We start from the raw sequence: 60948 nt of genomic DNA, 5'->3' as shown, positions 1-60948 counted from the left end.
CTTGGTTTATATTCTAGCCAATAGCCGTGCAGCTTTCCTGGCTAGATTTACTTAGAAGCAGTCATCTGAGTTGTTATATTACCCAGTGGCTTCTCATAGATACTTGGATTTGTTCAGGGGTCAAGTATCTGATTTGGGAGCTAGGTAAATAGTTGAGTGACTTTCATATGGATTTAGAACTGGAAAAGCTCTTGGAGGTCGGTCATTTAATCTGATCTCTTTTTTACAGGAATAGAACTGAAGCCTGAGAAAAGTGAAGGGAATAAATTTATTATTTTAGTCCTATAACCTGACTTAGTGTAGCACCCTTTTCACTAAGTTAATATTTTCAAAAGGGGTTTTTCCAATGCCACAAATACAAGAAATTAATTGGCAGAGCTAGAATTTGAATTCAGAATTCTTATTACAAATTCAGTGCATGAGAAATCTTATTTTGGGTAAATTTTTTCATTCATCTGAATTCTGACTTTTGTAAAATGGGATCTCTCTTTCTCTCTTTTGGGAGGATATAAATAGGGTATATATATATATTTTTTTTCAACTAGAATAATCCATTAATTTATTCAACAAACATGTATTAAGCTTATTGATAAAAGAGCACTGTAAAGCAATCCAATGAAGTCTACTCTGTGAAAATTATTAGCGAGGAACTACTTTGTTCTTTTAAAGCATTTTCTCTTTCCATCCTCACTTTGCATTAATCTCTTCATCTCTTCTGTGCTCTGGTCAAAATGGTCTGTTCCATGTTCCCAGAACACACAGTGTACTATAACAGGATATATATTAAGGATTATATAGTTAGTGAGTACATATCTGAGATCAAATTTGAATTTAGACCTTCCTGACTCTAAAACTGGTACTCTACTATGCCATCTAGTTTCCCTGGGTTAGATCTCCAAAGTCCTTTCAAGCTGTGATATTTTAGAATTAATCAATTAAAATGTGTGAGATTGGTATGTATAGTTTAACTTTGAATGGAAGTAAGGTTCTCAGTTTTTTGCTAGTGATACTTTTTTAAATTATCAGAAAAATTTAGCAAATTTCAGAAGGGAGAATTAGCTGTGTCCTAATTATGCTCTATTTTTACTAGGTACAAATTTGCATAATACTTGGATGATTTCTCTTTCATAAAATCCTCTTTTCCCCTTCACATTCATATTACCTTAGGGCATTAACAAAAGACACATTAAAGTGTTTTGAATTTAGAATACATATATTCATAAATCCAGACTCTGTTCTGATTAGTAACTACTCTTCCCCTGTGTAGTGGCCATGGCCACACATATCCACACCTTGGTTGGAATGTCCTAAAAGTTGTTAGCGACCTTAATTTGTTATACCTAATACATGATCTTTAGGACTAATTCCAGATTTTTTTAATCTTCAACTTCTGCCCTTAATGCTCTTCTGTTTGGAAGATTTATGACCCAATTATAGTCCACTTTAAATATTCCCATTTGTTATCTGAAAAGACCATTTGTAACTGTATCAGTCAGATGCTCTATTTCAGTGATTCCTGAGTTTTTGGGGAAAAGGACTCCTTTTTTTAAAAGTCAAAAACATTTATGGATCTACATATGACAGATGTTCATTGATAGAAAATACATATTAAAAACTCCTATGAATTCATCAGTTTTTAAAATGAATTTGTGTTTTTACTAACATAAAAGCATGTGAAAAAGAGTAATAATACATAGAGTAATACGTATGCATGCAATACAGGAAGCATGTTTACTTATTTATTATTTCTGAGTCAAGATGTTCATATTGTTAGAATTAAATAAGGATCAAAGTACTAGGTGGGCTTATGGTTTCTACAACATCTTTGAGACTTTCCAGGGTATCTTGGCATATGGGTTCAGTTATCTGCTGCTCTAAGTATTAGCTTGCAGGAAAACAAAAGAATTATTCTCAAATAGAATCTCTCAGTTGAGCTATGACAAGGTTCATAGGATCTTAGAGATGGAATGGAAATCATCTAAAACAATCTACTTATTTTACAAATAAGAAAAACTGAACAATCTAGAATCAAAGGAGAGATTCTGACTTCTTCTTTTGACTATATTATTTTACTTTTTATTTTTGTATCTAACAGAAGTTTCACCACAAATAACCACCCAGGTTCTGTTAAGAGTAGTGTCATGTACTATTTTTCTTTTAAAATAAAATTTATTAATACTCCATTTTAAGTTTTTTTATTTTTATTTTTTTAATTAGCAAACATTTTTATTTTCTCTTCCTCTCTCCTCCCCTCTCCAGGAAAAACAAACAAACAAAAATTCCAAGACCCTGGTAACAAATAAACTTAGTCAAACAAAATAAATTGCCAGATTTTTATGTCCAAAAATGTAGGTTTTATTTCAAACCTTGAATCTATCAAGAAATGGATAACATGCCTCATTGTTGGGTCTTTGTGACAGAGATTAATCACTATATTGATGTGAGTTCTTAAGTTTTTCAAAATTAGCTTAAAAAAGCTATGATCCATATTGATTTCAGAGAACTACGTGTACCCAATTCTTGACAGAGAGGTGATGGATTCAAGGATGAAATGCTACATATAAGTTTTTTTGGATATGGCTAATGTAGGAATTTGTTTTAATTATACAAATTTGTCACAAGGGTTTTGTTTTTCTTTTCCTTTCTTTTTTTAATAAGGGAGTGAAAGAAAGAAAAATAGATTTTTTTGTTGAATGTAAAATTATGATTTAAAAATTTGTTATAAGAATTGTTCTTTTGGTTCTGATTTTAAAAATTATATTATTATAAAAATTGTTTGCTTAGTTCTGCTCGTTCCGCTATGCATTAGTTCAGATAGGCTTCCCCAGGGTTTCTGAAACTGTCTCTTTTGTCATTTGTTATAGCACAAAAGTATTCCATTACTTTTATGTATCAGAATTTTTTTTGAACAATTTACTAATTAGTAGCCATGCCGTTAACATCCAGTTTTTTCTATTTCAAAAAGACCTGCCATGAATCTTTCATTATCACAATCTTATAATTAATATACAAATTAATATGTACATTTTTCTCCTGGTTCTGATGTTTTTTGTTTTTACTTAATTTTCAACTCTATTACTAACTCATTTCACCACTGCTACCACTGATTCTTTACTTTTAATAAAGAAACAATTTAACAAAACCAGATATTTGAGTAAATACCTAGGGACTAAGTTCACAAATATTTACATCATACAACCATGGTCCCCTTTCCTTCCCTTTTTATGGAAAGGAAGTAAGTGCTTTCTAATTCCCCTTCACTTCAACAAAATTATTTATCAAGTGTTGCTGTTCTCAGCTCTCTCTCTGAGTAAAAATAATGACTCAATAAACATGAAAATGGCAGTTCAAAAGGGATCCCACAAACTAAATATGAGGAGCATAAGAAATAGCTGAGACTTACTTTCACTGTGGAGTGATTTCCTGTATATTCTATATTTCCCACATATAACCCTACTTCACAAAGGTTGGAAGATGTTTGCTGACATTTGCACCTGGAAAAGAAACTTCTGTTGGGGCAGCTTTTTGAATAACTGGTGCTTGGGCCTTTTGATCCTCTTGCTCAATTTCCCATATTTGAAATCTCTGATAATTATTGGCTTTGACAAACAGAAAATGACCAACTTCAATCTGTATAGTAAGAAAAAAGGACTGCTGACCCTTCCTTTTTTGTAGTCTAGATCCTCAGCAATTCCTGTATACTCTCTTTTGTACCCTAAGGGCTACCAAATCTGTATATTTTCCCTACAGCTGAAGTAGCTGAGGGTTCAGCTTGGTTCAGAACCCTCCTAATAATGATGTTGTTTTCCCTAATTAAAATATGAATTCCTAGAGAACAGAGATTGTCTTATTTTTGTATTGTATATTGCATATACAATTTTTGTATTGTATATTGTATATACAATTGTATATTATATACAAATGTATATTGTATATTTGTATATTCATATGTAAATTTAATGCTTGGATCATAGTAAGCATTTAATAGATTTTTTTTCATTTATTTTTCATTCATTCATCTATCAATCCTGTCAATTTTATATCCCTGGTATTTTTCACCTAGCAGAACAATTTGGATTTGCTCTTTGAGCCAATAAGAAACAATTGGAGTTTATTGAGTAGGGGTATGATTAGACCTCTGTTTAGAAAGATCACTTTAGGAGCTGAATGAAGAATAAATTGGAGTGGAAAGAGACAGGTTATTGCAATAATTGAGACATGAGTTAATGAAAGCCTGTACTAGAATGGTGGCAGTATCAGAAGAGAAAGGGAGTATATTGCTTTGTAGTAAAGTTTGAGATCTGGTTTTGATGGATGTCCTTCCTTTCCTCACCCCCTTTTATTATTATCCTTGTGATTCTTAAATTTTTGTTTCTCCAGATGAAATTGTTATTTTTATAACATATTCTTTTGGTAGTTTGATTGGGATGAATTATAGATATGAATCAATGTAGATCTTATTTATTTTTTATATTAACTTGACCTACTGACAAGCAATTGACTTTTTAAATAGTTATTTAGATTATTTCTGAAAAAAATTTTATTGTTGGATTCATATAATAAATTCTCAAATATTTTATAGCTTCTCTAATTATTTTAAATGGAATTTCTCTTTCTAGCTTTTTCACCTAAGTTTTGTTGCAAACATATAAGAATGCTAATGAGTTATGTGAATTTATTTCATAACCTGCAATATTGTTGAATTGCTTATTTTAATTTCTGATTCCTTAGGGTTTTATAAAAACAATCATCATTTAGTTTGTGAAAAGTGATGATGTTGTTTTCTCTTTGCAATGTCTATTTCCTTAATTTCTCTTCTTGTCTTATGATAGCATCTTGAGTACTGTGTTAAATAGTAGTGGTGTCAGTGGGTATCCTTTGCCCCTGATCATATTGAAAGGCTAACTTTTCTCCATTACACATAATGTGTGCTCTTTGATTTCAATAGTTATTATTTGCTATATTAATGAAAGCCCATTTACTAATATGGATTGTAGAATTTGTAGTAGAAATAGAAGCTGGATTTTGTTAAAAGCTTTCTAAATATCAATTGATATGATCACATAGTTTTAAAAGTGGTTTTTTTTTTTATTAAAGCTTTTTATTTACAAAGCACATGCATGGGTAATTTTTCCAACATTAACTAAAAATGTTTTTTATTCACTTTTTTTTGCTTGTTTTCCAGCCCAACCTAGTCATAATGTATCATTTTTCTAATATGTCATTATATCCTACTTGCTAACATTTTATTTAACATTTTAATGTCATTATTCATTGTGATTAGTGGTCTGTAGTTTTTCTCTGCTTTATTTTTTATTGGTTTAGATATCAGCACTATGTTTATAACATAGATAGAAGGCAGTGGATAAAATATCAAGCTCTACTGCAGCATATTCATACAACTTGGTGGTGCAGTGGATAGAGCACTGAGCCTGAAATCAGAAAAACCTAAATTCAAATCCAGCATAGACACTTACTAACTGTGTGACTTTGGGCAAGTCACTTGGCTCTGTTTATCTCAATTTCCTCAATTATATAATTTTTTAGCCTTGGTAATCCTTACAGGCTATCTGTTTATTAAGTTACAGAGGAATTATGATGTGAGTGTTATTTACCAACATTATCTATCTTAGCATGTAGTACTAGTACATTAGTAGGCTTTGTTTAATGTTTTGGTGAAGATGGGAAAATTTTATAAGGTCTCCTCTTATAAAGAGAGGTGGTCAAAGAGAGAAAGGCTAATAAAACATCCCTGATCAGAAAACAATGGAAGTTAATCATTTATTTTTTTAAATCACTAAATCTTTATTTTGTTTATTGAATTTTTTTAGAATCACCGAAAACCAAACCAAAATCAAACAACTATTTATGAAGTATCTACTGTGTTCTAGGTGCTGGGCATACACAGACAAAGATTAATTCATTTTTGCCTACAAAAAGCTTATATTTTATTGAGTAACATAAAGGATATAAAATATGTGTGTGTATGTTTACATATATGTTATATGTATTTTAAAACAAGGTAATTTTGATCATTTTGATAATTCTGGAAACTGAAATATTCAATTGATTCTGCTTCCTCTTCATTTAATCTCTCTCCCAAGAGATGAATGAGTTTAACATTGGAAAGACTTCTTTGTTTTTGTTGTTTCAGAAAGTTATTGTTTTACATTAAATGCCAAGATCTTGCATCAATATGGAAGGTGACAATAATCTTGAGTTTCATCAGAAGCTTCTTTTCATCAATGAAAATTTGGGGCATGATGATGTAGAGGCTCTTAAGTTTCTCTGTAGTGACTTGATCTCATTTAAGAATCTTGAGAGTATAGACTCTGCGTACCAGCTGTTTGGGAAATTAATGTGTGAAGATTTGTTGAATAAAGAAAATTGTTTCCTGATAGCAGAGCTCCTCTTCCTAATTAAGCAACAATGTCTACTACATCAAATTGGGTACACAAAGGAAAAAGTACAGAAAGAACTTTCTACCAAAGGAATAATCTCCCCATACAGGTAAGGTTTCTGTTATTTGGGCTAATTTGAGGGGAATTACTTTCCTTCTTACGCTTTCACCCACTTTGGTGGGGTTTTAACTCTTATCTTTTCTATGCTATCCACAGAAAACTTCTTTGCAGAACTGTAATTAGGGTAAGATAATAGGGACTTTGCACCAGGGCACTAAAATTAGAGGTTTAAAAATTCAAAATAATGACTTTAATAGTTTGTGTAGGGGGCAGCTAGGTGGTGCAGTGTATAGAGCATCAGCCTTGAAGTCAGGAGGACCTGAGTTCAAATCTGTCCTTAGACATTTAATACTTCCTAATTGTGTGATCCTGGGCAGTCACTTTATCCCAATTGCCTCAGCAAAATAAATAAAGTCTATGTATAAAATCCTATGACTGAGTGAATAAAGATGAACTTAGTTCAAACCTTTTATTGATTGGTTGTTTTTAATCCAATGAAGGTTTCAGGACATAATATCTTGTCCAAGACTCTAAGTAAGATGGCAAGTAACTGATTGGTTGATTTAATGGACTTTCCATCCCTAAAGTTGTGTCCTTCAGTGTTAGATTTATTCTCTATATTGCTGACTGATATTTCTATGTCTTTTGAATTTGGAGGGGGAAATATTAAGTACCAAAGCATAATGAAAAAGGAGAGAAAAGTCTTGTTATTAAGAGAGGAAGGAAACCATCCATGTATCCCTCTGCTTTGACAGGCTCTCATGCATTCTTTGACAGCTGAATCCAGAGCAGAGTGGGAGAAAGAAAAGACAAGACTGCCTTAGAACATCCCTCTGCACATACCATTTGAAACAGTACCATAATGTGTATACCAGGGAAAGTGATATATCCCAGTCCTCCATATTTGCGTAAACCACAATTGGATTGGTTTTTTGGAGGGTTTTAATTATGACAAAGGGCTAAATATATACTTAGGCATTATTGTATGCTTATTAGAATTCAAAAGTCAATAAAACATTTTTTGTCATTTGGGTATATTGTCAAATGGGTACATTTATTGTTTCCATTGTATAAAAAGCACTGGATTTACTATTGATTAGAGAAATGTGAATTAAAACAACTCTGAGGTACCACCTCATACCTCACAGATTGGCTAAGATGACAAGAAAAGATAATGGTAAATGTTGGAGAGGATGCAGGAAAACTGGGACACTGATGCATTGTTGGTAGAGTTGGTGAAACCATTCTGGAGAGTAATCTGGAACTATGTTCAAAGGACTATCAAACTGTATATACCCTTTGACTCAGCAGTGCCATTATTGGTGTGTCCCAAGGAAATCATAAAGGAGGGAAAAAGGCCCACATGTGCTAAAATGTTTATAGCAGCTCTTTCTGTGGTAGCAAAGAAGTGGAAAATGAGTAGATGCTTATCAATTGGGAGATGGCTGAACAATGAAGGCAGTGGAATATTATTGTTCTATTAAAAATGATGAACAAACTGATTTTACAAAAGCCTGGAAAGATTTATATGAATTGATACTGAGTGAAACAAACAGGACCAGGAATATATTGCACACAATAACAGCAAGAATGTATGATGATCAACTCTGAAAGGCTTGATTCAGCTCAATAGTTCAGTGATCCAAAGCAATCCCAATAGACTTTGGGCAGAAAATGTCATCCAGAAAAAGAACTCAGGAGACAATGTAAATCAACACATATTATGTTCATGTCTTTTTTTCTGTTTTTTTAATCTTTCCCATGTTTTTTCCCCTTTTGCTCTGATTTTTCTCTCCCAACATGATTTATAAAAAAATAAGTATTAAAAATAAATAAACAATAAAAAAAGCACTGGATCTGACATGTGTGGCCTAGGTGTATAGGGAAAGAAGAAGGATACAAAATTCTGCTAAGGCCCTGTCTCTGCCTTCATGGAGTTTATGGTCTCCCTGGTAGTACTCCCTGGTTCTTCTCCAGGAACTTGGGAAGATGATCCTATACTGAAAATTATAAAGAAGAATCTTTGGAATAGACTCAGGCACCTTATATATGCTAAGTCAGGTCAAGTCCACTTGAAACCTCTTTAGATTATGCCTTTTCTCAGTCTCATATCAATTGAACCCATTAGTAGGGGAATAAGGGAAATGAAGGGAGATACAAATTGGTCTCTCTGTTATGTCAGTGCAGTTAAGTGCCACCATAGTGGATAGAATGTCAGACCTGGAGTTCAAATCTGACCTCAGACATTTACAATTTGCATGAGCCTGGACAAGTCACTTAACAACCCTGTTTGCCTGAGTTTCTTCACTTGTAAAATAGGCTGGAGAAGAAAATGGCAAAGTATTCCAGTGTCTTGCCAAGAAAACCCCAAATAGAGTAACAAAGAATTGGATATGATTGAAAAATGACCAAATAGAAACAGACCATTCCGTCTACAGAGTATTCATTATTAATGGCATTGAATTTGTTTTGTAGAATCATGCTTTATAATCTGGGGGAGGAAATCACAACAGAAAATTTTGATCATATAAAATTTCTCCTGAATAAGGATATTCCAAAGACACCAAAGGTGAGTTGGGAAGTTCACTATTTTTCTAATTTTTTTACCCTTTCTGTTTCTGCTTGTGTAGATTGTCTACTCGTGGAACGCTATTACAAAAGCTATTCACCTGCTTTCTTCCTCTCTTTCCAAAAACATAAAATAAAAAAGGGAAACAGCAATGTAATGTGTAAGTTAGTCTTAAAAAACAATTAAAATCAGCCCAGGAGTTTTGTTTCTTTTTAATTTGTCTGCTGTAGTTACTCATTTGAAGTGTATGGATTCTCATATGCTATGATCTTGCTACTTCAACTTTCAATCTTCTGCCTGCCTTCTGCCATTCTCTCTCATATTCCCTTTCCTGTTTGCCTTAGAGTGTGAAGTGCCCGGGGAGAGAAAATACAGGACAGCCAAAACAATGAAAATTTAAAAATGTTTATTGCTAGCTAGTGGCTGAACCCCATCAGAAAGGGGAATCAGCGCTAAGCAGTTTCAGAAACACATATTTATATAAAAATCCACAAAGAAATTTCTTTCCCAGACAGGCAAATAAGATAATATTTCTTTAAGTTTTATATTTGTCAAATTGTCAAGGTCTTAAAGCGGCATATCTGGGGGCTGTGTATCCCTGTGTTAGGGAGTGAAGAGCTGGCAACATACCTCTTGACTACAGACAGAGCTGAAATGGAAATAACGTTCTCAGTCTCAGGATGCAGAAGCAGTAGGTTCAGCATCCATTTCAAGTATACCTGGGAGGCTCAACTAAAAAATTCTTAGCATAGTTGTGAATGACTTCCCTATGCTTTTCCCCACATGTATGTAACCAAAATAGCCAAGATAAAGATAAAGCCCATATACAAATGTTGATTCTCTTTCAGACTTTTTTAAGTCTTTTGAGATATTTGGAGAAACAAGAACTTTTAAGTGAGAATAATCTGGAGTTGTTGGAGACCGTATGCAAGTCTTTGTCAAAAAGTCTTGTAAAAAGGATCAACCAATACAAAACCGAGAAAGGTAAATTACTGACTTTTTGAAATTATGCTAGACTATGGGTTTATTTTAAATAGTAAGCAGTGTTGTGGATAATATTTTATGCTGCACCATAGGTAACCTGGGAACTAAGATTTGTATTTGTATTTGTATTTGTGTATTGTACTTGTATTCAGAGAGCCATAGGGCTTTTCTTATTGCTATCGTTATGGCTTTCAATATAATACTGAATAATATTGGTAACAGTAGTATTGCTTCATACTTGATCTTACGGAAAGGTTTCTAACTTACCGTTACAAATAATTACATTTGTACATTATAAATAATACTTGCTGATGGTTTTAGATAAATTCTTTTTAAAAAATCAATTTAATGAAAAATCCATGAATATCAATATTTTAAAATATTTTAATAGAAATAATTGTTGGACTTTATCAAAAACCTTTCCTGTATGTATTGATATAGTCTTTTTAAAAACCCCAAACTTTTCTAATGATTCAAACTAGTTCCAATTGTTCAGTAATGAAGAGAGTCAGTTATACCCAGAGAGAGAATTATGGGAAATGAGTTGAATCACAACATAGCATTTCCACTCCTTCTGTTATTGTTTGCTTGCATTTTTGTTTTACTTCTCAGGTTTTTTTCTTTCTTTCTAAATCTAATTTTTCTTGTGCAGCAAGATAACTGTATAAATATATATATACATATATTAGATTTAACATATACTTTAACATATTTAACATGTATTGAACTATCTGCCATCTAGGGGAGAGGATGGGGGAAAGGAGTAGAAAACTTGGAACAGAAGGTTTTGCAAGGATCAATGTTGAAAAATTACCTATACATATGTTTTGTAAATAAAAAGGTATAATAATAAAAAAAGAAAAAAAACCTTTTCTTATTGATGTAATAAATTATGTTAAAAAGTTTTCCTTATATTAAACCATCCCTACATTCCTGGTATAAAGCCTGCTTGAGCATAATGTAAAAACCTTTGTAATAAGAGTGTTGATCAAGAGAGGACTTTGGGGACGGGATGTGGATCACAACATAGTATTTTCAATTTTTGTTGTTGTTTGCTTACATTTTGTTTTCTTTCTCATTTTTTTCCTTTTTGATCTGATTTTTCTTATGCAGCAGAATTGTGAAAATACTTATAGAAGAATTGTACATGTTTAACATATATAGATTACTTGCCATCTAGGGGAGGGGATGGGGAGAAGGGAAAAAATTTGGAATACAAGATTTTGCAAAGGTCAATGTTGAAAACTATCTATACATATGTTTTGAAAATAAAAAGCTTTATTAAAAAAGAATAAAATAAAAATAGGTTGTTGAAACTTTAAACTAGTATTTTAAGATTTTTGCATTTATATTCATTAATGAAATTGGCCTCTAATCTTATTTTTCTGTTTTTACTCTTCCTAATTTAGGTACCACTATCATGTTGGTTTCATAAAAAAAGTTCGATGGGAATTGTTTCTTTACCTATTATGCTATATAATTTATTTAGTGTTGGAATTAGTTAATCTTTAAATGTTGACAGAATTCACATGTAAATTTGTCTGGTCCTGATACTTTTCTCTTAGGAAGCTCATTTATGACTTGTTCAATTTCTCTCCCCTCTCTCTCAAATAGCTCTATTTAGATATTCTATTTCCTCTTCTGTCAATCTTGGCAGTTTTTGTTTTTGTAAATATTGTAAATATTCTCCCATTTAGCCTAAATTGTTAAATTTGTTGGTAGATAATTGGGCAAGATAACCCCTTGTAATTGCTTTAATTTCATTTTCATTAGTGGCACTTATATTTTTTTCATTTTTGATACTAGTGATCTGTTTTTTATTCTCTCTTTTGAAAAAAACCAAAGGGCTTGTGCTCTATCCATTATGCCACTAGCTGCCTCTCTTTCCATTCTTTTTTAAAGAACATCAAGGCATAACAGAATTCCTGCCAGGCCTTGTCTAATTAGACTCCCTCTATTAACTCTGATGATTTTAAGTTCAGAAGGGGAACATCATATTCACATATTTGAATATAATCAGTTTATCCTTGTTTAGTCCTTTATCAGTGAGCATTTATGTTTATCTTTTTACATTTCTCTTTAATACTGTTTGAACTTTAAAATTTTCTATGTTGCTCTGATCTTTTCATTAGGAATTTTTGAAAATCCTTTATTTCATTTTTTAAGAATCCATTTTTTTCTTCTGTAGTATTATATTGAATTTTGCTTGGTAATTGTTGGCTATAAGCTAATATTCTTTGACTTGTAGAATATCACATTCCAAAAATATCCATATTTCAAGTTCTACATTTCTTTATAATAGTGGCCACTAAATCTTGTGTTATCCTGATAATGACTCCTCAGTACTTGAATTTTTTCGTTTTGGTTTTTTGTAGTATTTTGATCTGTCCTGGAAGCACTTTTCATTTGGGGTTTCTTTTAGAATGTACCTGATGCATTCTTTTTATTTCCACTATTTGCCCTTTGGGCCCAAGAAATCTTGTCAATTTTCTTTTGAAATTTCTTAAATTAGGATGTTTAAGGGTGGGTTTTTTCTGATTAGTGTTCAGATAGTTCAATGATTCCTTTTTTCTCTTTGATCTGTTTTCTAAGTCATTTTTGTAAGGAGATACCCCAATTTTCTTCCATCTGATTAGTCTTTTGACTTTGCTTTAATATTTTTTTTTTGCCTTGTGGAATCATTAGCTTTTTTTCGATCCATTCACATTTTCAGGGAATTTGTTACTTAAACAAGGTTTTGTACCTTTTGTGCCAAGCTCTTAATTCACTTTCCAATTTTTTCTCTCAATCCTCTCTTCCCCTAGTTTTCCCCTCAAGCACTCTCATTCCATTTATAAAAACATTTAAAAACTCTTTTTTCTAAGTTTTCCTAAATCTAACTCTCTTCCAGGCATTTTAGCTGAGTTTGTGCTAAAGCAGTGATTTTCTTTGAGGCTTTGCTTGTAGCTTGTAGATATTTTGGAGTCATCTTCTTTTTCTGGATTTGTGTCTTAGGTTTCCCTGATAGCATAATAGCTCTTTTTAGAGGGCAGCTAAGTGGCTCCATAGATAGAGCATTGAGCTTTGTGTTAGGAAGATTTGAGTTCAAATTTGCATCAGTCACTTACTATAAGTAGTCTTTTAGTCTTTTATCATTGTGCACTTATGCTTACCTTCCCCTCCCCCCCCAATTTTTAAAAATCATACTGATTAGTTCCATAAGCACTGAAAAAACAAGCTATAGCAATTTTTTAAATAAGGTGATAGAAAACATTATATCAACCAACACCCTCTATTTCTACTTTTCTACCCCCATACATTTTTTTAATACAAAAGTCATCTCCCCAGTATTCTACAGTGTAATAAAACTTTAGTATTAAACTATTGAACAAAAGATATAGAGGATCCCAATGAACTTATTTCTTGCAGATTATATTTTAAAAATGATTTACCAGAGCTGTAGATCCATGAATTTACATTTGTAAAGCACTCAGCACAGTTCCTAACACACAGTATAGGATATATAAATGTTTGTTTCTTTTTGTTGTTGTTGTTCATCATTTTTTATTTTATTTTTTAAATTAAAACCTTTTATTTTCTATATATATATGTGTATATATATATATGGATAATTTTATGCTTACCTTTTTACATTTCTTGGGAAAGTCACTTAAACTTTATTTATCTTACTTTTCTCAATTATAAAGGCAAATGATAATAGCATCTGCTTTTTTCAGGGTTGCTTTAAGGAACAATTGAGATAATATTTATAAAGTACTTAGCACAGTCCCTGGTACATAGTAGGTATGATATACATGCCATTGATGATGATTATAGTAGAGTTCTTTATGTAGTTGCACATTCTTTCAGCCTATTTCTTGTCTTTCGATTTTGTTAGTGCTAGTCTTGTTTCTGCTTTCTTAAGGTATTGATTCTTGTATTATTCAGAATGTGAGGGACAGGCTGGTGACTTGGAAGGTTTTTTCCCCTCCCAAGTGCTCTGAACCTGGGCAATGTCCGATTGTGGTCCATTAATCAGAACTTGGCAAGTAACTGTCCTGGGTTTAGTTTTGAGCAACTTTAGGTTCCTGTTAGAGTGTCCGTATCAGCGAGCTGAAAAACTTGTTTAGAGTGGCAGATTATAGATCTCTTTTGGTCTGGAATTCTTACCCTAGTTATTCTTCTGCATGTTAATCAGTCTAGATGCTATAAATGAAACCCTGCTTGCGGTCTGAATTCTGAGTCATGTCATCATCATGATTGCTCTTACAGTTGCTAACTTCTGAATTTCCTCCTTTCTCCATAACCTCCCCAAACCTTCCTAACACTGAATATGAACCCTATCTCTCATCCTCCACCCCCATAGTTAGTCAGGTCTCCTTCTCAAGTTCTGAAGACTTGAACTGGGCTATTGCTGTTCAGTAGGGTCAGATCCTTCATCCATAGAATTCTCTTTTTCTTTTTTGGAGGCAATCAGATTTAAATGCCTTACACTCACACAGCTAGTATCCAGGGAGTTTTCTTGTCAGAGATACTGGATGGCATTGCCATTCCTTCTTCAGTAGATTAAAAAAAATAGTTCTTTTTTTTTTTTTACTTACTTACTCAGGGTCAGAAAGATAGTAAATGTCTTAGGTCATATTTTAAACTTGGATTTTTCTGACTTCAGGCTCAGCTCTATCCACTGAGTCACCCAATTGCCTCCTTTGAACCAGATGGTGGGTAACAAAGTTATTAGTCTGCATCTATTACAGTCACTTTGCCCCAAAATGGGTCTGGTGGATGTGGGTTTTGGGTTTTGGATGTGTTCCCAAGCTAACCCAGTCTCACCTGTTTCCTGTGTCCAAAGACCTTCCAGTCTGTCTCCCTATGTTGACCCAGACAGGACTCCCTGGAGGGTTTTCTGGATTTCTGCATCAGGATTCAGGCTGATGAATTTTTTAGGTATGTTTGGAGAAATTTCATAGAGTGGTGCTCTGTTTTTTACAATTCTGCAATCTTGGCCTCCTGGTCCCTTCCCTCTTTCTCCTTTCTTCTTTCATCCTTCCTCTTCCCATCTTTTGCTCTTTTCCTATCCCTTTCTTCATTAATTCTTTTTGTCTGATAAGGAGTTAGTACAGATTCAGAAAGAGCTGGCTTTTCATTAGAGCAGAAAGACAAGACTATATATATATATATTTCAACAGTACTTTATTTTTCTAATTACATGTAAAGATAGCTTTCAACTTTCATTTTTGTAAGATTTTGAGTTCCATATTTTTTTTCTCCTTCCTTCCCTCCCCAAGACGACAGCAAGAAATCTGATATAGGTTTCACATGTACAATCATTTTAAACATATTTCCATATTAGTCATATTGTGAAAAAAATCAGAACAAAAGAAAAAATCACAAGAAAAAAAGTTAAAAAAATTTTTTTCTAATGAAAATAGTATGTTTCAATCCACATTCAATATCCATAGTTCTTTCTCTTGGTACAAATGGCATTTTCCATTCCAAATCTATTGGAATTAGTCAAAACCATATTTTGAATTCTATGATTCCATATCTATTTGAATATTTTGACTTGTCATTATAGCCAAATCCATTAAGAGGTCTGAGTCATCAGGATTTTGTCCCAGGATGCTGACAATACTTCTGATCCTTCAAAAGATATAGAAATAATTGAGTTTAGTACATATGTATTATTATTATTATTATTATTATTTATTGTAGCTTTTTATTTACAAGATATATGCATAGGTAATTTTTCAGCATTGACAGTTGCAAATCCTTTTGTTCCAACTTTTTCCCTCCTTCCCCCTATCCTTTCCCCCAGATGGCAGGTTGACCAATACATGTTAAATATGTTAAAGTATGTTAAATACAATATTACATATTTATTATTAATTAAATAGTTAGAATCATTCAATAAGAAGCTATCAAATATATTTTGTATTGCTCTTCTTGTGGCCAAAAATTTCTGATAATGGCTGTGGTAGTGGTATTTATTTCCAGTGCTAGTTGTGTTAAAAAGGGGTATATTTGACACCTATCAGTAGCTGCTATATTGTAAAGATTCCTTAATTATTGTTGTAAAGATCCTGGAGATATCTGTATAGGAAAAAAATATTCTTAATTATAAAACTTTATATGAAGTTTAGTGTACTCTAAGTAAATGATTAAATTTATTTAATTTAATTCAAATGATAAAATGATTAAAATTATATCACTTATTAAATGATCAAATAATTAATTTAAATGATTAAATTTATTTATTAAATTAAATTATTAAATGATTAAAATAATATTAATAGTGAGTAGAGTAAATAAGTAGTGCAGTGAATAGAGTATCAGGAAAATTCATCTTCCCAAATTGAAATCTGGCCTCAGACACTTGGCAGTTGTGTAATCCTTGGTAAGTTCCTTAACCATATTTGCCTCACTTTTCTCATCTATAAAATGAGCTGGAGAAGGAAATGGCAAACCACTCAAATGTCTTTGACAAGAAAACCTCAAATGGGATCTTGGAAAATTGGACATGACTGAAAACAAAGAATTTAATACATAGTAAACCATTTTATTCTCACAACAACCCTTGATTAGAGGGATTGCTATTGTTATCTCCATTTTAAATTAAGGAAACTGAGGAAGACAGTAGTTAAGTGATTTCCCAGCATCACACACTAGTAGCTGTCTGAGGCTGAATTTGAATTCAGGTCTTCCTGACTCCAGCTCTGTGCACTATGGCACAACTTATTTGGCTTGTCAAATGCTAAACACCATAAGCCATTAGGGGAATTGAAGCATTTTATATAGAATGTACTTTTTGTGCCATTCAGGAAAAAGTAATTTAAGACTCAAAATTTTGTATTTTTTGCTTTCTAGAGGAGAAAAAGTTAAGTGTTGCATCAGGCCTTGATGAGTGCTTATGGAAAACATCTCTTCAAGAGAACAAGGAGGTTTGAATACTTTCTTAAATATTTTCCTTATTTAGTCAGTAATGATTTTGAGATCTTGATATTGATTTCTTTGGGAGAGAGGTGAGATAATTGGGGTTAAATGATTTGCCCACGTCATACAGCTGGTGAGTCTTAAGCGTTTGAGGCTGAATTTGAAGTCATTCCTTCTGATTTCAAGTCCAGTGCTCTACCCACTGTGCCATCTAGCTGTCCCTTGAAATTGAATTTTTTAAAACACATATTCTCTTAAGTTTTCAATTTATTAACTGATTCTAACTTTCTCATCTTCTGAAACAAATGAGGAAAAGATGCTGATTGTCATTAATAACACTGAATTTTCAGGAGGACTTAGGCTGTCTTTCTAGACAAATCACCCAGTGTTGATTAAGAGCCTATTTTGTTTTATGCACTGTGCTAAGTGTGATATACAAATAAAAGCAAAAATAGTCTCTATCCTCAAGACATTCATAATATAATGAGGGAAACAACATTCAAGTAGCTATGTACAAACACGATATAAGGGGCAAATTGGCGATAATTTCAGAGTGAAGGTATTAATTAGCATTAAGGGGATTTGGGAAAGCTTCTTGAAGAAAGTAGGATTTTAGTTAAGACTTGAAAAAACTAAGAAATCCAGGAGATAAGAGACAAAAAAGGAGAATATTTTGAGTTTGGGGAGCAGCCAGTTACAAAGAAAAATCTGCTCTGTTTCTAGTTCTTTTTGATATCATCAGTATGACTGTATTATTGGTCTGTTGCTATATTATTTGGATGCCCTTGAATACAGTTCCTATCTTAGGCCAATTAAGAGGCACAGTGGATAGAATGCTGGTCTGGGCCTGAGTTCAAATTCAACCTCTGACTCTTTGCTGTGTAATCCTGGGCAAATCACTTAATCTGTTTGCCTCAGTTTGCTTATCTATAAAATGGGGATAATGAAAATATCTACTTCCCAGAATTGATTATAAGGGTTAAATGAGATAATAATTGTAATGGGTTTAGCACAGTATTTGGCACATATGTGTGTGTATATAAATGTTAGCTTTTATTATTTTATCATTTGTTGATTTGATCCTGAATTTATTGTTGTGCCTGAATAATCAACCCGTAATTCTTTTTCTTAGAAATTCAGCTGATGTGTATCTCTTGAACTATAGCTCTGCAACTAAACATTTTCTCCCATGCACTCCTCACACTTGTCTGAATCATGCCCATTTCCTCATGCTTCCCTCCAGTCCTCATCTCGGGCCCGGCCCTGGGGTAAGGGCAATAGTCCAGATCAAAACCTTCCACAGGTCATGGAAGCTCTATTGGCTGTTTGCAGAGCTACAGGGGAAACAGGCCCAGAATAAAAGGTTACAAAGAGAGCCAAATCAGACTTTGTTGACAAATGTGATTTTTTAAAGATTGGTTTCCAACGTAAAAGAAAGAACTCAGTGTCTCAGGGAGAGGCTGGGAGCACTTACTTTATCCCTTATAAGCTCAGTCAAAGTTCCTGAAAAATATCTAACCTAGAACTTAAGTGACTTGGTCAGGGTCAAATAAGTAGTAAGTGGCAGAGGGGAAATTCAAATTGAAGCCCTGTGATTCTAAGGGCAGAGATCTTTTTACTGATATTTTATCTTTTACTTATATACGTCATGCAATTATGTTATAGCTATTAGGTTATATTGTATTATAGAAATTATATGTATGGTCATATCAGTTATATCAATTATAATATATATATTTTTACTACACTTTTTATTCTAGTGAGGTGTATATATATGCCCACTTTAATTCAATTCATTTGTACATTTTAAATATTGTAGATCTACCAAAGTGAGTCATTTGGAGAAGCTGCAGTCAATGTATGTTGCAACAGTCTAATCACAAGATTTTAGGAGATGGGAAATGTGGTCACGTAAGGGGAGTTCCCAAATCTTAGCCTCTTAGAGGGAGGAGGGGATTTTCCAAGCAACAATACTAACTAAAAGTTTGCTTCCTCAGCAATCTCAAGTTTAAGGGTTTCTAGTAAGAGAAGGAGTAATTCTACATTCCCAAATAGCTAAGAATTGGAGAAATGCACATTCAAGCAACTGGGAAGTTCTACTTCACACCCATCAAATGGACAAAGATAAAAACAATGAAAATGAAGAATGTTAGAAGGGATATAGGAAACATAGGAGTATGTGTATGTATTGTTGGCAGAGCTATGAATTGGTCTAGCCATTTTGGAAAGCAATCTTGGACTATGCCATAAAAGTTACTAAATTGCACATACTCATTAAGCCAGCAAAACTCTCGTTTGGTTTATACCCAGAGAGGAAAGGAAAAAAAAGATGCATGTGTACAAAGTCATTCACAGTAGTTCTTTTTATTATAGCAAAGAACTATAAACTAAGAAAGTGCTCATCAATTGGGGACTGACTGAACAAACTGTGGTATTTGAATGCAGTGGGATATTATTATGGTATAAGAAATGATGAGAAAGACAGTTTCAGAGAAATCTGGGAACCTTTGCATGAACTGATGCAGAATGAAGTGAGCAAAACCAGGTGAATAATTTTTATATGATAGCATTAAACAAAACAATTTTGAAAAATTTAAGAATTTTGATCTATTTAACGACCATCCAGTATTCCAGAGGACTGATCATGGATTATACTAATCTATTTCCTGACAGAGAGATCCAGAATGAAGCATACAATTTCAGACATAGCTAATGTGGGAATTTATTTTGCTTTATTATGCATATTTTTACAAGGACTCACTCTCTCTCTCTCTCTCTCTCTCTCTCTCTCTCTCTTTCTCTCTCCCTTTTGTTTAATAAGAATAAACGACATTAGAGATAGGACAGAGAAAGGAAGGAAAGAAAAAAGAAAGGAAGGAAGAAGTAAGAAGTGAAGGAAACCATAAAGAAAGGAGGAAAGAAAGGCATGAAGAAAGGAAGGAAAAAAAATAAGGAAAATAGGGTCACTGAAGCACTTTAAAAATATACAAAATGATAACAGAAAGAAGGCCAGAAAGAATAACAAACAAGCAGAACAAAGGCAGGCAGCCATCCCTCCTGTCAACAGCTGTGAGATTCCATTAATCCTAAGGAAACAGAAACCTTTCCTTTATACAAGTTGTACAGGGATGATATAAGCCTTCTTCCTAGCAGAACCCAGATATCTCCTAACCAGATCTGGGACCTCATGATTCAAGATTTGCCAAAAAAATCTCTTCCAGAAAGATTTTATCTAGTCTTTGATGTCCTCTACAAGAATCCTATTCTTATTTGAAGTGTCATAACTAGAGAGTTTTTCCCTAATCTGTCCCTTAAAGGCAGAATGGGGCAGGAGTGGCAGCTACACAAGGGACACTCCTTTAGCAACAGGAGAAGGCAACTCATGTACCTTCAGGAATTGGGGGTGGGGATGGAGCAAGGAATAGAGAACAACTCTTAGCAGGAAATGCTGGATATCATGGTAATGAACCCTTTGGAGCAGGGCTGGATAAGGAAGTAAGATCAAGCTGTGAGTCATCACAGTTCTCCTTCTAGCCTCCACCAATTAGCACTTGGCCGTTGGTCAGAGCACCAATATTTTTACAAAGAATTCCTCCAGCCATCTGAACTATTTGTACACTATGATTTTGAACTGAGCATTACATTTCTTCAATTTTTGTTTTAATATATGTAATGTCCTAGTCTTGGGAGAGGGAGGGACTCCTTGACCTTGATCAAGGGAGGTGGTAGCCACAGATGAAATCACAGAACTTTTCAAGTACAGAAGAGGGGAAAGAGTGTCCATAAAACTTAAAATTGCCAAGAGAAAATGAAGATATTTAGTAAAATTTACTAAATATTTAGTAAAACTGAATGCTTGTCATTGAGGGTTTTAGGTCTTAAGACAATAATTCTTAATCTTATTTGTACCCATGTACTCCTTTGGCAGCCTGGTACAGTGACTAAAACAAAATGCAGAGAATTGCAAAGGAAATCATTTACTTTGAAATACAGTGATAAAAATGGGGGCATGCTGCCCCAGGGCTGATGTCCAAAGCACCCAGCATTTAATGTGTGCTTCCCATGAAGTATCTATATACATGGTTCATCTACAGGAGTAGACAGAGGCAGAGGCAGAGTCAAAGCACTGAGAGTGGGAACAGATTATCAATCCAGTTCTGACAGAGTAGGGGGAGGCACCAGACATTTTGATAAGTAGGGAAGGGCTGGGGTCATGATGTCTAAGATAAAAGGTCTTTCTCCTTATCTGGAACATCATGATTAGGAGGGAGGGGTGGAATTGCGGATTGAACAGAACAATTAGGAACTGAGGCAGAACGATTCAGGGAAACCAAGGCAGGACAATTTAGGGAAACTGAGGCAGGACAATTAGGGAAACTGAGTCAGGATAATAAAAGGGAATTATGGCACAAAATCTGAAGTGGTAATGATTACCACACCTCTATGATTCAAGATTTGCCAAAACTCTGATTTACCATCAGGATCTTTAGCTATCTTCAGTAAGTCTTAGAAACCTAAGAGTACACATTTTGGTCAGAGGCTTTCAGCTAAGGAGTAAAATTATACTTGTAAAATTGCCCTTCCCTCCTCCTCTCTTTCCCCATTTCCCCCTTCCCCATCCGTGAATCAGGGGAGTGGTTGTTTGGGAACTACATGATGGGAGTGTGAATTTTTGTAATTTGTTACGGTTTCTTCTCCTAAGGAGGCAACACGATATGAGATGACTAGTAAACACAGAGGTCTCTGCATGATTTTCAACAACTTTATGTTCAAGACCATGAACTCCAGGAAAGGAAGTTGCAAAGATGCAGGTATGGAGTTTAGGTGCTATTGATCAAATGGAAGTGAATGGATTTTGAAAAGGGGTTTTGTTGTTGTTGAATTTCAACAATTCCATTCAACATACTTGATGGACTTCATGACTTCAAAAATCCTTTATAGCTGTAATCTATGAAATGTTAGGATGGCAGTATAAAGGAGCTAGATTGTGCAGGTATAAATCATTCTGGAGTCAAGAAGATCAGATACTTATTAAGCTAGTCATTTCTCTGCCTCCGTTTACTATAAAATGTGGCTAATATTAGGAACATCTGTCTCCCAGTATTGATACTAGGGTTAGATGAGATCATATTTGTATAGCAGTTAACATAATACTTGATTCAAAGTAGCCATTATACAAATTATTATTAGAATTCACATCTTCTTGACTGTAAACCCAATGCTCTATCCATCGTCTTGGATGGGAGTAGGAATTCTATAGTATATATGAAGAGTAAAAATTCAATGTTTTGGGGGGATTCACTCTGGAATTTTGCTAAAAAAAAAAAAAAAAACCAAAACAAAATCCTTTTAACAGGTGAACTGAGGAGTGTTTTTAAGTGGCTTGGATTCACCGTGATAATTCATGAGAATAAAACAAAAGAAGAAATGGAAAATATTCTGCGTTTGTGTAGAAATGACCCGAAGCACCAAGAAAGTGATTGTTTTGTTTGCTGCATCCTTACCCATGGTGACTCTGGTTGTGTGTACTCCTCGGATGAAAAGAGCATAGCAATTAAGGAGCTCCTAAACTACTTCACAGCCAAGCAATGCCCAGGCCTGATTAACAAACCCAAACTCTTTTTCTTCCAAGCCTGTCAAGGCAGAGATGCACAAGAAGGCGTGCTTCTTGAAGCTGATGCTAAGAGTATCAATAACTCGCTTTCTGTCCCCAAGAATATTCCTCAGATGTACATTCCAACGGAAGCAGATTTTCTTCTTGGGATGGCCACCGTTGATGGCTGTTTTGCTGTGCGACATGTAGAGAAAGGTTCCTGGTATATTCAAGCCCTCTGCCATCATCTGAAACACTTGGTACCAAGGTACTCTCTCTGGGTTGCTTGATGATGTCAGTCAGTTTATTCTGGGTTCAAAATAATGGGAAACCTCTAGAGATGATGGGTAATGAATAAACACTCAGATCAATAATATATTGGTATTGCCATTGCTACTGAAAAGGGTATAACAATCTACTGCCCTGTGGTTCAAGATAAAGCTTTAGTTCTAGAGTCAAGGGGGTGACACAGTAGTTAGAGTCTTGAGTTCAAATCCTGCCTCAAACACATAACCCATGGTGACCCTGGGCAAATTACTCAATCTTCTCCTGCCTCAGTTTATTATCTCTAAAATGGGGGTAATAATGACATCTAATCCTACAGAATTGTTGTGAAGATACCATAAAATAATATTTATTAAGCTCTTTGCAAACCTTATAGGACATATAAATATTGTTATTATTATTACTCATAAAGCTTGTGACCAACTAACTAGCTTGAGGGCTTCTTATCAGGAGTTTTGTGAAGGTGGATGGGGGAAAAAATTATATCTTTATTTCCCCTAGTCTCTAATTGAAATTTAGCTTTTCCTTCAATTGGTAATGTAAATAGTAAAATATTGTGAGAGGGAGTCCATAGGTTTTACCAGATTGCCAAAGGATTTGCCATGAAACATAAAAAAATCAAGACCCCTTGGCCCAGAACAAAGAACTCTTTGTGGGCCACCACTTTCTGATAAGTGCTGTATTCCCTTTATAGAATGGAAGCTCCTTTTGGACAATGACTATTTTATGTTATCTTTGTAGTTTTGGCACCCAGCGCTGTGCCTTGCCACATGGTAGGCAATTAGTTAATGATTATTGTTTGAATGATTGATAGGTTTATAGATCCCACATAAAGAATGATACAGGAGAATATTCATTCCTGTCCATGACCAGGAAGAGAATAATAATAAATATCTAAATAAATATCACTGTAAAAAGCTAAATTTGAGTCATGGTTCATTAGAGACACTGTGGCACTACAAAGAAATGTAAATGAGATAGCATTAGGAGATCAGGATTCTGTTCCTGTCAATTTATATGATCTTGATCAAGTCACAACCTCAAGATGCCTCACTTTTCAAATCTATAAAATGGGGATAATCCTCCCCACAGTATCATATTCTAAGAATATAATTTCTGTCAGATTACTCTATTGAAACTATGCTTGCAGAGATTAGCAGTGACTTTTAAATAGCCAGATCTATTCATTTTTCACCATTTAGACTTCTCCTTCCTTGTTTTCTCTGTTACTGTTGACTATAAGTTCCTCTTTAATAATCTGCCCTGGATCCCCTAACATGATTGTACATGCTCCTGGTTCTCCTACCCCCGTTAATTAATTACCAAATCACAACCTTCCTTCCCTTTCTCTAGGAAGCTGTTTCTTCTTCCTTTGTTTTCTCTATACTAATTTTCTTCTCAACTCTAGAGCACCCTTTTTGCATTAAAAAAAAAAAATCAAACTTAGCTCCATCTATGTGGCATTATAGTGTACTGAGAATGCTGGGTCTGGAAAGCAGGAAGATTCAAGTATAAATCCAGCCTCAGATATTATTATCTAGATTTGTTCCTGGGCAAATGATTTAATCTTTACCTATCTCAGTTTCCTCATCTGTAAAATGAGACTAATAATACCATCCATCTCCCAGGGTCACTGTGAGGATCAAATGTGAAAGTATTTGTAAAATACCTATAGCTCCGTGTTTGGCACAAAAATAATTTCTCTCAATATACCTCTCTCTCTCCCAAGTGCAAAACCCATCTTATTGTTTTTGGAGAATTTGTCTGGTGAGGTGAGAGGTTATGCAATTTGTTGAGGGTCACAGGCTGAGTCACAGGTAGGACTAGAACCTTTTATCTGCTATATCATGTCATCTTTTATGTCACTAATGAGTGACATTAATATACTCTTTTACGGTTTGCAAAACACTTTACATATATTATCTAATTTGACAACTCTATGATTTGGACACTATGAACATCTCCATTTTTTAGATAGGAGAATTGAGCCTCACTTAAATGACTTGCCCAAGTATCACAGTCAAGATTGGAATATAGGTTTCTCCTGACTCAAATTCCATCACTCTTTCCATTACAAACACACTGCCCTTTTTTTTTTTTAATGATTCACTTCATTTTTTAAAATGGAATGTTATTTTTCCAAATATGCATAAGATAGTTTTCATTATTCATCTTCCCAAAACCTTGTGTTCCAATTTTTTCTCCTTTTTTCCCTCTTCCCCAAGACAGTAAGCAATCTGATACAGGTTGAATAACACCACACTGCTCTTAAAATAGTGTGATGATCAACTGTAACAGACTTTGCTCTTCTCAGAAATATAGTGACCCAAAACAATTCCAATAGACTTGGGATGGAAAATTGCCAGCTACATCCACAGAGAGAACTATGGAGACTGAATGTGGATCAAAGCATATCATTTTCACCTTTTGTGTTTTTGTTTTTGTTTTTCATGGTTTTTCTCTTTTCTTCTGATTTTTCTTTCATAAAATGATTAACATGGAAATGTTTTAAATGATTGTACATGTATAACTCATATCAGATTACTTGCTATCTTGGAGAGGGAGGTGGGAAGGGAGGAAGGGAGAAAAAAATTCAGAGCTCAAAATTTTACAAAAAACGAATGTTGAATGTGACCCTGGGCAAGTCACTTAACCCCAATTGCCTCTGCAAAAAAACAAAAATAAACAAACAAAAATAACTAATGTTGAAAACTATCTTTACATGTAATTGAAAAAATAAAATGCTATTAAGTTAAAAAACAACAACAACAAAAAACTCGCAACACACTGTTTTTTTCTTTGACTTCTAACTAAAGCTTTTCCCTCCCCTGCAGAGAAGACGACATCTTAACCATCCTAACAATGGTCAATAATGACGTGAGCAAACAGGCTGTTGATGAGAGGGGGAAAATGAAACAGATGCCCCAGCCTGCTTTTACCCTACGGAAAAAAGTTATATTCCCGGTGCCATCTGATGTCTCTCTACTATGAGAAGAGGATTTTCTTTTCCTTATGGAATGATAAAATCTCAAATAAGGGAAAGAAAAATCAAATAAGAGTTCGTCTAGAGGAAATCCCACCAATGAATTTCTTTGCATTATGATGACAGACGATCATGCAAACTCTACTTGAAGTGAAGTTTCTCATTAATTTGTGATGCAACTTATTCTATTTTTGGATAGTTTTGATCAGGGGAAAGGTTTGTCTTATAGTAAGTTAAAAACCTAGGCTATCTACATTCACTACCCAGTGGAATTAGTTTATTTCTCTGGAGTGGTGTGACATATATCTAATCCTTCTGCCATAAGGATATGAGAACTTTTTAAATACTTGAAGACTGATCTTCTCTTTTCCAGTTCTACTAACTGGAAAAATCTGTGACATTTGGCTGTTTCTGTACTTTCTTCATAAAAAGATAACTTCATGTTATTTTTATTAAAATGCTCTGAATTCCTAAGGATGCCTTGTTGGGTGAAATGGGAATAGTTCAGTTATGTTTGAGTTGTAGTTTTAAAAATACAATAGAGCACTAGCCTTGGACTTAGCTGAGATCTAGATTCCAGCACAGCCTTAACACTTAGAAGTTATATGACCACAGGTGCTAGCTACTTAACTCTTGTGAACTTCAATGATCATATCTGTAAAATTGGGATAATATCACCAACTGCTGAACTTCTGAGAATTCTGCTTTTTAACTGGAAAATATATAAGGAAGGGCTTTATAAAACTTAATGTAACCCAAAATAGGAAAGATTGCCTTACAAAGTAGTTGGTTTCCAGTCTCCAAAAGTGTCTTAGAAAACAGTAGCAACTTTCATTCTGACTCATTATTTGAAAAACAATTCTCCTAAATCTGTTTCATCATGCCATTTTCTGCACAGCTTCCTTTAAAAAAGAAGTAGCCCATAACTCTGAGCCTTGACATTCTCAGATGATTTCTAATACTGTATTCAGTTTATTTAATAATCATTTTTACAAAAAAAGAACAAAAAACAAAAAAAATTGGGAATTAGATTTTTATTTGTCAGGAGAATAATAAATTAGAACTTTGATGAAAATACAAAAGCATATGAAGATATGTAATTTGATTCAAGGTTAATTGAGTGGAATGAGGAAAATGGCATATAAAGTGATAGTAATAATACAGATGGAAGACATTGAAAATGTGTTCTGCAAAATTATAACGGTCAAACTTGGCACCAAAGAAAAGATATCAGAGGGTATCTCCTCTCTTTAATAGGTTGGGTCTGACTCAGAACAGTCTTCTGGTAATTTAGGTTTGATACTGGAATAAAATGAAGCACTCTTAGGACATACAAAGTTTACTTAAAGCATACCCAACAAGGAGACAGCACATGGATCTGGAATGGTCCGAGATTCCACATGGGTAGATCTCTTTTATATTCTTATGTATAAATCTCAGGGACAGTTTCAATAGTTTTTAAGGAAAAACTAGTCTTGAATTGTGTGAAATCTTAAAAAAAGCAAGCCTAGCCCTTACGACCTGGGACATGTTAGGTAATAATTCTCCTACCATACCATACTTCTTTGTAGAGGTGGGATACTATGGGTAGACTACTGTAATTGTCAGCATTTTCAAAATATTGGTTAGTTTTGTTAAAATTTTTTTCTTTGTTTTTATATTTTGCTGCAAAGGATGGTTCTCTTGGAAAAGTAGGACAACAGGAACTATTAGGAAATGTAAGTGACATAAAAATACAAATTATCGATATAATTTTGTTTTTTAAAGTATTTAGTTGGAGAAATAAATAGATAGCTGGTTTCAAATATAGGAAATCATAGTATTCAGTCTCCTGTCTCTGCTACATATAAGTCTAGATAAGTCTTTTAGTCTTCGTGCCTTCTGCAATAACTATCTAACACTATAATTTTCAAAAAGGGAGCCAATCTGCATTAAAGGAAATTGCTCAATGTTCCTTATGCTGATAAAGTCACAATTCAGTCCAAAAATAAAACAAAACATCTCCCCCCCACACACAAAAAAAAGCAGAATAAAGCCTTGTTAGTACTTAGTAATATCTAATTTGTAATATAATGGTTTTACATGAATTTATTTTAATCATACTTAAAAAAAATCTAATCACCATTAGGATTTATTATAGACAACTAACATTTAAGGCTATTAGACTCCAAAAAAGTTATTAAAGGATTCCTGCATCCACATTTATGCCTTTCAGACAGTCATGGGAGCAGGCTTTAGAAACATGGGTTAGCTTTAGAAGCTTAACATTCTCCTTTCTCATATACAAAAACACCAGCTTATAGGATTTAATAGTGGAAAGGATCTGAAAACTCATCTAGCCTCTTCATTTTAAAGATGATAAAACTGAGACCCTGTAAAGTAAACTTAGTTACTGAGTAGTTCAAGCAAGATTTGAACTCAGATTCTCTTATCTGTACCTTTTTCAAAATTTGTATCTGCTTGGTATTGTTGCTAGCACACAGAAAGCACTTCGTAAATGCTTGTTGACTTTGTATTTAAATATATACATATATACACACGTGTGAATATACATGTAAATATATACACATATATAATTAAAACACAAAGAACATTTGGTCACATTTGGGAGTATACCATTTGTATAATTCAGAATACTTTATATGCTGATTTTTTACGTATGCTATTAAGATGCATGGGCAGGACTTAAATACTCTCACATCTGCCCAGCAGTGCTAGTACTTCTAGCCTGTCGACAGCAAGCTCTTTTACAAACTTATTTGGCTGTTTTTATTGAGGATGATACTTCTTTGAGATCCTTTTATGCTTATATGTATTTGTAGCCCTAGAAATACTGGGGGCCAGTGGCAGGGTTTGTTGTTGTTGGGTTAGCCTTCACAATGAATTTGAATCTGCTTAGTGATAAAGTCTCCACCCAAAGGGTCAGAAACACAGATTTACCTCATTTTATGTCTCAGAGGTGCTTGTGAAAAATTATGTGTTATTCAGAAGATCTTAGCATTGGGAAAGAACTTAACAATTCTAATGAACTAGTGAACAGAGAACAGAGAAATCTAGTGATGAATAAGTCATGGTTTTGTGTTTGAAGTAATGATGCTTTTAGAAAACTTTTTGTAAACTTATATTTTTAAGTAAGAGAATAGAGAAGTAGATACTTCAAAGTATTTACCTCAAAGAAATACCATCTAATACAATGATTCTTAACCTGTAGTCTGTAAATGTTAAAAAAAAAATTGATAACTATTTTAATATAATTGGTTTCCTTTGTCATCTTATGTAGATTTTTCTATGCATTTGAAAACATGATTTTGAGAAAGGGTTTGTAGTCTTTACCAGATAGCTGAAGGAGGCCATGACATAAAAAAGTTAAAGATCTGGAATAAATGAGAACCCTGATAAATAGTCCTATACTATGAAGTTTTTTTTTTTTATCCCATCACTTAAAAGTACTCTCTCTTTTTTCAAAATTTATAGAATACTTTGTTACAATGACTAACCACCTTCTATTATGTATTTATTTATGTATATATTGTGTTTCTCCAAGTCTCAGGTAATGTCTTGGTCATTTAAAAAAATCTTTGAATCTCTATGACCTTGTACCCCCCCCCCCAACCCAAAATGCTCACACCATTTGTTGTGATAATCCTTTAATAACTTTTTCGAAGTCTAATAGCCTTAAATGTTAATTGTCTATAATAAATCATTATTTGATTTCTTTTACTTTATCCTGTTGTGGGATTTGGCTGTCTATAGCAGTTCTTCTTTCTATGGATTAGAGATCTAGAGTTAGAAGAAACTATTTAATCCAAATCCTTCATTTTAAAGATTAAAAACAAAAAAGTTAGGTGATTTGTCTTGATCTCTTTCTCTGACAATCCTTGAGTGCTTATTTCCTTTGTTTTCTTTGAAGATTTCTTCACAAAACTATCTGACAACATTGATTATGTCTCTGAGCAATTAACATTATTCCAGAACAGGTCTGAGATTTTTGTCCTCTTCAATAATAAAATGACAACTAAATGCTGTTTTGAATGTACATTGAAAGAAATCTAGTGAGAATAAGACATGATTTTGCGTTTGAAATCACGATGCTTTTAAAAAACTTTTTGTAAACTTATATTTTCAAATAAGAGATTTTCTGTTTTTTAAAAAAAAGTCTGTGTATACTGTGAAATTCTGCTCTCAATCAGTCAATCATTTGCTGCTTTGGCTTCTTCTAATAAAACTAGTAATATTTTCTTAGATATACTGATATGGAAATGCAGCCTTTACTGGTAAACGAGCCAGCTTCAGAATCAGGATGAACTCAGTTCAGATTCCACTTTTGTCACCTACTGGTGGTGGTACCTGGGTAGCCTTACCTTAATCTTCCAATGCTCTGGGCAATCCTCTAGAAAACCGTCTAGAACTATAAATTGGAGAAATTATCAATCTGTATTGGTAGAGAAGATAAGCTCCCAACTCTAATGATATCTCAGGTGTGAAAGAAAGGAAAAAGGAAATCAGGAAGAAAAAAAAAAAAGAAAAGAAGAAAAAAGGAAGAAAGAATAAAAAAAAGTGAAAAAAGAGTAAGGAAGGAAACAAAAATGGAAAATAGAAAGGACTGAAAAAAAGGGAAAAAAGAAAGAAAGAATGGTATGGTTATAAAAGGAAAATCTTAACAATGAAAACAATGGTTTAATAAAGGAGAAGGAATCAATTGGTCATGAAATAAATGAAAATTTGTTTTCCAACCCTTGACTCTCTTTTGTTTCTTTTTTATGTAATGAATTTAGTTTCATTTGACTGTTCTTTTTGTTAACATTGTTGAAATCATGTGTAGATTATTTTTATTCTATTCAATTTTCTTTGCATTCATTTATACAAGTTGCTTAGTTTTTTCTTAATTCTTATTAATTTTTTTCCAGCATGATAATATTCTATAGCATTTATACAGAACAATTGGCCCAGCCCTTCCCTGATAGATGGGTATCTACTTTGTTTCTAGTTCTTTGCTACCATAAAAAGGGTCCTATGAAGATTTAGGTACATGTTGGGCCTTTCTGTCTTTGATTTCCTTGACTACTTTGTCACAACTTAACTAGTTAGGTTGATTTAAGGCACTGGACTTGGAGTGAGGAAAGCCTCTGTCTAAACTTTTACTGCATAACATTGGGTAAGTCACCATCTCATTTTCATCGTCTGCAAAATAGGGATATTGAAGTTCTTTCTTCACAGAATTACTATGAGAATCAATATGTCAGGTGCTTTGTAAACCATAAAGTTCCGTATAAATGTTAGGTTCTGTTATTATCATTGGAGACCAAGAATTACAGAATAGAACCAAAGAATCTCTGAGTGGGGAAGGATGCTAAAAAGTTTCTTATCTAACCTCATTCTCCAAATGAAGAAACTGAAGCTCAGAGAGGAAAAAAATAACTTCCCTAAAGTTACAAAGCTAGAAAGTAGTTCCTAATGTCTCCTAACTCCAAATATATTATAGCATGCTGTCTCATCTCATCATAGGTATTATATTATACCTATACTGGGTATCCTCAGTAACTGTTAGCAGAGAGGGACTGGAACCTTGATGGAACTGCTGCTTGGGATGGATAAGGAAGGGCACTGATAGAAATCATGGACCCACCCTCTGTGGAGGTCGTAGATGGTCCCACAAATTAAGTCAACCCCCTGGGGTTAAATTTCCACTATAAATTTGTCAATGGCTAATGCCATCTTTGTTGAATCTATCTTGGGGTTGAATCCATCCTCTCCCTCATGCCATGTGCTATCTCTCCTCTCATCCCTTATCATGCCTAAAAACCCTTTCCTTACTAACTATATGATTTCCAAATTCTATTTCATATTTACCATTCCTGCTGACTATTGTATTTCTTCACTTTGTCTGTAACCTCTTCTCTTAAATAAATCTATCTTTTGCCAAAGAGAATAGCCATTGTGAATTCTTCATATGACTGAACCCCAATATTTGGTGCCTCAACATTTCATGCCTGAACCTCAATCTAATTAGCAATTATTCTCTTAAATCACATCAGTTGGTGCCTACAACAAGTACATCATATCCAGAGGAAAAGCCCATGAGGACACATGATATTTGTATGTGTGTGTGCTATATATGTCAGAAGTAGGGTGGAGATGGAAGAGGGAAAAGTATGAGGAGAGTAAAATAACAAACATGAATTTCCCTTTTTATAGAAAACTATCATGCTTCTTTTTATTGTTAATAATTATTCAAACAGGATAAGGATTCACCAGTATACATGCCAGTAAAACTGAAGTGTCACATGGGGCTCTGAGTCACTGTTTCTTGGGATTCTCAATAAGTTAAATTTTTTTTGACATTTTTGATTTTTAATTTTTTTGAAATTTTTGAGACTTTTGAAAGCAAAGATTGGTTCATTTGTGTCTTTGTATCCCCACTGCCTGGAAGACTTTCTTATGCATAGTATATACTTTTAAAATGTTTGTTCTTGCTCCTACTCAGGCTTGTCTTCTGGGAAAAATGCCCTTAATCTGACTCATTTTCACTCTCTCACGGATTGTAGGCTCTATTCTCACTTCCTCAAACAATGAAGGCTTCCAACCAACATTCAAAGATAAATTGTTTTTTCTGGTACATTACTGGAGAGGCTACTATCCCAATCTCTTTAGGAAATATAGTTAGAAAATAAGAATGTGCTAAGTGAAATGAGCAGAACCAGGAGATCATTATATACCTCAACAACGATACTGTTTGAGGATGTATCCTGATGGAAGTGGATCAATTCGATAAAGAGAGCTAATTCAGTTTCAGTTGATCAAGGATGGACAGAAGCAGCTACACCCAAAGAAAGAACACTGGGAGATGAATATAAACTGCTTGCATTTTTGTTTTTCTTCCCAGGTTATTTATACCTTCTGAATCCAATTCTCCCTGTGCAACAAGAAAACTGTTCGGTTCTGCAAACATATATTGTATCTAGGATATACTGTAGCCTATTCAACATGTAAAGGACTACTTGCCATCTAGGGGAGGGGGTGGAAGGAGGGAGGGGAAAAATCGGAACAGAAGTGAGTGCAAGGGATAATGCTGTAAAAAATTCCCCTGGCATGGGTTCTGTCAATAAAAAGTTAATAAAAAAAAAAAAGAAAAAGAAAATAAGAATGGTTCACCCTCCAGATACGTGCTGCTTTTCATGTCCCTGACCCTGGGGTGGACTGGTAAATGTTTAAGAACTGCTTTCCCAATAAAAGAAAAAAGTACACATGCATTGTCAGCATTTTCTCCATCATTTTCTTAAGTCCAGGCAAAACAACAAACAATAAAGCAGCCAAATTTGTAGATTTTGCTTATTTCTGAAGTATAAATATCCACACTGAAAATTTCACAATTGTAAACCAGTTGGATCTAGCTTGTAGAATCACTACCCCTTCATAAAATGATTCCATGGAATTTGTCCTGGAAAATTCAGGAAACCAATGAGAAAGTTCAAATAAAGTTGTAGTCAGATAGAATCTTTCTTCAGCCAACATATTTTGAGTTCTGGCTAATGCCATCTCTGCTGGCAGCTCTTTACAAAGCTTTGTAAACTTCTATACTTCTGCAACTTCTGAATCTGTCTCTGCATCTTTTGCAATCTTCAACATTTCATGGTTTGACTGCAGGCACTTCTGCAGCTATTGCCTATTCACTATCTTTAAGAAACTGTACTTTCTGGTGCACAGTTCTTCCTCCTTTCTGTCTGATTATCTTCTTTGTGGCCCCTGGCTTATCTGGTTATTGCATTATCAGGTTATTACATTCTGAAAAATGTACATAATAAAAAAATCCATGCATAAAGAAGATCCATATGTTATAAAGAGCTATCCCCTCCACTCCCTATCCCCTACTCCAGTATTGTGTGGCTCAAAGAAAGAAGAATAGCCTCTTCCTTTTTCTCAGACCACCCTTCTACAAGGGAAACTAATTCCTGCAAAGAGAAAGGGTAGGAAGTTGGGACTGGATGTGACTCTGTTCTTGGAGGGAGGGGTAGAATTATATCTGTCTTCTACTTTAAATATTATCTGTGGTGTTCTCTTCTTTTATATAATATATGATGGTTCTCTGTGAGCAGGTTTCTTGGAGAGGTTTCCTGGAGGCAGCCTTAGTTTCGGTTCAAAGTAATAATCATCGCAAATGCAGCCAGGTGATAAAATCCAAACATTTATTTTCTCCTTCCAAGTTTTTCTTTCCTTGGGCCTGGAAAGCTTTCTTAGAGGCCTCTCTTCCTCCTCGATTCCAAGAGCTCTTGCAGCTTGTCCTTTGCCTCTGCTTTCTTTAGCCACCAGCCAGCACAAAGGTGGAAGATGGAATGAATCTTACTCCGCCTCCGAGAGTGGGCTTGTGGACTTCCTCCCAGAGTGCTCTTTGGCCCTAAGAGCTACTTGCTTATATGAGCTCTCTAAAGGTGTGAACACAAGCATTGTTTCTATCAGTTCCACTTAGTACCTTGTTTCCAGTTTTGGCCCATAACATCTCCTTGTAAGATTAAATCAATCATACTGAACCATGCTAAATTAGGTAATTATTGTCTCTATCAATTCTAATGACTTAATAGCTTGTAAGGATTCTAACAATTATTAATCAAGGGGATTAGCTTCAAACTATTTTTTAAATCTGTATTTCTTATTTTGGGAAGAAGGAGGATCCCAAGATCTATTTCCAAAGTTTGAACTCTCAGCCCTTTTTGCAGTGGCAAGAAATTGGAAACTGAGTGGATATCCACCAGTTTGGAGAATGGCTGAATAAGTTATGGTATATGAATGCTATGGAATATTATTGTTCTATCAGAAACAATCAGCAGGATGATTTCAAAGAGGCCTGGAGAGACTTACCTGAACTGATGCTGAGTGAAATGAATAGAGATCATTATACACAGCAACAGAAGATTATACAATGATCAATTCTGATGGACATGGCTCTTTTCAACAATGAGAAGATTCAAATCAGTTCCAATGATCTTGTGATGAAGAGAAACATCTACATCCAGAGAACAAACTGGGGGAACTGAGTGTGATTCACAACATAGCATTTTCACTCTTTTTGTTGTTCTTTGCTTGCATTTTGTTTTCTTTCTCATTTTTTTCCTGTTTGATTTGATTTTTCTTGTGCAGCAAGATAATTATATAAATATGTATGCATATATTGGATTTAGCATATATTTCTACCATGTTTAACATATATTAGATTACCTGCCATCTAGGGGAGAAGGTGGGGGGAAGAAAGGAAAGAAGGGGAAAATTTGGAACACAAGGTTTTGCAAGAATTAATGTTGAAAAATTATCCATGCATATGTTTTAAAAATAAAAAAAACTTTAATAAAGACAAAAACAAAGTTTGACTTCTTTTCCCATCATGAATGTACATAGCAAATAGTAAATAAATCTTTTTATCCATATCATAACAAAAATAAAATCAGAGAAGATGTTGTTTGTTCTTCATTCTCAAAGGTGACATCATGACTTGTAAGAAAGGTGACATCATGACTTGCAAGTGAATTGGATTTAATTGGGACTGGACTGTGCAAAGTTACCAACCTCATTTTGTTCCTTTTCCCATCAAAGCTTCCCTACATATTGATTTTAACTAGATTTCACCTTCATAAAAGATATTACTGGAAGAAGGAGTCCACTTGATGTGTTTAGATTATCAAGACTACCTTGAATTAATGAATACTAGGCTTAGCCCAGTCCAAAGGTTATGTCTGTGGATGTAAATTTATTATTACTGTGTTAAAATTGTATGTTGTTCTGGATCCCTTCACCCTTCTAGTTAGTATAAATGAATAAGTTGTTTCTTCTTCTGTCTCAAAGGGGACTGTGACATTAAGGAAGTGATGGCATGTCATGCAAGTGAATTGAATTTAAGGAGGGAGGATTGTGCAAGGTCATCTGCTTTACTTCCTTCTCTGGAGCCATCTGGGTCTAGTAGCCAGAGATAAATCAATATGACAGATGCAGTGGGAGGCTTTGGCCTTTTAAACTTTTAAAGATCTTTAATAGGTCTCAATTTAACTGAAGCAATACCCAATCAGTGATTAAGACTAGATAAGAAATGAGGCAGAGAATGATCTCTTTTACCAAGTCAAAAAAAAAAAATCAATCTGGGAAGGGAAAACTCAGAGTTTTTGGCTAAAACAGAAACAATTGTTATTTACATTCACTCTGAGCCACTCAGTGACCAAGTGAAGCTTCAATGAGAGGTAGAGTGATTTAGTTCTAAGATGCTGTCTTAACCCATGAACCCCTAGATATCTAGGAAGTTTCAGAGGTCAAAATTTATATTTCTTTGGGCAGAACAGCTACAGGTAAGGATTTTACAAATAGTTCATATAAAGAGGGCAAGAACAGGAAATAAGATTTTGTGAGAAAATACTGATTTAGGACTTTCCCTGGTCAGTGAAACAAACTCACCAAATAAGATAAAGATAATTTAATGGTATATCAAGGCAGCAAACAGTTGGGTGTGCTGCTGGTGCAAATTTCAAACTATATTTGTTCTTGTTCACTTGTGTTCAGTTTTCTTGGGGTTTTCTTGACAAAGATATTAGAATGTTTGCTATTTCTCTGCTCTTTTTCTCTGGCTCATTTTACAGATGGGGAAACTGAGGCAAATAGAAGTAAGAGACTTCTCCAGGATCCCAGAGATAGTAAGTGTCTGAGGCTTTATTTGAACTCATCTTCCTGCCTCCAGGCCTGGTGTACCACCTAGCTCTCCAAAGGTAGAGTTTGCTACAAGGCTGGCCTCTTTTCATTCCTGTGAAAGAGAATTAGACAGAAAAACCACATATCTCAAGGACTGGCCCAGTCCAAAGGTTGTGTCTGCAGAGGGGAATTTATTGCTCCTGGGTTAAAATTTTATGTTGTTATGGTTCCCCTCTCCATACTTTTCCTTCTAGTCAATACTAGTAAGTTTATAAGTAGCTAATATAAAAGGACAATAACAGGAAATAAGATTATGTTAAGAAAAATTCTGGTTTGGGCCTTGCCTTGATCAGTGATGTAAATTCAGGAAATAAGATAAAGGTGGTTTATTAGTACAACAAGGCAGCAAGTGTTGGAATACAAAAACTATATTTGTTCAGTTATAGCCAATGCTCCATGAGCCCATTTGGGATTTTCTTGTCAAATATATAAGGATGGTTGCCCATTTCCTTCTCTAGCTCATTTTACAAATGAGGAAACTGAAGCAGACATAAGTAACTTGCACAGAATGACATAACTGTCTACTGTACCACCTAGCTCTCCAAAGATAGAGTTTGCTTCAAGGTTGCCTCTTTCCAGATCCGTGAAAGAGAACTAGACAGAGATCACATATTTTACCAGGTTTTCATCCCCTCTGTCCAGGTCTAGCCTCCAAAAGTGTGGCCCCTGAATATTAGTAGGTAACTTACTGAACAGAATTTTAAAGATGACAAATTCACTATCCTGTCTGCTATAATAGCACAAGATAAGTACCTAAGACTATTTTAACTGTGTGGAATTTTTGGCATAGTTTTCCCCACTGTGTCTTAACTTCCTCATTTATTCTCTATCAACTCTTCCTCATGATTGTGGGCGGTAAGGGGTGTGCAGTTCAGGCTTATCTCCAAATATCCAGAGAACTGTTTGGTTATTTCTGTGGTAAGGGGGTGGCACTTGGTTACAGTCAGTAGTTCATGGCAGGCCAAATCTTTGTGTGGGACGGTGACCCCTACCCAAATTAAATTCAGACTCTCAAAGTAAAAAGCAAAAAAGGATTTATTACAATCTCACCAGAAAGGGCAGTTCCCAATAGAAAGAAGTACAAAGCACAAATGGCAAACACAGGATTATATAGACCTTAATGCGGAAGCTGCCACCCTCTTCTGACCTTTTCTCCCATTGATTGGGGGAGTCCAGCCTTCTACCCCATGAGTGCAAGTAGCTGAAGTGAAGATCTCTCATAACTATGGACTAAAGTAGATCAAGCCTATAGGCCTAAGTTTTGGTTTCCTAAAAATCATGTGGTAGGGGGGAAAAGAAAGATTTATAACCTGTCAACATTCCAGTTCCTAATCAGGGAACACAACTATATAACCAATCAGAATGTATATGAGGGGTACTGGGGGTGGGTCTGGGTTTTTTTTCTTGGGGTATTTTGTATAAAAGTTGCAAGTAGGCACTGAGCAGTGGATTTCTCCTGGCTCCAAACACATATTTTTTGCTCGGAGTTTGGATGACCGCCCAGTTCTCACAAAGTCCTAATAAAGCTTTTGTTCTATACCTGAGACACCCCTGAGAGTTTAATTTTGGAAAAATTGTCCCACACACCCAGAAACAAAGAATGCCAGTCAATAACACATTCTTTATCATATTTGATATTTAATGCTATTGAAAGATAGGTGGGTAGGGACAGGAGAGAAATTTTTATTTAAGATAATCAAACACCTTCAGCTTTTAGCTATAGCGCAACTTGTTCTTGCAAAGTCTCAAGTCACAGTTAGGGTGACTAATTGTGGAGGTTGCATGTTTTTTTTTTTTAATTATCATTAATTTTTTTTATTATAACTTTTTATTGAGAGAGCCCATGCCAGGGTAATTTTTTAACAACATTATCCCTTGCACTCACTTCTGTTCCAACTTTTCCCTTCCCTTCTTCCATCCCCTCCCCGAGATGGCAGGTAGTTTTATACATGTTAAATATGTTATAGTATATCCTAGATACAATATATGTGTGCAGAACTGAACAGTTCTCTTGTTGCACAAGAAGAATTGGATTCAGAAGGTAAAAATAACCTGGGAAGAAAAACAAAAATGCAAATAGTCCACATTCATTTCCTATTGTTCCTTCTCTGGCTGTAGCTGATTCTGTCCATCATCGATCAATTGGAACTGAAATAGATCTTCTCTTTGTTGAAGAAATCCACTTCTATCAGAATATATCCTCATACAGTATCATTGTTGAAGTGTATAATGATCTCCTGGTTCTGCTCATTTCACTTAGCATCAGTTCATGTAAGTCTTTCCAAGCCTCTCTGTATTCATCCTGCTGGTCATTTCTTACAGAACAATAATATTCCATAGCATTCATATACCACAATTTACCCAACATTTCTCCAATTGATGGGCATCCATTCATTTTCTAGTTTCTAGCCACTACAAACAGGGCTGCCACAAACATTTTGGCACATACAGGTCCCTTTCCCTCCTTTAGTATCTCTTTGGGATATAAGTCTAGTAGTAACACTGATGGATCCAAGGGTATGCACAGATTGATAACTTTTTGAATATAGTTCCAAATTGCTCTCCAGAATGGTTGGATTCCTTCACAACTCCACCAAAAATGCATCAGTGTCCCAGTTTTCCTGCATTCCCTCCAACATTCATCATTATTTTTTCCTGTCATCTTAGCTAATCTGACAAGTGTATAGTAGTATCTCAGAGTTTTCTTAATTTGCATTTCTCTAATCAATAGTGATTTAGAGCACCTTTTCATATGACTACAAATAATTTCAATTTCATCATCTGAAAATTGTCTGTTCATATCCTTTGACCATTTATCAATTGGAGAATGACTTGATTTCTTATAAATTATATATATATATATTATAAGTAAATCTCTCTATATTTTGGAAATGAGGCCTTTATCAGAACCTTTAACTGTGGAGATGTTTTCCCAGTTTGTTGCTTCCCTTCTAATCTTGTTTGCATTAGTTTTGTTTGTCCAAAAGCTTTTTAATTTGATATAATCAAAATTTTCTATTTTGTGATCAGTAATGATCTCTAGTTCTTCTTTGGTCATAAATTCCTTCCTCCTCCACAAGTCTGAGAGGTAAACTATCCTATGTTTCTCTAATTTATTTATAATCTCATTTTTTATGCCTAAATCATGGACCCATTTTGATCTTATCTTGGTGTACGGTGTTAAGTGTGGGTCCATGTGGCTGCATTCTTATGAGAGGTTGTTGTCACTCAATTCATCCCGTTCATGTTGGTCTTATGTCATTTATAGGTTACTTGCTACTATTATATAAGCTCAAAGTATGTGTTGCTGAACAGGCCTCTCTACCCAATAACTCAATTGATCTTGCATACACAGATCTTACCTATCTATAATCCATAGTCTTTGGCAAATCAATAAGGTCAATCTGTAGATGTTCAAATGGTAGGGCCAACCCACTTTCTGTCCTCTTTGTGATGGAATGCAAGGGTTAAACCCCACAAATATATTGGGGTTGGGGGCTGGTGTTATGAGGCATCTCATAAGAATTTGTAGACTTAAACCATTTCCAAATCAAGAGGCAAAGATTTTATTATTATTCCATTGACTGGTAGGCTAATAGAGATAAATAAGGGAGAAGATGCCATAAGGTGGGCTAAATTCCTAATGAACTAGCAACTCACAAGGGGGAGGATCAAGCCCTATACAATGAAGGAATAACTTTGGGGATTGACATCCATACCTTGGCCTTCTGATTGGATACAGTAACTGTGGGGCCAACATAATTTTAACAATTCAAGGAATTCAAAAAGGCCCCATTACAACAAAGATCCACTTAAGGACAAGATAATCCTATCAATTCCCCTCCTGTTTGCCTCAGAAATTAATAACTTCAGGGGTTAGCCTCTACAACTTGGTCTCCTGATTGTATATAATTAATTCAAAAAAGACTCACTTCAACAAAGACCCTATTAGGGGCAAAATAAGCCCGTCCCCTCCCTTTAACTAGACCTTAGGTTGCCAGTAGGGACATGGACCTTTTGCTAGCTCTTTTTCATTCCATTATATATTCATATTTTTTTTTTCCATGAGGAGTTGAAATGTTGGCAAGAAAGGTAGCCAGAGACCATACAGTGGGCTTCTGCCTGAATACTGGTGGCAAATCATTATTAGAGAATTTGTTATACAAAGGCTTCAATTCCTCTATGTTTCTCTATGAAGGAAATTGCTGGTTATATGAAAGAAGTACACTAAATATTTAGGTGCAGTTGGGTACTTAAATGTATGACCTAAAAGCTGTCTTATTTGTGTCTGTCATCTAAATGTAAGTTTTTATACAGTGTCAAAGGAAGAGTAATCAGTGGGTGGATTAGCAAATAGCATAAGCAGAATGTCTGGTGGCTTTCAAGGACCTCACCAGACGCTCCATTTGGCCATCTTAGCTACAAACCAGTTACCATATTGCAGAAATGATCACTTTCTGATATGGGCTGGACAATGGATCATGAAGATGGTCTTAGGGAGCAAGATAGCTAGAAGGAATTGGTCAATAAGTGAAGCATGAATTTACTGTTTGCAGTGATGTTTCATAGTGGCTGGTATTTGGAATCTGTGTAAATGTCCTTTGGACATTCCTTTGGCCAGGTGATTTGCCTTGGTCCTTTTCATCAACTTGGCTTCTTGTACCCCAAGGTTATTATATGGTGTAGCTTCTCACAGAACAACTTTGGTGGACACTCCCCTCTTCCTCCAGTCACTTGCAAACCATTTCTATAAGAGGAACCTTTTGTGAACAGTGTGACTGAACTTCTTTAAGGAGACATTTGTGAAGTCAGGCTGTAGGCTTTCCCTAGCCTCAATTACCTCAGGGCAGTCATCTGGTATCTCATCATTCAGGAAGGAGAGAGGTTGGATTTAAGATATTACAGCACTGAGTGGAGAGATTAGGGTCAGATAAAAGGCTTATCTTGTAAGCAGCCAAAGGGAAAAGGCTTAAATTAAATCTTAGATTGGAGTAAAATGACTATAAGGCACATGGTCAAAGAGTGACAAAGTGATGTGGTTTGAGTCCCGATATGATGTATGATGTAGACACCAGATGATGGCAGACACCAAAAGTTGGGGTTTGGTCATGTGAAAAATTGACAATGTTCATTCTTTCTGACAAAAGGCAGATTTATTTAGGGGAAAAGGTAACAGACAAAATGAAGGGATACAAATAAATATCAGGAATGGTAAATATGAAGTAGAATGGGAGAGCACATGAAAAGACAAGCTCCTCAGTGGAACTCACAATTACCTAACACCCCGTGAGATTGGGGCATGCTGTTACCTGGCAGGCTAAATCCTGAAAGGGACCTAGCATCCTAAAAGAGTGAGTTAATTGTAGGGAGGAGAAATGGGGATGGGAAGCATAATGGAGTTGGGGGAGAGGAAGGGTAAGGAGAAAGAAACCATGAGACAGAGTAACATGATGGACTGATCCCAAAGAAGGGCAGGAGCCATAGGATGGCCCATAAGTAGATTTTATATGAAAGTTTAACCTCAGGGACATGACTGGGATTTCTGACAGGGCATGGCAAGGTGGGACTGCTGAAAACTTCTACAGAGGGATTTGACATAACTTGGATTTCAGACTGGATGACCTCCCCAAAGAGAGCTAAACTGATCTCTATCAGAGCCTTCTCCCTGCCTTCCTCAGGGATTAATTTTTATCAGTTCCTCTGCTAATCACACCTAATACTGAAGACCTCATTATTTCCACACTCTTTTAATTTGTTAAAAAAAATCTTTTGAAAAATGTGTTGGGAATTCCTAAATAGAAGGGGGTCTATCAGACCAAAGCTGAAATTTTAGGGGCCAAATCCCAGGATTCTTGTTAAGTAGTATTCAGAAATTGGGAGTGAAATATATTGGTCTATGGACTTCAGTGTTATAGAGATGAACTGAAGTTATAGTTTGGTGACATCCTAGGGGTACAAAGTTAGTTACTAAGGCACAATAACAGCGATTTAATTAGTATAAAGTTATTTAGCATTTTACTAGGAGCCCACTCAGGGTAGTATTTTGCTTCCATTCACCCCAACAATCAGTTTACCTCCAAACAAATGGGGCCCAAAGTCCTTTGGGCAATAATCTCATCTTCTGAAATGGCTTCCTGCTGAGAATGGATGATAGAGCTCCTTTGGAGGAGTGGACCAGGAGGTGACAAGCTGAATTGGGAAGATATTACACCTGTAGGGAAATATAACCTTGGGGGTTTTACATCATACCATAACATGGCTTCTGTTTGGATACAGTAAAGGTGAGGTTTGCAGATCTCCCCACTTGGGATGGAACTTGAATCAAAAATCCATTGCCAGGAGAACTAGGGGAATAAGAAGGCCAACATAATAGCAGCCTCTTTTGTGGCTGCAATGGCAAACCAATTTTTTTTTTTTTTGATTGCACTATTTATTTCAGAATTATAGAAGCCAAATAAACATTGTTACTACATATTTCTCTACTGGGTAGTCTATACAATTTAGGAAGTATTGTTATACACAGATAGATACTTTACCAAAATCTAATAGTTTAGATATACTTTATTCTGAGCAAACAGATACATAGTAGAAAAACCCATTTGTATATAAAAGATAAATTTATGCAATTCTAAGTATTTCTATATGAATCAACTACTGAGAGGTATTGATATAATTGCAAATACATTGCCATATTTGAATATTTAAAAAACTTAAAAATGAGACCTATGAACAGACTTTCTAAAAAGTCTTAATAAGGTCAAACCTACTTTTACATATCATATGGTTTTAATACAAGCTTCAAGATTTCCCTACACACTCCGCTTCTGCCTTCAAACAAGGTTTCTCACTGTCTAAGTGACTTGTCCGTGAACATTTTCACTTGTTCATTTAAGGGATGTGTTTTGTGGGGAACACCATCATTTGAAAGGCAATAATGAACAAACCAATTTATTATGGCCTGTGAATAAGTTATAAGAAAACATGCTTGTGCCACAGACACACTGGACAAACATTAATTTAAATAGAATTAACTTTTACATGGATGTACCAAAACTCTAAGTTACATAAAAAACAACTGCACTAAAATTCTCTAAGTTACATTGCACAAAAATAGTAATGTTGTCTCACAGTTGCATCAGTAGCTAAATGTTCTTACACTTTGAAAAGTTTAGAGATCTTATACAAACGTATTTATAATAAAGATATATCTCTTACTAACAGGCAGGTTAGGCTAAATATTCATCTACCCAATAATGGAAAACAGTTATTTACCTAATGACCACTCATTTTCAGATAGAAAATGGGAAGATTTTATACTTGCTTTTTTGCTCATGGCTTTTTATAGTTATGCTTAGCTTAAAGCTTAAAGTTCACTTGCTCTCAATATAGAGATGTGCTATAAGAGAAAAAAACAGGGACAGAATAAAGCATCCTTAGCTGTTTGGCTTCAGCTATAAAAATTGAGGATGAATTCCCCCTCCTTGCCAGACTCAGGAATAGGTGGGAATAATTCGGGCTAGTTTTTTTGCTGAGGCAGGATAAATACCAGGAAAATGGACAAAAATAGAGTCCAAAGTCTTTATGCTCTCATAAGCAGTCTGTGTCTGTCATAATCTGACCCAGTCTCAGTCTGACCCAGTCTTATCCAGCAGTCTGACAGTCTGACAGTCTCAACCAGTCTCCCCCCAGTATGACTTTGTCCTCAGTTTAAATTCCCTATTACAATTACATCATTACAGTATACTGAATATGTCTGAACTAGAGAACCATTTTATCACCATGCTAAGTACTAAGTATATGCATACTAGAAAACCATTATCTCATCAATTCCACTGAGTTAACACCTTGTTTCAAGTATACGTCTCCAGAGTTGAGGCTCTCTATAGAATTCCTGTAAAAAGCATCACGATTTTGGGGATTAAGTTAGAAGGGTCTGACCTCAAGTAGAGGTCAACAAACCATTCTTCAAATTCCTTTTTGTCCAGGTGAACAAAGTCCACCTTCTGAAGTTCTGTAGCATTTCTCTGAGAAGGGTTTTTCTTATTTATTGGTCCTCATCTAGATTTGGATTCAAATTCAAGAAATAATATTAGTTATAGTTTCCCAAAAATTTTCCCTCAAATAGCCCAATCCCATAAAAAAAGGCTTTAGATCTAAAAAGAAAAAAGCTTACAAAACATTGCTCCTAAAACTATCTCAGGGCTAATATGGTAGAAGGCAGTAAACAATGAGACCATGATGCATTTAATAAATGTTAAATTATTTGCTGAATGGGTTTTGAAATAACCATTTCCAAAGAATTTGCAACTAACCAGAAATCTAACAAATTTCTCTTAGAAACTCTTTTTTTAAAGTTTTTTTTTCTCTTAGAAGTTCTTTGCATTACTAAGCAATAGAACCTTGATATAGCATCTTATCTAAATGATCTTTAACATTAGAAATGATTTTGTTCTTAAAACAACCACTACAGACTTGAAAACTAAAAACAAATATTGAGTTATTAATAAGTTGTAATCATACTCTGAAGAGGGGTTTTAAAGGTGTGACAAGAATCTACTTTCCCAGGTGGGTAACTTGGTTGAATTCTACATAATAGATTGAGGAATGAGCAGCTGTCCTGTTGGGGAAATGTTTAAAGTTAAAGAAATTTCATTTAACCAGCAGGAAGGCCCAGAGAAAGACTGAGCATAAGTGGGATACTTTCCATCTTCCCTAATAATAATCAGTGGAATGGGAGAAGACCTCAGACCAGACTCAGGGCATCCACAATCATTGAGAGAAGGGTAGACTGTAACCTCATGTATAATGAAGCCAGTTGATCTAAAATAAAACTATGATACAATTTTCAATTCTAAATTTCAGATTACAATATAAAATCCTTTGGAAGCTTTTTAAATCATAGCCAAATTGTCACCTGTATTTCTTTTCTTTTATGAGAATTTCATATTCTATACCAAGATTATTTTCTAGAGCTGACGACCTTGCTAGCAAGAATGGTTCTGTGGGTTTTTCTTCTACTTCCCCCACCAGTGGGGAGTGAGAATGGGGAAGGGCTAACTGATCTGAAAATAAAATCTAAATAAAGTTTTTCACTGTCCTATACACAATAGTTACATCAGTTTTAGATCTTAAAATGAATTTCAGATAACTCGAGGTTCTAAAATTCAGAATGTAGGTGATGATGAAATAATTTTGAGTAAAAATTTCACAAAACAAAACTCATGTCCAATAGCACTGACAGATTTTTTAAACATAGCTCATAAAATTTTAAAAATTGTACAACATACAATTTAGAAAGTAATATAACATCTTAAAGGTATTTCATCTAATTAGAAAATATAAACACATGACTGTTGAGGTTCAAAGGAAACTCCAAAAGGTTGGAGTTTCAGATTGGTGGTATGAGGTATCTCAAAAGAATTTGCAGGCTTGAACCCATTTCCAAGTCAAGGGGCAAAGTTTCTTATAATTGTAACACCAATTGAAGTGGGCTAAGTTCCAAAGAATTTAGCAAAGAAACAGGAGCAAGAAGATAAATTTATAGGAAAAAGAGAGATCAGGTACTTCATGTCACGATGCTAATTTTATGGCTTAGAGGTAGAATTAAGGAGTGGTCTTGCATGCTCCTTATTATTGAATTTTGTGGCTTAGTTTGGTATGCACTTCATTATTATCTCAAAGAATAAGCTTTGTTATTACTGACCAACAGATTGTTATCTGGCAGTCAGCATTGTTTGTGGAACTACAGTATTTCCAAGGCGAGGGGGCCTTAGAGTTATTGCCAAATTCACCTAGAAGCTGCACACCATAATGACCTCTTTGAGTAAGTTACCAGACAGAATTTTGTATGTTACTCCACCACTGGAGTACCCAGTTTTTTTAAGCTTAGAATAAATCAAATTTAAATGTAAATTTCCAGTAAACTTCCAAAATCTTATATCCAGAATAAACAAGTTCACAATGCATTATTTACCAGTTAGTTAATAGTGATTATTGCATACAATTCTCTCATAAAATTTTAGAATCAGAATTCCAATTTAAACATAAAATACCCTCAAAATTTAAAGATGGCAGAAATCTACCCTTCCAAGTTGCACTAATTTTCTTCATTTTACCATTCTGTTCTTCTGTAGTTAGGATTGAAAGAAAGAGTTTCCTTAGAGTGCAGGATGGTTAGTCTGACAAACCATACCCTTTTACCCACTTGGAGTTCCAAGAGAAGAATTTTAGAACTCAGGAAGTTGGAGCCATGGAAGGTAACTATGTGAGACAGTGACCCTTATCTGAATTAAAATCAGAGACTTTTGAGATTAAAAAAAAAAGCAAAAAAGAATTTATTATAATCTCACGAGAAAGGACAATTCCCAATAGACAAAGTGTTAACAGAGGAGAGCAAAGTACAAACAGCAAATCACAAGATTAAATAGATCCTGAAGGGCCACTCCCCAGAGACAAGGTGTTAATAGAGGAGAGCAAAGTACAAACTGCAAAACACAAGATTAAATAGATCCTGAAAACTAAAAAAAAAAAACCAAAAAAAAAAAAACCCCTCCCCTTGACCTTTTCTCCCATTGTCTGGAATCCAGGCTTATATTCTAAACATAGAAATCTATACCAGAAACAAAAGAATATTAGTAAATAACAAACTCTTAATTCAAATTTCCCTAGAGAATTGCTATATAAACAGATGTTTTTGAATGAGAGAATTTGTTACATGAATTCCCAAAGCCATAATTGCCTTTAAAAGAAGCACTTAAATGCTAATTAAGAAATATGGGGAAACAGAGGGAAACATTTGTTCATCCAAGACAATCATTCGAATAGTTCAACTGTGTTATTGCAAAGTTTCAAGGCACAACTAGGTCATAGTTCAAAGCCAAATTCCCATGAGAGGTCTTCATTCAGTTTATCCCATTCATCTCCATCTAGAGAGAAACTGGAAGAAGCCTATACCATAAGTGGGGTGGAACCCAAAGCAGCAGGGATCTTAATCAAGCAGAGTGGTGATCTAATCAGGAAAATCTTAAACAATGAATCTCTCTTCAAGGGAGAGAAGTTTAACTTAAGAAAACTCTGGTTTGTTTGAATTGCAAAAATAAGGCAAACTGTCACAGATGAGTGGCAGCCCTCTTTGTAGTGGCCAGAAACTGGAAACTGAGTAGATGCCCATCAATTGGAGAATGGCTGAATAAGTTATAGTATGTGAATATTATGGAATATTATTGTTCTATAAGAAATGACCAGCAGGATGATTTCAGAAAGGCCTGGAGAGACATATATGAACTGATGCTGAGTGAAATAACCAGAACCAGGAGATCATTATATACTTCAACAACAATATTATATAATGATCAATTCTGATGGACGTGTCTCTCTTCAACAATGAGATGAACCAAATCAGTTCCAATAGAGCAGTAATGAATTGAACCAGCTACACCCAGTGAAAGAACTCTGGGAAATGAGTATGAACTACATAGAAATCCCAATTCCTCTATTTTTGTCTGCCTGCATTTTTTATTTCCTTCACAGTGGTTAATTCACAGGTTAATTGTATACTCTTTCAAAGTACAATTCATTTGGACAATGTATGGACATGTGTACATATATTGTATTTAATTTATACTTTAACATATTTAACATGTATTGGTCAACCTGCTATCTGAGGGAGGAGATGGGGGGAAGGAGGGGAAAAATTGGAACAAAAGGTTTTGCAAATGTCAATGTTGAAAAATTACCCATGCATATATCTTGTAAATAAAAAGCTATAATAATAAAAAAATTAAATTAAATTAAATTTTTAAAAAACTGTCACAGGTGAAATGGGAGCATGGAGAGAGGAATAAAACAAAAAGAAGCATGCTTTTTAATCTTAGATTGGAGGCAAATATCCCTAAAAACTTTATATAGAGTATAATCCTATACTCTAGTGGGTTCTCTCACTCCTGTCCCATCCTTGTAGCCAATGACCAAGATCCAACATTTCAGAAAAGTGGGGTCTTCACCAGAAATGGCAAAACAACTTCGTTTGGGACATCTCCAGAATAATAATCTGACTGCTGGTCCCCAGTTTTTCTATATGATCAACAAACCTTGGAGGAAAAAACACTGGATCTCCCTCCAAAAGCTCTGCTATATGGAAGAATGGGATTTAAAACTTAAAATGGGACTAAAAATAGTTGCTGGGCTTCTGGTCATTACCCCCTTAGTTGAGGAGCAGGAAAAAATATTGGGGTACACATAGCTTACCTTGTCAAGAAGAAGGCCAAGGATTTCAAAATTATGTGGGTAATGTAGCTATCAGATAATGATAGGCACCAAAAGTTGGGGTTCAGTCATGTGAAGAATTCATAATGATCATTCTCTTTGGCAAAAGGTAGATTTATTTAGGGGTGGTTACAAACAAAATAAAAGGATACAGTAGACACAAGAAATGGTAAATATGAAATAGAATGGGACAAAATATGAAAGACAAGTTTCTCAGTGGAACTCACATTTATCCAGGAGAAAGGGAGTGAAGTTGGGAAGGGAGGACCCCAAAACTTTGGGGCCCCAGACTAGTGTTGCAAGATGACTCAAAAGAATTTGCAGGCTTGAAACCATCTCCTAGTCAAGGGGCAAAGTTATGTTGCAATCGTAACTATAAAACCATTACAAAAGCAGGTTGGAATTTTAAGGGAATCCAACAGAGAAACAGAAGCAAGAAGATATATTTATCCAGCTTTCAATCACAAATATGCTAATTCTATGACTCATAAGTAGGAAGAGTCTCCAGAAGGATTGGTTCTTGGTTGATCACCTTATTACTGACAAGATTACCAGTAAGCAGTGAATTGAGGAGTGGTTTATTTACTATTGTCTCAGGAGTTTGAATCTGTGGGAGTTTCCTGAGCCAAAATCTGTCTGATTAAGGAGTGGTCAGAATCAGACAGATTATGTGCGGGAGTTCCCTGAAACAGAAAATCTAGAATCACTGACTTATTGTCAGAACAGAAGCCCTCCCTAAAATTAGGGGACCACAAAAGTCATATTATATGAGGACCATGAGTTTGGCGCATGTCTTTAGCTGGCAGGCAGGGGAAAGGAATTTGGCACTCTAAATGAGTTAGTTAGCTAAAAAGAAAAGTGGGATTGAGAAGCATAGTGGAGTTAGGAAAGATAACACATGGCATGGGCAGGGCTTGTAAGGAGAAAGATACCACAAAATAGAGTGCCATGGTGAATGACTCAAAGGAAGGTAGCAGCCATGGAATGGTCCATAGGTGGATTTTATAAAGAAAATTTAACCTCAGGGACATGACTGGCATTTCTGACAGGGTATAGCAAGATGGGATTGCTCAAGACCTCTACAGAGGGTGTGTTTTAGGGGTTTGACATATCTTGGATTTCAGACTGGATAACCTCCTCAAGGGTGGGGCCATGGAGCTAATTTGATCTCTATCAGAGTCTTTTCCCTACTTGCTTTAGGGATTATTTTTATCAATTCCTCTGCTAACCACACGGAATATTGAAAACCACATTACAAAGACAAGGGGTCAAGTTATTCTCAAGCTGAGCAGTGACTACATGAGTCCAGAGAAACTTCATGATACTTTATATCACCATGTCCATTAAAGGAATATGCCATGAGGTGTGAGTATGCCATTGATTGATAGGTTAAATCCATACAGGAGTTTAGCACCCTAAAAGAGTTAGTTATAACAAGGAGAAACACACCATGAAATATGGTGGAGGATGAAAGGAAAGACATCACAAGGCAGATTTCTGTACCCAAAAGGGGATTCAGCAAAGATGGACAGATTTAGACTCTGAAGAATTTGGTAGTTCAGGACCAATAGGATCAAGAGAAGCCAGGTGAAACCTGCCTGACTGACCTATTCCATATCTGTCTAAAAATATGCCAATCAATATCTCAAAGGTTGTTTATTTATTTTTTGAAGTGTTCTTTTTTATTATTAAATTTTTATTGTCATAACATATGCATGGATAATTTTCAACATTTACCCTTGTAAAACCTTGTGTTATAATTTCCCCCCCTTCTTTTCTCTTTCCCCTTCCCCTCCTCTACACAGCAAATAATCCAAAAGGTGCAATTCTTCTATACATATTTCCACAATTCTCATGCTGCACAAGAAAAATCAGAACAAAAAGGAGGGAAAAATGAGCAAGGAAAAAAAACCAAGCAAAAAATAAATAATACGATGTTGAAAAATACATCCATCTGAACGGATCATTGTATAATCTTCCTGGTTCTACTCACTTCACTTAGCATTAGCTCACGTAAGTCTCTCCAGACCTCTCTGAACTCATCCTGTTGATCATTTCTTATAAAACAATAATATTCCATTACATCATAAACCACAACTTATTCAGCCATTTCCCACCTGATGGGCATCCACTCAATTTCCAGTTTCTTGCCACTACAAGCAATTAATCATCCAAATATCAAATTAAGGCAGACCCCTGGAATGGGTGCATACCATATGGGTTTTAGAAAAATGCTTGTGTGAATACAGGGGAAGATTCATAAAAATCCTGGATATTAGTGATCCTTCCTGCCTTCAAGTCTTCAAGTTTTAGCATGTGCAACTGACAACAATCAAAGATTCTAAAGGGCTGCTAAAAACATTTTGCACACATAAGTCCTTTTCCTTTTTTTGTGATCTCTTTGGGGGAGACACTACTGGATCAAAGGGTATGCAATTTGATAAGTCTTTGGGTATAATTCCATATTGCTCTCCGGAATGATTGGATCAGTTTGAAGTAATGTGATTTGAAGGTCTCCTAACTTGGGGCTTCTGTTCTAATGAGTTCTTGGTCTTCTGCTTTGGAATCTGCCTCAGGAAATTGAGTACACCCAATCTATCTGAAGACCACCTTAATTCAACTGTAGCCTTACTCTTGGGTCATAGAATTGACATATCTATGATTGAAAGCTGTATAAGTGTATCTTCTTGTTTCAGTCTCTTGACTGAATTTGCTTAGAATTCAGTTCACATAGTAATGGTGTCACATTACTTTTAATAAACTTTGTCCCTTGACTAGGAGATGGTTTCAAGCCTGCAAGTTCTTTTGAGACATCTCGTGACACCGGTCTGGGACTTTTGGATCCCCGCTTCTCAACCTCAACAAGTTCACAACTCCACCAACAATGTATTAGTGTCCCAGTTTTCCCACATGCATACAATTTCCCCAACATTCATCATTATCTTTTCCTATCATGAAGTGGTACCTCAGAGTTGTCTTAATTTGCATTTCTCTGATCAATAATGATTTAGAGCATTTTTTCATATTACTATGAATGGTTTTAATTTCATTATTTGAAAATTGTTCATATCTCAGATTGTTTAAAGATGCTCAGATTTTAGAGGGATAGACAATGAAGGCTGATAAAGAATTCCATCCTTACAATCACTCTATACAAACAGGATAGTCTGGGACTTGGTTATGCCTGATAATAGAAGCACTTTTTCTTGATAAAGGAAGACAATAAGCTCATTTCAAGTCACTCACAGACTCTTTGGAAAGAAGAGGCAAGCAATTAATCATCCAAATATAATTAAGGCAGACCCCTGGAATGGGTGCATACCATATGGGTTTTAGAAAAATGCTTGTGTGAATACAGGGGAAGATCCACAAAAATCCTGGATATTACTGATCCTTCCTGCCTTCAAGTCTTCAAGTTTTAGCATGTGCAACTGACAACAATCAAAGATCCTATATTAATCTAGCTGAATTTGTTTTCCATAATTAGCTACATACTGAGTTCAGTCCATGCATGAATTTTGGACATATCCAGTTAACTGGGAGTTTTCCTTTGTCTCAAGCTTTTAGCAGTTTACCTAATAGGGAGTCTGATTTCATAAGGATATAAGTATCTCTTGGCAACCTGATGTTGGTCAATAACAATTACTCACCACTGCATCTTGAATTTTGCATTTTGCATTTGTATTTTGTATTTGTATTTGTATTGCCTCACCTGAATTTTCATGATGTGAAATTGATTATTGATTAATTAGTAGTTAAGAATTTTATTAATCACAACAGCAACCATTGTAATACATTTCTAAAGGCTTAGATTTAGAACTATTTTGTATATGCAATGGTAGTATGACAATTGATAGGAGACTATGTATGTAACTTTGAGTGGATCTACCTCTTGAAGTAGATAAAGAAGGTGAATGGAGGGTGATTCAACCTGTTCATGGAATGTGTTTTCCAGCAACTGTGTTTCTGTAGTGGAGTTGGGGATTTCCAAGGATGCTGACTAATTCTGTATTTCTGTTACCATGAACTCTGGAAGACTCAGTATAATTATGGACCAATCACAGCCGTTTTTTAGTTGGCACTAGATGACATTGTATAGAGAACTTATATAATTAGAATGTAAAAAAAGGATGCTCTGATTGTATAGAAGTTGGGATGGGGAGGTGTCTTCTGCTCCCTGAGTTACTAGTAATTATTGATTACTGTTACTGGTAATTATTATACTTGCCAATAAGTAGATTATACACAGACTTGTTAAGAATGTTTGTACTAAGAAGGAATTGAAAAGTCAATAGATGCCTATCAGTTGGGGAATGGCTGAATAAGTTATGGTATGTGAATATATTGGAATATTATTGTTCTATATGAAATGATGAACAGACTAATATCAGAAAAGCCTGGAAAACCTTACATGAACTGATGCTGAGTGAAGTGAGCAGAACCAGGAAAATATTTGTAATGCCAGAGAAACTGAGGCAAGATAGAAATTAGAGTTTTTAATATTTTATTTGAAAGGGAGAGATTGTCCTGGGGGCATGTTGCCCCCAGGGTTGATGTTCAAAGCATCCAGCAACCAATGTGAGTTCTCAATGACATATATATGCAGGTAGCTCAGCTACAGGGGTAGACCGAGGCAAGGGCGGAGTCACAACATTGAAATCGGGAAGGGGACTATCAATCCGGTTCTGACAGGGTGAAGAGAAGACACGGGACATTCTGATAAATTGGGATTACAGAATGGGGAGAGGCACCAGACATTCTGATGATGTCATGATTAAGCCGGAGGGGTTGTGTTGCAGGATTAAGCATTACAATTAGGAACTGAGGCAGTACAATTTAGGAAAACTGAGTCAGGACAATAAAAGGGAACCGTAGCACAACATATTGTAAACAGTAATAGCAAGATGATTAATTATGATGGGTTTGTCTCTTTTCAACAATGAAGTGATTCAAGATAATTCCAATAGACTTGTGATGGAAAGATGCATCTAGAGAGAGATCTGTGGAGACTGAACATGGATCAAAGTGTAATATTTTCACGTTTTTGTTATTGTTACTTTATTTGTCTTTTTTGACTTTCTTGTGTTTTTTCCCTTTGATCTGATTTTTCTTGTGCAGCATGACTAATATGGAAATAAGCTTAAAAGAATTGCACATGTTTAATCTATATCAGATTGCTTGCTGTCTTGGGGAAGGGGAAGAGAAGGAGAAAAATTTGGAACACAAGGTTTTGCAAAGTTGAATGTTAAAAACTATCTTTGCATGTATTTGGGAAAATAAAATATTATTTTTAAAAATTGACTATGCACAACAAACATTTAGACCCAAACTGTAAAATTTAACAGGAAAAATTGAGGGGAAATTTGTAATATTTGTAATCATCTATCAAAGTGGCAGTTTGCCAAGGAAATATAGCTATTACCTGGAAAGACAAAAATTTTAAGTAATCTTTTCTCCACTTTACAAATCAATTGTAGCAATTCTGAGAGCCGTTTTATTGACCCTACAAGGAAACTCCTAGGAGATAAATTCTTAGCAAGAGGGTTTGCCAGTCTTGAGGACTGCATTTCAGGCAGTTCTTCATAGCAGTGAGGAACTTTGACTGGAAGGCTGGGGAATGCCCCATGAGTCATTAGTTTTCTTATATAGGAATACTTGTGGCAATCTTCTCTAATTAACCTTCACCTGGGCTTCTTGTGGTTGTCCATTTATAATCTCTTTAAAGGCTACCTACAGCAGCAAGAAGTGTTCCTTTAAGGCATCCTGTTGGGAAAGTTTCTGATTTCCTGGCATCAAGATGGCTCTCTGCTTCAGCAAGGGATGATAAACATATGCTGATAAACTAAATGAGAAATGGTCAAAGACTCCTAGAAGCTTATTTGATGATCTATTCTGGAGTAAGTTTGGTTCTTTGGAGTCATATCATATTTTAGGAAAATTGAGATTAGTTATTGAAAACTCTCATCTGTAGTAAATGAATTATTGGTTCTGTTGGATAGTTTTATGTGATGGATCTTACTTGCAACAACCACAAGGGCCTTCTTCTTTCTCTCCTGTTCTATCCTTCACTTCTTCCTCTCAAATCTTGATTTTTGTTCCTTGTGTTAACTGCTTTGCTGGTTTATACTTCATCTTAGGGTCAAAAATAATTACAGTGGATTAATGATTAACTTTGTTTAAATACTGTTTTCTTATTGTACTTGAAGTTTAAAATTTTTATTTTATTTTTAATTTATGAAATACAACAAACATTTTCTTTTTTAAAAAATTAATTTATTTTTAATATACATTGCTTTATGAATCACGTTGGGAGAGAAGAATTAGAAAAAGGCAAAACCATAGGATGGGAAAAAAAAAACAACCCAGAAAATAGAATTAGATATAACATGGGTTGATTTACTTTCAATCTCTATAGTTCTTTTTCTGGATGCATTTAGTACCCTACATCCAAAGTCCATTAGGATTGCCCTGTATCACTGAACCACTGAGAAGAATCCAGTCTTTCATAGTTGAACATTAGACATTCTTACTGTTATTGTGTACAATGTATTCTTAGTTTTGCTTGAAAAACAAGCATTTTCATAACATAATAGAATTTAAAAAAGATGATTGCACATGAAACTGCAAATCTATTATGTACAATTTGCTATTCCTTTTAAATATGTAATAAAGTTATCATGTAAATGTCTTTTTTTTCCTTTTTTTCCCTTTCCTCCTCCTCTGCCCTAGACATGGCTACCATTAGATACAAATATGTGTGTGTGTGTGTATGTGTATGTATGGATATATGTGTGTGCACATACAAGTATTTATATAGTTATATACATAAATACACATATATACATATATACATACTCACACACATACACACATACATATATGTGATATATATATGTAAAACCTTTCTGTACATTTTGTATATATCTCTATCAGTTCTTTCTCTTGATGCAACATATCTTCCTTCATATGTCCTTTTTAGCTAATTTCAGCTTTCACAATAGTCAAAATGACTTAGTTGCTCAAAGTTGTTCTTAAAACAATATTGCTGTTAGTGTATATAACATTCTCTTGGTTCTGATCATGTTGTTCTTTATTATCTCATGCAAATATATTCATATTTTTCTAAAATCAATGAGCTCATTCTTTCTTATAGCACAGTAATATTCCATCATAATCATATGTCATAACTTTTTTTCATCCATTCCCCAACTGATTGACATACCTGAGGTCTGAACCTTTATGGCCTCCTTCTTCAACTCAACCCCCTTAACTGGATCACTGCCTGTACTTCAGCTCACAAGGGTGAATAGCAGCTACTATGGACCTCTGGGCCTCTGTCAGTCTTCATAGTCCTACCATAGGAGGGTTGACATGGGTGCAAGTGCCTCTTGAGACATGGGATTTCCTAATCCAGGCTAAGCAGAGTCTCAGATCTGAGAGAGACTCAGAATCCCAAGAAGCAGATAAAGAAACTGCACTACAGAGGTGATTTGTTTGGGAGGAAATAAACTTTCTTAGACTCGTCATCACAGGAAGGAGTGGCAAAATGTTTGCAACCGCAGGAGTCCTCTCTACCCTTTACAAATACGGAAACAGAGAGTTAGTCTGTGGTGCTTTACTCAGAATTGTATCCCTGTTATTGGGAACACTTCCAGAGCAAACCTGAAGAAAGTGGCTGAGGGAAGATAAGGCATCAGTAGGAGTGTGCCCTGGGGGAAAACCTCATCTTGTTACTAAGGATAGTAGAAATGTTTAACAGACTTCTGAGGGAAATTCTGGACTGTGTTTTGAGAATGGAGAATGACACTAAAAAAAAAGTTTTTTCACATGACAAATATAGAAAGATGTTTAAAAATATTGTACATATATAACTTATATAAGATTGTTTGTTATTTTGGGGGGAGGGGAAGCAGTAGGGAAAAGAGAGAGAAAAATTTGGAACACAAAATCTTATAAAAATGAATGGTGAGGGACAGCTAGTTGGTGCAGCAGATAGAGGACTAGTCCTGAAGTCAGCAGAACTTGAGTTCAAATCTGGCCTCAATCCCTTAACACTTTCTAACTTTGTGACCCTGGGCAAGTCACATTTAACCTCAATTGACTCAAAAAAAAATTAATGTTAAAAACTATCTTTCCTGTTCTGTCCCAATTCTCCTGTTGTTTTCCTTACTTTCTCTTCTCATTCTTTGGGGCTGCCTCTCCTCCTTAAGAAGGAGGGCCAGAGGGAATGTCACTCTTACCCCAAGAAAATGCCCAAATAAATGCCCATGCTTGATTTACAGATAGCTTTGTTGAGTTTATGGGATGCAGTCTGATTCTTTCCCATACCAGCACAGCAAATGATGAATACCCACAAAAGATGGGGTATACCCCAAAATATATTGTGGTTATGGGCCCGGTATCATGAGGTGTCTCAAAAGAATTTGTTGATTTAGTCACCCTCCAAATCAAGGGGCAAAGATATTATTATGCTGCTAAGAGTGGGCTAAATTCCAAAAGCAGTTAGCTGATTAAGCCCACAAAAGGAGTTAGCTCTAGTAAGGAGTATACCATGGACTACTAAATTCATAGAGAAGTTAGCTATTTGAGGCTTAGCAAGCAGACTAACCCTGAAAAGAAGTTAGCTATAAAAAGGGAGGATTATGGTGGGCCAACCCCACAAGGCATTAGCAAGGATCTACACTATAAGTCGATCTTTTATAGGAAAAATATGACCTTGGGGGTTTGGCATCGTAATTTAGCTATCTGATAGAATAGAGTTAAGGAGAGATTCCAGAGACCTCCACCTGAGATGAGGCTGTAACCAAAAGTCCACTTGAACAAAAGGTCTACTTAAGGCTGAGATGATCCTATCAGTGCTCCTCCCTGACTGTCTCAGGGATCATTATAATCCTATCAGTGTTCCTCCCTGTGTGCCTCTGGGAGTAGCTAGACTTCCAGATTGTCTATAGTAATTCTGATTTTCTCTGCTAACACCCACCTAGCTAAGGAGAACCTCATCACTTTGAGCCTGAATTCTTTGATAGTTGCCACCACAATCCAGAATTATGCTAACATTTTTGGTGTATCCGAATAATATCATAAATCTATCATTATTTATTAATGTTATTATTGTTGTTATTATCAGCATAAAAGTAAATGTGTGTGTAATTCCAGGTAAAGCTTCAATGATTAATTATAATTAATTCACAATGAAGTTAACAGAGGTTCCATTTGTAACCTTGTTTCAAATTCTGCTCCTGACCAGGAAAAAAGCCAAACAACCTCTGAGTGCCCCAGGCAACTCTCAGTGATTAAAAATTACTAATAAATTGTTGACTTGGAGAATATTTCTACTCTGGAAATTCCCTAGACCACACAAAACAAAAAACCAAATCTAAAACCAGTAACAGGGAGAAAGTAATTGCAACAAATTTGATTAAGTCATTAATTGTTAACCCAAAGGTCTATGCTAGAAATGGAGATATGACTGGAGTTGAGAGAAAGAACCTGGATATAAAACAGACCAATTGTAACCATTTAATTAAATAATGGTAATTATTATTATATAAAATCTGTTGAGATTGGAAAGCAGACCCCAAAAGTTGGGGGTCATAGACCAGTATCACAAGGTATCTCAAAAGAATTTGCAGCTTTGAACCCATTTCTTGATCAGTGGGCAAAGTTTTATTGTAATTGTAACACCATTACAAGTGGACTAAGTTCCAAAAGAAATTAGCAAGGAAACAGAAGCAAGGAGACACATTTGTCCAGTCTTTTGTCACTGACATGCTAATTTTATGATTCTGGAATTTGGTTATCACTGATCAACAAATTATCTATCTGACAGTCAGCAATGAACTGAGAAGTGGTCTATTTACTCTTGTCTCAGGAGTTTGATTTGTGGGATTGTCCTGAGACCAGAAGTTATTTGATTGAGGAATAATTTATTGAGAATCAGACATATTGGGCATGGGAGTTTCCCGAGGCAGACTCCAAAGCCAGAAGATTTAGGATTACTGACTTATTATTAGAATAGAAGCCCCCTGAAATCAGGGGACTACAAAATCATTGCTGTCTACATCAAATCTGCTTAGGTCTACAATTAGAAATGAAGAAATGAATCAGGGAAAAGCCCTAACTGTAATTAAACATGTGATTGTAAAAACAGAATGGAACTTGAGGACTGGCCAAAGAAAATACTTTGTAGCAAAAGATCCCTTTATGAACAACAGGAATAGTCAGAAAAATGAATATTTCTCTCTAGGATACAGTTCAACTCAAATTCATGTCTAGACTTGGGAATGAATGTTGCAGATGGTATCTCAATTTAAAAAAAAAAAAAGAATTGGGAGAAGCTATACTGAAATGAAACTTCCTCAAAGATTCCTTTTTTTTTTTTTTGAATCATGTTAGAGACAATTGTGGGCTTAGTCAACTCACTAGTGGCAATTATATAGCAAGTGTGAAAATACAACATGGAATAAACCAGTTGGATATTTTGAATTGTCTCTTGGACAGTTTTGCCCCAGTCCTCTCCCACCAAAGTCTGGCATATATTTTTTGTTTTTTTTTGTTTCTGACATATACTAATTTGATGTAGAATGAAATGGTGGGCAGTCCTAAGGGGGAAAGAAGAGAGTCAAACAAGGAAGTAGGTTATGAGCATTTCTGTTAGTTACAGAGCATACCTGCTGTACTTTGAGGTAACATTCATGAAATATGACCAGATAATAACAATTATAATAATGATAATATAAATATTGATAGAGCACTTGAAAATTCACAGAATGAAGACATACTATATTGAGTTTCCCAGTATCCCTGAAAAAGAACTATCATCACTTCTATTTTATAGAGGAGGAAATGGAAGATCAGAGATTTTATGTGACAAAAAAAAGATCCCCTCTCTGATGTCTGCTAAGGATAAGGTTAGAACTTTGAAATCAGAATTTTCAAGGATGAGAGATAAAGTCTCAGACAACACTAGATCACAGAGTCAGAACAAGTCAGGACAGAGGTGATTTAGTCCAATATCCTCCTTTCACAGAGAATGAATGGAATCCCAGAAAGGTTGTTGTGTATTTACAAGTAAATAAGCAGCAGAAAGAACAAAGTCAAAGTTGGGTCCTCAGACCTCAAATCCAGATTCTTTCCATTATCTCACTCTCTCAAATAACATTAACATTGAGAATCTTTTTTGAAAGCCTCAAAATTTCACAGACTCCAATACAGAATAATAATTCTCAATATTAGCTGATTAAGAAAATATATGATGATCAAACATACTAAAATTTCAGTAGCATGTTAACATGCATTCGTGTTTTATTATGCACTATAGCAGCAAAATACATTTGAAAAATAGCAACATGTAAAAAATGTTACTATCTATTCAAGTTATAAATGATAAACCTGTTTCTTATATTGTGTCATACTATAGATTGTTCTTGAAGTTAACAGACAAATTACAATGTATGATTCTAGTCAGTCTTATTAATCTCCTACTATATAGCAGTTACATAGAAAGGCAAAAAATATTCTCTGCTCTCAAGGAGCTTAATCTAATAGGGGAGACAACATGCACACAAGTAGTTGCAAACAACATATCAACAGAATAACCTGGGAATAATCTCAGAGACAAGATGCTTAGATTAAAGAAGAATGGGAAATACTTCTTGCAGAAAGCAGGGCTTCAGTTGAGACTTGCAGGAAGCCTGGGATACCAAGAGATAAGAGATGAGGAGGGAGAAAATGCCAATAAAGATAAGTTGCATTTTTTTTTCTCATTCAAAATCATGGACTCCTGTCACAGATTTTGGGGGCTCAAAGACTAAGGAGGTGGGATCCTACAGTGTTCTAAGGAGGTGGAATCCTGCAGTGTTCAAAAAGGAGAAGGAATTGGGGGAGAGAATAAGACTCTAAACTAGGTGTTTTTTGAAGTGTTTTTTGACATTCGAAGACAAGGAAGTGCCCTGAAGATAGGTAAATCAAGAGAGAAGGAGTGAACTTCAACCTCCCCCATTAACATTTTATTTTTTCCAATTATATGTAAAAATTGATTTTAGTATTCATTTCTATAAAATTTTGAGTTCCAAATTCCCTCTCCTTCTTTGCTTTCCCTTCCCCCTCCCTAAGATAGAAAACAATCTAATATAGATTATACATGTATTCTCATATTAAACATCTTTCCATATTAGTT

General features: G+C 35.0%; 1 protein-coding gene across 1 annotated transcript; it reads left to right on the top strand.

Moving 5' to 3' along the window:
* The first annotated feature begins 6160 nt into the window (after window positions 1-6160).
* Window positions 6161-30517, top strand: CASP10 (caspase 10). The gene is made up of 7 exons (XM_051983791.1): window positions 6161-6510; window positions 8937-9030; window positions 9879-10014; window positions 16858-16931; window positions 21626-21734; window positions 22280-22784; window positions 25636-30517. The coding sequence occupies exons 1-7, from the start codon at window positions 6176-6178 to the stop codon at window positions 25790-25792; spliced, it is 1410 nt and encodes a 469-aa protein (XP_051839751.1). The 5' UTR covers window positions 6161-6175; the 3' UTR covers window positions 25793-30517.
* The last annotated feature ends 30431 nt before the right edge of the window (window positions 30518-60948 follow it).

This window comes from Antechinus flavipes, chromosome 3 (genome assembly GCF_016432865.1).
Source record: "Antechinus flavipes isolate AdamAnt ecotype Samford, QLD, Australia chromosome 3, AdamAnt_v2, whole genome shotgun sequence".
Lineage (NCBI taxonomy): Eukaryota > Metazoa > Chordata > Mammalia > Dasyuromorphia > Dasyuridae > Antechinus > Antechinus flavipes.
Note: the sequence above shows the minus strand (reverse complement) of the source record. Positions and strands in the feature narration are given on the sequence as shown.

What these genes read in the sequence shown, in the direction of transcription:
- CASP10 (XM_051983791.1), top strand. Translation starts at nt 6,176, where the DNA reads ATGCCAAGATCTTGCATCAATATGGAAGGTGACAATAATCTTGAGTTT. An exon ending in CTCTTCAAGAGAACAAGGAG is followed by an intron (nt 16,932 to 21,625) that starts GTTTGAATACTT and finishes TCTTCTCCTAAG; the next exon opens with GAGGCAACACGATATGAGAT. An exon ending in AGGAAGTTGCAAAGATGCAG is followed by an intron (nt 21,735 to 22,279) that starts GTATGGAGTTTA and finishes TCCTTTTAACAG; the next exon opens with GTGAACTGAGGAGTGTTTTT.